Source organism: Oenanthe melanoleuca, chromosome 2 (assembly GCF_029582105.1).
Source record: "Oenanthe melanoleuca isolate GR-GAL-2019-014 chromosome 2, OMel1.0, whole genome shotgun sequence".
NCBI lineage: Eukaryota > Metazoa > Chordata > Aves > Passeriformes > Muscicapidae > Oenanthe > Oenanthe melanoleuca.
The window spans coordinates 1,799,244-1,867,674 of NC_079335.1; the positions used below are offsets into that span (position 1 = coordinate 1,799,244).

The 68,431-nt window shown below is 47.9% G+C and overlaps 5 protein-coding genes across 5 annotated transcripts in view; all 5 read left to right on the top strand.

The window, feature by feature from the left end:
* The window catches only part of LOC130249986 (lymphocyte antigen 6E-like), a 3,762-nt gene extending 1,006 nt beyond the window's left edge, over positions 1–2,756 (top strand). The window contains exons 2-3 of the mRNA XM_056485204.1: positions 1,014–1,133; positions 2,334–2,756. Of these exons, the coding sequence (XP_056341179.1) occupies positions 1,014–1,133; positions 2,334–2,491 (278 nt within the window). The 3' untranslated portion in view covers positions 2,492–2,756. The remainder of the gene's footprint in view (positions 1–1,013; positions 1,134–2,333) is intronic.
* Positions 2,757–16,916: 14,160 nt separating this feature from the next.
* LOC130250242 (lymphocyte antigen 6E-like) lies at positions 16,917–20,788 on the top strand. The gene is made up of 3 exons (XM_056485697.1): positions 16,917–17,155; positions 19,577–19,696; positions 20,402–20,788. Exons 1-3 carry the CDS (start codon positions 17,104–17,106, stop codon positions 20,608–20,610), a joined length of 381 nt encoding a protein of 126 aa, XP_056341672.1. The 5' UTR covers positions 16,917–17,103; the 3' UTR covers positions 20,611–20,788.
* A 3,128-nt stretch (positions 20,789–23,916) lies between these two features.
* On the top strand, positions 23,917–30,314 carry LOC130249829 (lymphocyte antigen 6E-like). Its single transcript, XM_056484934.1, has 3 exons — positions 23,917–24,677; positions 28,927–29,046; positions 29,687–30,314. Exons 1-3 carry the CDS (start codon positions 24,626–24,628, stop codon positions 29,893–29,895), a joined length of 381 nt encoding a protein of 126 aa, XP_056340909.1. The 5' UTR covers positions 23,917–24,625; the 3' UTR covers positions 29,896–30,314.
* A 5,189-nt stretch (positions 30,315–35,503) lies between these two features.
* On the top strand, positions 35,504–40,378 carry LOC130249836 (lymphocyte antigen 6E-like). Its single transcript, XM_056484947.1, has 3 exons — positions 35,504–35,602; positions 39,089–39,208; positions 40,111–40,378. The coding sequence occupies exons 1-3, from the start codon at positions 35,551–35,553 to the stop codon at positions 40,320–40,322; spliced, it is 384 nt and encodes a 127-aa protein (XP_056340922.1). The 5' UTR covers positions 35,504–35,550; the 3' UTR covers positions 40,323–40,378.
* Positions 40,379–49,781: 9,403 nt separating this feature from the next.
* LOC130250178 (lymphocyte antigen 6E) lies at positions 49,782–57,159 on the top strand. The gene is made up of 3 exons (XM_056485616.1): positions 49,782–49,955; positions 54,573–54,692; positions 56,419–57,159. Exons 1-3 carry the CDS (start codon positions 49,904–49,906, stop codon positions 56,625–56,627), a joined length of 381 nt encoding a protein of 126 aa, XP_056341591.1. The 5' UTR covers positions 49,782–49,903; the 3' UTR covers positions 56,628–57,159.
* The last annotated feature ends 11,272 nt before the right edge of the window (positions 57,160–68,431 follow it).

A 68,431-nucleotide genomic window follows, 5' to 3' on the forward strand; every position in this document is an offset into this window, starting at 1 on the left:
AAAAAATATCCTTCTCCTCATCTTCTTTGCCCTTTAAACCAGGTTCTGGGTTTCTTTTTGGGGGGGCATTGATGTTTTCTAAGGTCCCAATTAACCCTCTTCATCTGCCAGTGCTTTCTGCCTAATTAAGCTGCAGCTTAATAGTCCCCAGCAAGCAGAAAAAGTGACCCCAGGCACCTGGGGACATCCTTGGAAACTCCTCCAGGAGTCCCTGCCCTTCCCTGCTCCCAGCATCACATCAGAATTGGTGCCCTCAGCCTGGAGAGGAGGAGAAATTTAAGTTGGATAGAAGGAAAAAATTCTTCCCTGTGAGGGTGGTGGGGCCCTGGCACAGGTTACCCAGAGAAGTGTGGCTGCTCCATCCCTGGGATTGGCATTGGAAGAGTGGATTGGGTCTTTCAGCTCCATGGCTTTTACCAGACCTGCACCTTGGGGGTTTAGATTCCATGAAAAGTGGGGGATAATTTGCTGGCATTGCACAGAATCCCAGGATCACTTAGGTTGGGAAAGACCTCCAGGATCCTCAAGTCCAACCTGTGATCACCACCAGAGCTCTGAGTGCCATGTCCAGGCATTCCTTGGGCACCTCCAGGGATGGGGATCCAACACCTCCCTGGGCAGCTCATTCCAATTGCTGATCACCTTTTCCATGGAGAAATTCCTCCTGACGTCCAGCCTGAGCCTTCCCTGGGGCAGTTTGAGGCTGTTTCCTCTCCTCCTGTCCCTGTTCCCTGGGAGCAGAGCCTGACCCACCCCTGGCTGTTCTCTCCTGTCAGGGAGTTGTGCAGAGCCAGAAGTTCCCCTGATCCTCCTTTTCTCCAAGCTGAGCCCCTTCCCAGCTCCCCCAGCCTCTCCTGGTGCTCCAGACCCTTCCCCAGCTCCATTCCCTTCTCTGGCCACACTCCAGAGGATGAGGAGACAAAACTGGCCACAGGATTTGAGGTGTGTCCCCAGCCCTGGTGCAGCCAGGATGGTTCCATCTCCCTCCTCCCTGTTCTGGTCTCTTCCTGCAGCAGATGCCCTGTACTGCTACACCTGCAACTGGGAGCAGAGCAACTGGAGCTGCCTGAAGGCTGAGAAGTGCTCAGAGCAGGAGGAGTACTGTGTCACCAACGTGGCCTCCGTGGGCATCGGTGGGTGCTGCCCTGGAGCCCTGCTGGGCACCCAGGAATGGGATCTGAGCCTGGGCTGCCTTTGGGGTGGGTTAAGGAGTCCTTGGGAAGCACAGCTGGGAGGTGGAGACCTTCCCTAACCCAGCCTGGCAGGGCTGAGGGTTTGGAATTCTCCTCATCACACACAGAGATTTTCTTCTTTTGCTGTTGTTTTATTCCTGCATGGAAAATCAGGGGACATTGAGAGAAGGAGAAGGGAGAATAAATAAATTTGAGCCTTGATTCCTGGGAGCAGAGCCCAAACCCAGCCTTAGGGAGCTGTGCAGAGTCAGAAGTTCTCCCTGATCCTCCTTTTCTCCAGGCTGAGCCCCTTTCCCAGCTCCCTCAGCTCTCCTGGTGCTCCAGACCCTTCCCCAGCTCCATTCCTGTCTCTGGACATGCTCCAGCCCCTCAATTTCATTGTTGTCCTGAGGGTCCAAAAACTGATCCCAAGATTTCAGGTGTGACCTCACCAGTGACAAAAAAAAGGGAAAAAAATTCTTCTCTGGTCCTGCTGGTCACAGTATTTCTGATCCAAGCCAGATATAGAGGAAACAGAATTATTTCCCTCAAATGGAGGAGCCTGGGAATGTGATTTAAATCCAGGAATGAACATTGTCACTGTACACTTAAAAGAATCTTGATATGAGGATCCATGATGGGAGGTGCTGGATCCAAGCATGGATATGGAATTCCTTGTGCAGGAGGTCACCAATAATTCCTGGGATGTGGAAGGACCAGGATGGGTCTCATGCTGATCTCTGGGATGTGAGGGGACCAGAATAGGTCTCATGCTGATCTCTGGGATGTGAAGGGACCAGGATGGTCTCATGCTGATCTCTGGGATGTGAAGGGACCAGGATGGTCTCATGCTGATCTCTGGGCTCTGCTAGGACCAGGATGGGTCTCTTGATGATCTCTGGGCTTTGGGTGGACCAAGATGGTCTCATGCTGATCTCTGGGATGTGAAAGGACCAGAATAGGTCTCTTGATGATCTCTGGGGCTTTGGGTGGACCAGGATGGTCTCATGCTGATCTCTGGGCTGTGAAGGGACCAGGATGGTCTCATGCTGATCTCCGGGCTGTGTGGGGACCATGGGACTCACCAACCCAGCTGCATCCTGCCCAAGGATCACCCAACACCCCCCTTGCTAATCCCCCTCTCTCCCTTCCCTGGTCCAGGCTTTCTGTCCCTTTGGAAGAGGATCACCAAGAAGTGCTCCAGCACCTGCCCACACCACAACTTCCTCCTGGGGCTGGCCACCTACACCTCCTACTGCTGCCAGAGCTTCCTGTGCAACCTGAGTGCGTGCCCAGGGCCCCGGCTGGCTCGCCCCTGAGTCCCCATCCCGTGTCCCCCTCCTGCTGCTGGGACAAACTGGGTCCTGAAGGGCTGAAGAGCTTGGCCAGACCCCCCCCAGGAGCTGTGGACATCAAACATCAGGGATAGATGAAGCATCGTTGTCACTGTCTTGTCCTCTGCTGTCTCCCAACCTTCTGCTGGTTTTTCTTCCCCACCCTGAGCTCTGAGTGCCACACCCATTCCTTGGATGTGGGGATGGGAACTTCCATTTCTGTCGAGAAATTCCTCCTGATGTCCAACCTGAACCTTCCCTGGTGCAACCTGAGGCTGTTTCCCCCCATCCTGTTCCCTGGGAGCCTGAGCCACCCCTGGCTTCTCCCTCTTTTCAGGGACTTTTGGAGAGTCAGGAGGTTCTCCTGGAGCCTCCTTTTCTCCAGCTCCAGCTCCCTCAGCTGCTCCTGGTGCTCCAGACCCTCCCAGCTCAGTTCCTGTCTCTCCAGTGTCTCTCTTTTCATGCTCTGTCCTGCAGCTTTGGGAGGGGGATGCTCCTTCTGCACTTCCTGCATCTCCAGAGGGGTTTCTCCTGCAATTTTATCCTCTTTTGGCTCACAGAGTGGAATCTCCTGGGCAAAAATAACACCTGCACATCTGTCCCCACCTGCACTTCCAGCATCCTTGGGAATCCCTTCCTTCCCCTTGCTTTGTTGGAGCCACAGGACCTCACCCAGGGCCAGCAGCTCCCTGGATTCTCAATTCCTGCTGCTTGGAATTGTGTCTTCCAGCAACCCATTAACTCACCTTTGCCTCAGACATCCTCCAAAGCCACAGCAGGGTGATCAGGGAATATCCTGAGCTGGGAGGGATCCACAAAGATCATCAAAGTCCAGCACCAGAGCTTTTCCCAAGCACTTCTGCAGCCCAGGCTTGGTGCTGTGACCACTTCCCTGAGGGGTTCCAGTGCTCAAAGACCCTCTGGAGGAAGAACTTTTCCTAAAATCCAGCCCAACTTTCCCTGACACATCTCCAGTCGTGTCCCAGAGAGAATAAACCAGTGCCACCTCCTTCTCTTCATGAAAAGCTTTTGCAGCATTTGGGTCGAGCTGATGAGGAAATTTGGAGAGGTTTATAGGGAAAACAGAGATTCCAGAGAGGCCAGAAATTTGATAAAGATGTTTTTCAGTGCAAAAAGGGGCTTGAAAAATAAACAGTGACAAGACAACAGAGGTTTTTCATTGCCTGATGTGTGCTCTGAGTGCCTCTCCTTTCTCCTAAACACTTTTTTTTTGGAGGAATTTTGCTCTGGAGAAATCATGGCAATGCTTTAACCCGAGTCAGAGCTCCCAGATCTGCCAAGCATCCCTCAGCCAAGGGATGACACTGGGTGTTGTGCTTCCAGCCCAAGCCTGGTAAACAAGGGGCACAAAAGGGGCTTTGAGCTGTGCTGAGCAGGGCTGGCCCAAGTTCTGCAAAACAGGGAATTTTCAGGGGTGTGTCTCTCTTTTATTAATCAGCTCCTGCTTTCCTTCTCCCCCTTTAACCTTTTCCTCTTATTTACAGCATGATCTCTTCCCAGCCCTCTCTGGGAATTTTTATTTCTCACCCTAAAGCAATTCAAGCCCCCTGCCTTGCCCTCAACCCAAAGCTCTTAATTTACCCATCACACAATATTTTCTCATAAAAGCAACAAAAAACAACAGCAACAACAACAAAAAGGGATTTGTGTTTTTCTTCTCCTGTGTGCCAGAATTTTTCCACTCTCTGAAAGCACTGAGGAGTCCCAGTTGGACAGACTCTAATAATTAATATTTCATTGGGTTGGATTTATTCTTCCTGCAGTGGTGGAGACAGAGGCTCCCCCAGCCTGCAAGAAAACACAGTCTGGAATTTTTTTTGCTGCTTTAAAGCAAAACTCTGGGGTGGTTTTTTTGGGTTTTTTTTTGCTTGCTTTGCTGTGCCTTTGCTGCAGAAAAACTTCCTTGTATCCATGGATAATAGAAAGGGAAAATAAATCATCCTGGGCACGGTTGAAGAGCAAAGGGTTATTTTTTCATAACATAAAAAAATAAAGAGAAGGGGTTTAGATGGGATATTGGTAAGAAAATCTTTATTGGGAAGGGAGTGAGGGGCTGGAATGGAATTCCAAGAGAAGCTGTGGCTGCTCCATCCCTGGAAGTGTCCAAGGCCAGGTTGGATGGGGCTTGGAGCAACCTGGGATAGGGAAAATCCCTGTCCATGGCAGGGGGTGGAAAGGGATGAATTTTAAGCTCCCAAACCATCCCATGATCCTGCAATTCCCACTGCAGCTCAAGGACATGGAAATCCCTCCTCCCCTAGTGCCAGTCAACCCTGGTGGCAATTACTCCTCTCCAGGACATCTGGGATGTGCAGGAAGGAGAGGAGGGTGTGATTCCCAACCAGTAATTCTGAGCAGGAATTAGGGCCAGTGGAGAGATGGGAGTCATTAACACAGGATGAGGCTGCCCAGAAAATGACCCTGAGCTGTGTCCTGCCATCCACCCCCTGGCTTGGGAAGGTGTTTGGAGGATCCTAAACAAAAAAAAAAAAGTTGTAAAAAACTTTTCCTCCTGACTCCAGACTGCTCTGAGCTTCTCTGACCCCAAACACAGAGCTGGACAGAGGTGAAGATGCTGCAGAGGTGAAGATGCTCCAGAGCCTCATCCCAGTGTTATTCCAGGAATTTAGGGAGGGAACAGCCAAGCTGGTGAACATGAGGACAGAGAGAGGGAGATATTGCCCTCTAAGACATGGAAAAAGCTCCTTGGAGGAAGAATTCCCTGAGCATGGCACTGCAGGAGGCAGCACAAACAAACACAGAGCTCTTTCAGCAGCTGGGTCACGTGGAATTGAGATGGAGCAACAGCTCCAAATGGAATAATAAATGCCTGGCTGTGGGTAATAATCAGTTTAAATACCTCAGGGAGGTGCTGGAGGGAGTTGTGACGTGGGTCCTTCAGCTCCAGGACAGTTGTCACCCTTCATCTCCATCAGAGCCACCAGCAGCCAAATCCCAAAGAGAAATTTATCCCTGTGCCAGTCCCTGGGTGTGAGGAGTGCTGGGAGGGAGGGGCGATGGGATGGAGCCATCAGACCTTGAGAAAGAGGAATTCCCAAGGCAGGGATCCATGGAATTGGGGACAAGATGGAGTGAAAGAAAAAAACACCAAAAACCAAAAAAAAGCCCCAAAAAAACCCAAAACACAAAAAAACAAAACAAAACAAACAAACAAACAAACAAACAAAAAAAAAAAAACCCAAAAAAACCCCCCTAAAAAACCCCCCCAAGCCCCCCAAAACAACAACAACAAAAATCCAAAAACAAACAAAAAACCCAAATAAAAAAGCCCCGAACAAAACAAAACAAAAAAAAAGTTTTTAAAAATTTTAATTCTATTTTGGTTCTCCTTTTTTTTTTTTTTTTTTAAACTTCTGGCATCATGAAACACATTGGATTTCCAGCATTCCAAACTGAAATAACTTTTGGGGATTCATGTCCCAGCCTTATCTAAGTGCTGGATGCCTCAGTCTGTGTCTGCCTCACAAACTGCAGATTTTGGGATGACTCCCCCCTGAATGGCTCCATGGAAACTCCCAAATCTTTCCAGAGACCCTGGGCAAGTGAATTCAAAGGATCAACCCTTTTCATACCTAAATGAGTAGTTTTGAATCCCATGCTGAGTGAGGAAAATAAAACCAATTAAAAAAAAAAAAAAAAAATAAAAGTGGCAAAACTATAAAAAGCCCACCCGCCTACGGGGTGGAATTTGATGAAAGTTGGCACTTTTCCATGAAATTTCCACGTCTGGGGCACTAATGAATATTCTGAATTGCAGGAGGGGGAGACATAATGATAAAAAAAAAAACAATTTTAGGAGATTCTGGCTAGAAGAGCCAGACAAACCCACGAGAGGGAGCTGCTGCCTCTGTCCCACCAGCCCAGGGAGAGCTGCTGATCCTGGAGGATTTCCAGGGCAGAAAAAAAAAAAGTGAGGGATGAGCTGGCTGGGCTGGAAACAGGAATCCATCCAGGCTGATCCCAACCTGTGGGAGTCCAGAATATTCCTCTGGCTTCCCTGGGAGGTTTAAGACCCCTCAAAGACCCTCAAATGAGACCCAGGTGTCTCAGGGGCTGGATTGAGCTCCTGGGAACAATTTACTGACATTGAGAGAAGAAATGCAAGCTGCAAAAATAAATAGAGTGTAAATTAGACTGTTAGAATGTAGAATTAGCAGATTTCTAGAATGTTTATATTAAGGGACACGTGGCCAAGATGGAGAATTTGGGGTGTGGATGCTTATTCCTCCTTCTTCTCCATGTTATCCATGCTGGGTGACATTCTGGCACTTTTAGATTGGATGAGGACAGAGCTGGAGCATGGAACAAGATTGTATTGCATTGGGGGTCATTTATTTTCTTCATGGCACCCATGAAGTTTTGGGGAGTAAAGGGGGGATCAGCTTGGGTGGGGCTGTGCCTTTTTGGCCCGTTCTGGGTGACTTTTCCTGATTTTCCTACACATTCCCTCTTTGCAGTGACTCCCTGCCCCTCGAAATTCCACTGGCTCCCTCCAGAAATGGTCACAGCCAAAACACTCGGCACAATAATGGAAATTCCACTTTTTTCTTCTTTTTCTCTGAGCTTTCACCCTGTCTTCAACCTGATCCCTTCAGCAATTCCAGGGAAGTGGGGCAAGCAAGAAGTTCTCCAAGTTTTTTTTTGGTCCAGGTGGGACTTCAAGCTTTTCCACCACCTCCCTGTGCCTGACCTCTGGAAGAGTCACTCAGTGTCTGACTCATGTGATAAAAATGGAGATAACAACTCCAGGTGACCTTAGGAGTCTTTGGAATCTCGGTGCCTTGGGAATGTCTCATCCAGGGATGACCTTAGAGCAGGATCAGGAGGGTCAGGTGCCCACCCACTCCTCCTGTGGCAATGCTGGGGCTGCTCCCACCTCCAGAAATTCTGTCCCTTGACTCTTTTGTGATCATTGATAAATGATTCCTGTTAATCATTGAAATTTTGAAGTTTGTATAAAACAGAATACTTAAAATAAGAATATGGAGCTAGATAAAAGGAAATATATGATTAAATCCCCCTGGTATGAATATTGTGCATACCAGTTTGTAAAAAAAAAAAAAAAAGGGGGTTTTCCATAGTCTGTGCAGAATCAGATTTCCTGCCTTTGTGTGATCAATCACAAACTATCTGCTAAAGATCAGAATTCCCACTTCTCCTGTTTTTTATCTCCCAAGACCAGATGGTTACAATTGTCCCAAGAGCTCTCCCAGTTTGGAAGTTTCTTTGACCACCACTGCTTACCTTGCTGAATTACTCCAACAAAACAAAAACAATTATTGGTGACTACAAGGAAAACCATCCTATAAAAAGGGAGCTGCAAACCAGGTTGGGTGGAGCATGGAGTGGGCAGCGACCCCTCACGTTCTCCCCAGCTCTGCTTTGCTCTGTCTATATAAAATAAACCAACCGAAATTTTCCTGAATATCGAGACTTGGTTTCTCATTCATAACCCATTTTTTGGGAGGTCTCTGAGGAACCAGGCCTGCAAACACTGCAGGAAGGCATCCCAGCCCTCCTCCCCATCCCCAAGGAGACACAGAGGTGAGGATGAGGGTGTGGCCACTGCCCAGGGCCACTTGGCCACTGCCTTTGCTGTCACCAGGGTGACAGGTCTCACACGGGCTGAGGTTGCCCAGCAGGTCTGGTGGGATCCAGGACTCCTCGTTCCATTTGGAGGGTCCTGGTGGTGTAAACAGAGCAGCTCTGAGACCGGGATTTGCTCCCTGGAGCCAGGTGGGCTCCAGGATGGGATGCAGTGTCCCCAGAGTTCCACTGATCTGCTTCCCCCTCCAGCACTGCCACAGGTCTGCCCAGCACACAGGACAGCAGGGAGGAGCTCAGGGATCAGCTCCACCCTGGAAAACTGGGAAACCAGCTTGTCTGCTCATCAGCCAGCTGGATGTCAGCAGGGAGTGAGGGAGGGGCTGCTTTACCCCCTTCCCACAGCAGAAAAAAACCCAGGGAATCCCAGAATGGTTTGGATTGGAAGGGTCCTTAAAACTCATCCCTTTCCACTCCCTGCCATGGAGTTCACCACCTTCCACTATCCCAGGCTGCTCCAAACCCCATCCAACCTGCCCTTGGACACTTCCAGGGATGGGGAAGCCACAGCTCCTCTGGAAATTCTATTCCAGGGCCCCACAACCCTCATGGGGAGGAATTTCTTCCCAATATCTGATCCAAATCTCTCCTCTTTTAGTTAAAAAAAAAAAAAAAAGTTTCTCTTATCCCTGTGCTTATAATTCAAAGCTTTTCCTGGACATGTGGTCCTTGCTGCAGGGTTGGATTATCTGCAGATTCTCTTCCCCAGGTTTGCTGCCTGCCCTGGGGCTGATGGGTTCAGAGGAAGCACAGCCTGGTGGTTTTCTACATTTAACCACATTTCACTCCCCAAAATACCCCCAGTCCCCCAGGGCTGGGTGGCAGAAACACAGAGTTTGCTCTGGATGCAGTCCTGCTTCCAAGGAGACTGGGAGGATTGGTGTTCCACATCTCCCAGGAATTCCTGAAATGGTCTTTTCCTCTTGTCTCTGGGTTGGAGGCTGTCCCATCAGTGTCCCCACAGATTGTGTCACCTCCCACCCCAAATCCTCCACCCCAGATTTGGCACTGCAGGAATGGGAAGAAGCAAACAGGTTAAATCCTCCAGGGAGAGGCTCCATCCAGGCAGACAAACAGCACAGGGCAGGGGATGTCCCCCAGCTGTGAGGACACGTGCTTGTGGCACCCTTCCCATCCCCAAAACATCCAAATCTGTCTCCTGGGCATGGGCTGGGAGGAGTTTCTTGACATGGGAGTGTTGACAGTGGGAAAGTGCCAAGTTTTTGACTGATTTGCTGGTGTAGAAGTTGATTCACAGCTCTTCTTCATTATCAGAGCACTGCCCAGGATCCCAAACTGGCTGAGAAACACAAAGGAAGCAATTCCTCAGGATTCCTCTGGCCACTCTTCTGGAATCAGGGGTACAAACCCAAATCTGACTCCCACATGTGTTGGAGTCAGTGACTTAGGGGATTCTCTGAGTCCTACAAGGAGGAATCAAGGTGCAGGGATTGAATTAAAGCCTTTGGATGGGTTGAGGTATATTAAGCCACTCACACAAAAAGTAGGTGTTTAATGAGAAGTAAGTTAATAAGTTTTAGTAGGAGCTCTAGTGCTTTTAGTCAGTAAAAGGTCTGGATTCCACAGTAGTAGCTTAAGTTCTTGTGAAAATATAGAAATATAGAAAAAATATCTAGTGATATTTTCAGCAAGAGGCTCCAGGCCCACAGTTGTAGACAGGACTCAGAGCTACAGTAAGAATATTGCTTACATTTTCTAGATAGAACAAGATAGGTCATACACATAGTTTATACAAAACCTGGTGTGCTAAGAAATTAGAATTCTAATAGGTTAAGGAGTGATCCAAGCTTGTGTCTTAGCTGGTTGGAAAAATCCCATATAGGAGTTAGTGCTGGGGAGAGCTGGACATGTTTTTATACCCTTTTCGTTACATAACTGTTTATTAATTATTAAACCCATACTGAATACATTGATCTAATGAATAAATTGATCTTATCCAAGCATGTATTCTTGTAATTTACATCAGGACCCCCCAAACATCCTTTCTTGTTATTATGATTCTTGTTATGATTACATCGTTTCTCATGATTCCTATTACGATTAAACAATAATTCTATTCAATTACCAAACAATCATTATATTTAACAATCACATTATTTATCATATGGTGATTACACAGTTACAGACAAAGCTCAATATTCGTTCCCAGGGCCTAGTTCCTTTTCCCAGGCCTACCAGGCCCAACCTTTCTTCCCACCCCCTGTATCTATTGGATACATGTTTTAAAAACATTTTAACCCTAGGCTATCCATAGCTGGATTTTAGCTCTGGAAGTGCCACCAGGGGCACTGCTTGGTGCTGTGGAGGAGACTCCCAGGATGTCACTGTGAAAGCCATTCCCAGGATTGGAATGAGCAGAAAGGGCAGAGCTTTTGGCCTCCAGGTGCTCAGCCAATCCCAATTTTGTTTCTGTTGGCACTTCCTTCATCCCATCTCCCTTTCACCTTGGAGGAAAGTGGATTTTCTTCCACATGGGGAGGCAGGGAGCAAAACCGGAGCCTGATGCCAAGAAATGGCATTCCAGAATGTTGTTCCAGAAATGGAAGGGTGTTTCTGGAAATTTTCATGGACCTCTATTTCCACTGGAGATCCTCTTTCCTTCCTCCTCCTTGAGCAGTAGTTGGGCTGCAAAGCAAAGCTGGAGGGAGGCTGAGGAGCCAAAACTGCCCCTCTCCCATGCCTGTGACTTTGGGAATGCCTCTCCCAGCTCAAACTCGACTTCAGGAATTCTTTGCTGGAACATTTTAAAGTCCCCTCAAGACCTGGTTGTTCCTTTCCTGACAGTTTAATAATTTGGGAATGAGTCAAAGCCTGGGACATGATCAAGGCAGGGCGAGCTGTTCCTCCCATGCCCTTTCCTTGGCAAGCAGGTGGTGCCTGCAAAGCCAGGCTGGATTCTCAACCCTTCTGTTGCTCCCTGCATCATGTGGGTGGATTTTGATTCCCATGCCCCTCCCAGGCTGCCATCCATGAGGTTTCCAAGCCTTTGTTTGCCAGCTGGGCTCGGAGGGGATGCTCTGCCAGGGATGGATTTGATTTTGGCTCTTGAGCTGCCCTCACCAAACCCCAGGGGTGGTGGGAAGAAGCCAAACCCCAGCTGAAATGTGCAGGGATGCACCTGAGCTGGGTTAATTCCTGTCCCACCCTGACAAAACCATTCCCAAAATAATAATAATTAAAAAAAAAAAAAAAAAAACAAAAAAAACCAAAAAAAACAAACCCAAACAACAACACAACCTTGAACTTTCAGCCAACCCTCCTGGCAAAACACCCATCAGCCCTTCCAGCGAAGAACACGATTGAGTTCTCAGATAGAAATGTTTGTTTCTGTGCCCTGCTGGCCACACCCACGGGGCTGGGATGGTTTCAGCCTGGGTTTGTCTTGGCTCCCACCAGCCTGGGGACAACCTCGCCATCCTGGCCCTGGAGGTTTCAGCAGGGCCATTACACGAGGTGTGACAAGTTTCTGGACGTAACAAGGGCCAGCCCAAGCTCTTGCTCTCACCACCCAATTGGGTTTTTGATGCTGTGCCCAGCTGTGGCAGAGGGAGCAGGGCAGGAGAGAAACAGGAGCATCCGGATCCTCCCACACGTGGGCTGAGATTTTTCCACTCTTGTTGAGTTTTTCTTCCCTCAGTTGGGATCTTCTTGTGGAAAAACCCGACTCAGAGAAGTTAAAATAAATTAAGGAGAGTGTTAGGGTGAGGGGGAGCTGATTAAAACTGGAAAAGGGTGGATTTAGATGGGATATGGGGAAGGAATTTTTCCCTGGGAGGGTGGCCAGGTTTCCCAGAAAAGCTGTGGCTGCCCCATCCCTGGAAGAGTCCAAGGACAGATTGGATGGAGCTTGGAGCAACCTGAGATTGTGGAATTCATCCCTGCCCATGGCAGGGAACTGGAATTCAATGATCTGTAAGTTCCCTCCCAATCCAAACAATTCTGTGATCCCATGAAGAGCAGACAGATTTTCTGTGGAGCTCATCCCACATTTTCCACAGCTAAAAAATAAAATTATTTATCTCATTTGATTCCCAGCTTTCACCCAATCAAATTCCAGCTCTTGGCTCCAGTGCAGAGGATCAATTCCATGCCTGGAACACCCATCATGGAATAGATGAGTCAAGAACCCAAAGCACATAAAAATGGGGCAGACATGGGAAATGTTGGTTCCTGTGGAAGATGACCCAAAATGCAGTTGACTGAAGCTGTCTTGGACACCTGGGGATGCCTCAAAATGCCACCACAGCCCTTTCACACCGGCCTGGCAGGTTTCAGTGACAGCTCCTTTCATCACCCTGGATCTTAAAGTTCAATTAAAAAACACAAAATAAACACAGAACCTCCACAGTGCTCACAGAAGACAAACACAGCAGCTGCCACCTGCTTGTCTTCCTCAAACCCTGGCCAGAATATTCTGTGGCAAAGATTTTGGTTGTCTTTTGGTAAATATTTGTCCTGGCATGGCAGAGATCCTTATCAGAGCCAAGATTTACACCGAGGGCTCAGAGCTTGTCAGGGCCTGTGGGATCATGTGGTGCAGGGGACAATCCCGTTTTAGCTCCTGCATGTTGACTCCTCCTGTTATGAAACAAGATCAGGAGGGTTGGACTCGGACAAGGGGAAATTCCTATTTTCAGAGACAAAACAATGGCAGATGTGGGATTTGTCAGGGGTTGTTTCTTCCCAAATGTGGCTGCAGCCTGTGATCCCTTCCTTGAGGGGAACTGGAATTAATTATTTTTGGGAAACTCCAAGAGAATGCTGGATTTTTTTCCCTCTCTTTTCTTTTTTTTTTTTTTTTTTTTTTTCTTCCTATTCCCAAAGTACCCTTTTCATTGCCCTTTTCCCCTCAGATCTCCAACATCCCCATTCCTGGCTGTGGATGTGGCACCACCAGCCAACAAACCCTGTCCCTGGCTCCAAGGGGGATGATTCACATCCATAATTCCCTTTCCTCCACAGATGGGGTGGTTACATCCAAGTGGCTTCCAAGGAGCCAGGCACTGGCCAGGCTGGTGTCCCCATGGCTTGGGTGCCCTGTGTGATGACAGAACCTGGATCTGGCCTTTCCAGCAGGGGTGTGAATCACTGGAGGTTGACTCGGAGCTGTTTGATGTTTCTCCAAGCTGATGGGGCTGAAATATCCCTCAGGATTTTGGAGGCTGAGGGGATGTGAGGAAGTGGCTGCAGACCCGAGTTCCTCAAGGCTTGAGATCAACAGGAAGGTCAGAGCTGCTGAGTTGGATGGCACAGAACCAGGGAATGGTTTGGGAAGGGATGTTAAGGATGATCTCAGTCCAGCCCCAGCTGTGGGCAGGGGTGTCTCCCACCCATCACCTCATGGTGCTCCAAGATCCTTCCAGCCTGGCCTGGAACCTTCATCCCCTGGTATTCCATCCACACATCTGGGCTGCTCCTGTCCTTCCCAGCCTCTGTCACCTGCCATGGGAATGACCTGAGGAGCTGTGCCCTGTTGTTTGGAGCCAGCTGTGCCAGATGTGCTTTGGGAAAGGCAGGGACAGAGCAGCTGCCTGCAACAGACCTAATGGAAAAGAAAAAACGTCACACTCGGCTTTTCCTTTTTTCCCCACGTGTTTCTGAATCCCACAACCTCCCACTTCTGCTTCCCCACCAAACCCTGCTGCCATTGCAGGTGCAGGTGAAGCAGCCCAGCCTTCCCTGACCCTCCAAGGGAGGAGGAGAGCACACAGCCAGCTCAGCCTGGTGCTGCCTGGAGTCAGGCTGGGCCTCTTGCACCACCTGTGTGACTCAGGGAACGCCATCCCTGTCCTCCCCACCTTATCCACAGCCTCTCTTTTCCCTCCTGAGCTGAAACAGAGATTCCTCCCTGCACCACTGAGGGGAGCTGGGACTGGAGCCACCCTCCAGGCATTAAAAAGGGGACAAAGTGGGAAGCACTGACATTTAACCATCCCTGGATCTGGCTCCATCCCACCCCTGGGCTGAAACCACGCTTTGTCTGACTCCAGTTACACAAAAAGGCCTGGCCTTGCACAAGGCATTCCCAAAGTCTGGCACAAACACCCTCTGTGCCTGCCAAGCCCCCAAGTGGGTGAAGGTTCCTTTTTTCCTAAAACTTCCAGGCCCTGTTCGGTGCTCAGCTCCCTCTGTGGCACCCAGCAGGTGACACCCACCTGGCCCAGTTTCTGCTGCAGGGCTCACCCTGCTGCCCTCCCCTCACTCTGCTTTCCCACAGCCCTGGGAAATGGTTTTAACACCTCCCCCTGTGCTCTCCTGGCACCATCTGCACTCCCACTCCCTCAGTTTTCTTTGCCCTGGATTCTCTTCCAGATCTCTTCCCCCTCTTTGCTTGCAAAGGCTGATTCTGCTCCCTCCAGAGCTGTGCTGGTTGGAGCCCAGAGCCCTTGCAGTGGCCCTGGGCGTGACTGCAATGCCAACAGAGCCCAGAATAGCAGGATTTGGGACCTGGCCAGAGCCTGGGATGCCTCCCAGAGCCTTTCAGCCTCCTGCAGGGACACAGGGATAGGGGTCAGGTGATGCCCTCAGTGGGGTTAAACTGGGATTTGGGGCATCCTGCACTTCCCAGCCCCTTGAAGGGCTGTTTTTAGCACCTGAACGGGGTCTGCACATAAGAAAATGGACATTTTCCACACAGGAGGGACTTCCCTGCCATCCCATCCCATCCCATCCCATCCCATCCCATCCCATCCCATCCCATCCCATCCCATCCCATCCCATCCCATCCCATCCCATCCCATCCCATCCCATCCCATCCCATCCCATCCCATCCCATCCCATCCCATCCCATCCCACCCCTTTCCCTCACTCTGCCTGTGCTTCATTATTTCCCCCCCAAGCTTTGTGTGTTTGCCTTGAATTATTTTGCTTTGCACCAATATTTCTCTGCTCCCTCCCTCTCTCTTTCCACTTCTGTCTGAAATATTAATCTTGTTTATTATGATTATTATTATTAACCTCCCCTCTCTCTAATCTATTTAAAAGCTTTCTCACATTCTCACTTCCCACAGCCCATTTCTCACTTGACATTTTTTTTCTATTCAGCTGCACTTTGCTTTAACAGCCTCATTTATTTACTGCTCATTTATTTGTTTTAATTCCAAAGCTTTTCTTCTTTCTTGTTGTGGGCTGTGTTCAAGCTTTGCTCCCTCTTCCTGCTGAGGAGCTGCATTTTTCTGCTCCATTGGCTCCGAGATGAGCTGGATTTGGGGTGATAACTCATTCTCATTTTGGGATTTTTGATGGGGTGGAATGAAAGAAAGTTTCATGTTCCATTTTTCCAGCTGCCTGAGACAACCCTGGTGTTATACATTAAACAAACATGTGGATTAATTCCTGTTTTTTTCCCTCCCTGCTCCAGCAGATCCCGTTTCCTGCCTGGTATTTTTCATGCCTGGATTTATAAGGAATCTTGCTCAGAGAGAATGTTTTGGGTTTTTTTTTTATTTTCCCAGATTCTTTCTGAAATATTGTTGCTGCATTATGTGTCACATGGGCCTTTCTCATCCTCCCCGAAGGATGAAATCGTTCAAGATTGTTGCTCAAGGTCAGACCAGAGAACAGAATGGAAATCTTGTAAAACTGGGGGCTCAACCCCTCCACCCTCTGGACACTGAGACAGAATCACTGGGGGTTGAAGCTGCTGCTGCAAAAAAGGAGGAATTGGGCAAAGGACAAATGATTGGGAGCAAAAAATTCATAAAAGGAGTTGGGAATGGGTCCAGCTTCCCAGGATTTTGCAGGGCAAAGGAAGAGATTCTGAAGAGACTTCCCAGGTTCCCCAGGGAGGTAATCACAGTCCCAAGACTTCCAGAAGATCCTGGAAAAAGCCCTCAGGGGCATTTTTTGGGCTGTTCTGAGCAGGGCAGGAGTTGGCCTCGCTGATGCTTTTTAGGTCCCTCCCAATTCAAGGCACCCCGTGATTCTGTGATTAATTTGAGGAAAACAAAGAGCACCTGGATGTTCTTTCTTCTGTTTCCACGCCATTTGTGACCTTACAAACCTTGACCCTGAGCTCCCCTTGGCCATTTCTCTCTCCAAAGGGTCCTGCTAAGACTTTTGGACCAGGATTTCTTTTATTTCTCAGTCGTTTTCACTCCCATTTGTAGATTTTTAACTGCTGCAGGTGCCTCCAAGCACTTTGTGCCTCTCCTGCACCCCTGAGTCATTTGGCTTTTCTGCACCCTGAGTCAAGGGGTGTTGTGGGAGCAGAAGGAGGGAGCCCAGAAAGACTGGAAAGGTCATGGGGGACTGGAAAAACCTGACAGAGTCTGGAGCTGGTCTCCAGGGAGCAACAAACATTGTCACCTGGAAACCCTGCATGGTTCTGGAGGACAGAAGAACAAAACAAAACCATCAAACCCATCCCTGCCTGGGCTGGTGGAGCCTCTGAGTGACATCTCCAGGCAGGAACAGTGGGACAGGGGTGGAACAAGAGCATCTTTAAGGTCCATTCAGCCCAGATATTTTTATGATTCCATGACTGAAAGAATTTTGCATAAGTGAGATAATTCTCAGTGGCTCTGGACAGTCCAGAGAAATCTTTCCTTGCCTCATCTGCCACTTTGGGAGATACCAAGCTCCCATTCCACAGCAGAAAGGATGGAGGGTGCCAGCAAGCCAGACTCCAGATTTCATGGCTCAGCCCAAAAAGGGACTCCCATGTTAAATCACTCCCCAAATTAGCAATGCAGACAGCAGCAGGACTCGGAAAAAAAAGATTGGCTGAGAAGGAGAGGTAAGAAAACATCACTATCTGCAGCCTCTTAATAGGTTCCTACGCACAAACACACCCAGCCCTGATCACATCTTGGGTGCTGGCACTGCCCAAGCCTCAAATTATTGCAATCAAAGGAAGCCAGGCACGAGGTATAAAACCTTCCTGGGGTGCATCTTCCCTCACTGCTCAGCCTGAGGCACAAGGACCAGCCATGAAGGCTTTTCTGGTGGCCCTGCTGGCTGCAGCCCTGTGTGCCCAGCAAGGTAAGGAGCCCTGCAGGCTGGGAGAGCCAGGGGAGAGGATGGTGAGGGGAAAACAAGGAGATAAATGAGGGGCAGGAGGGGTTTGGCAGCTGTTGCTGCAGCTGCTGAGGTCTTGGTGTGGTGTTCAGGGTGAGAAATATTTCGTGTGGTTGAGTCCTGCAACCCAGACGAGATGAATTCTGGTTTCTCCAACCACTCAACAGCTGAAGACACGAGCTGAAAAATGCTGACAGGAACCAAGCAGGGCTCAGAGTTTTTCAGCCTTTGGTTGGATTTTTGCTCCTGAACGAGCTGTTGTGGATGAAAGCCTGGCTGCTCCTGGCACCACATCTCCTGCCAGCATTTCACTTCATTCCCCACAATTCCAATGAAGCAATGAGGCTGCTGGCAGATATTTGAAGTGCTCAGAGCTCTTTGCTCCTCAATTGCAAGTGCTGTTAAGTGCCTGGGAGAGTGTTTGGATAGGGATGCACAAAGCTCTGCTCTTGCCCTGTTAAAAAGGAGGTGCAGCCCTACCTGGATAATTGTGGGGGAATATCCAGTTGGGAAATCTTGGCTCTGGGCATGGATTTGCCAGCCTGAGGAGCACAATTTGCACTAAGGTTGTTTCTGGCTGCATTTGCAAAACTGCAGCTAATGGAGGGTGGAGGGCAGAGCAGGAAAGGCTTTAGAGCAGCTCTAATGGCTCGAGCTGTTATTGTTTCCTGGCTGGAAGGGATTTTCCTGGGATCATTTAGGGAATATCAGCCCTTTCAGTTGCTTTCAGGCACGTGCTGGGGACTTGGCTCCATCTGCAGCAGGAAGTGGTTTGGGAAATTTGGCAGAAAAGCAGAGCAGGGAGAGCTCCAGGATCTGTAAAATGCAATAATCCTCTCCAGGTATGGGTTTTGCTTTGCCTGCAAAGGGACAGGAACCTCCAGAGGAGAGGTGGGAGGCTGAAAATTCCCAAGTGATGGAGGAATAGTGAGAGATGAAAAGGAGAACTTAAACCCAGATTGCAACAAGGCTGATTTTACCTCCTGCCACCTTGCAACACCTGGCACTGGAGAAGAGCAGAGAATCAGCAAAAGATCAAATGGTTTGGATTGGAAAGGACCTTAAAGATCATCCTGTTCCATGGGCAGGCACACTTCCACTGTCCCAGGCTGTTCCAAATCTTGTACAACTCTCCTTAAAACATCTGGGAAGGTTTCAGAGCAACCCAGTCCTGTGCTGAGACACCCAGAGCTCCCCAGATCACAGAGGGGAAGCCTCTTTCTTCTCCGCCTTGGGATAGTTAGAGACTAAAAGGGCTCTCATTTCTCTTTTAAAACTGCTTCAGGAATTGCTTAACCAAATTTCATGGGCAGACTCGACCTCAGACAAGAGCTTGAATCAAGAACAAACTTTGAAGGGTCACTGGGAGGGGTTTCCTTCCTAAAAATAAGTCCAAGTTTGATTGGAAGGGGTGTTCTGTGGAAAAAAAAAAAAAAAAAAAAAAAAAGCCTTCCTGGGCTGAGAAAGGCAGGAAAAACAGAACCAGGGAAATCTCAGCCTCATGGAGACCCCTCACTGGTTTATAATTTTTGTTCCACCAAGAGCTCTTCACTGGGGGTGACAATGGAGCAGGATTTCCTGGGAGCAGCCCAGCTGCCTCTGTCACCCCTGCCCCAAAATGAGAAGCATTTCTTGGAATTTGGGCAGGAGGGAAACGATTTCCACCTTTTGTGTGAGTTGTGAATCCACCTCTGGGGGATGAGGAGGCACATCTGTGATCTAATGGCCAGCCTGGAAGTTTGACTCAATTTACTTCAGCTTTATCCAATAATATCCCAGTTTTTTTCTGGCTCAGGGGATAGACCTGGCTCAGCACAGAGGAAAAAATATCATGGAGAACACCCTGTTCCAGGTGCTGATAGGAGTAATCCATCCATTGTCCAGGGCAGCCTCTCCCAGGGAACTCCCTTCACTGTGGTGCCTCAGTAATTTGGCTGCCAGGGGCATCATTGGGCAATAATTAATTCATGTCTGGGCAGGGTTTTGCAGATGTAGGGTGAAAATAATTCAAATTGACCTCTAGAATTGGGCTGGTTCCTCCTCTCCTTACCAGGACTTTGCTTTTGGAGGTTGGTTTTCAACAAGGCCAATGTGGATGCTGGGGAAGAAAAAAAAAATCACCTGAAAATGCTGCTCAGGCTGAAAAAAATGTAAATTTAACCCCTTAAAATCTCCATCCCAGAAAGAAAACTTGGTTTGCTCTCTACATTTGTTTTCTCAGCTCCATTAATCAAACCCAAACTTATTTCTCTTGCTGGGAAAAGTTGTTCACACCAGACTTTTCACCTTGTATTTTCCAAGGCTTTTGGCACTTTTTTTTCCCCAGGAGGGAATTGCTGCCAATCACTAATCTGTGTCCTGGGTTTTTTGGTTTTTTTTTTCCAGCTTCCTCCTTGTTCTGCTACATCTGTGACAATGAACATTCCAACTGGAACTGCATGAAAACCTACAAGTGTGAGGACCATGAGAAGTTCTGCACGACCACGTACAGCACTGCTGGAATTGGTGAGTCCCAGAAACTGGGATTTTTTTTTTTTTTTCCTCTAGAGACACTGCTGGGCAACTTTTTTTTTTTTTTTTTAAGGGAATTGATGGTTTTGTTGGCAAGAAGTGATGATTTTGAGGTTTGTCTCAGTGTGATGAGTGTGAATCCCTCGGTGGTGCTTTGAGTTAGAAGGGATCTTTGGGATTTTCTCATTCCAGGGACACCTCCCACTATCCCAGCTTGCTCCAACCTGACTTTTGACACTTCCAGGGATGGAGCAGCCACAGTTTCTCTGGAAAACCTTGTGGAAAGGCTGGCTGGAACACCCAGATTTCAGGAGCATCCTCTGTAGTTCAATCTGAGATATTTTGGGGATGGAGAATAGAAAAGGGCTGGGTGCCAATAACAAGGTTTAAAAAGCTGGGAGTGCACTGGGATTGCTGGAAACCACAGAATCATTTAGGTTGGGAAAGACCTCCAAGATTTTGAGGCCAAACTTTATCTGGCCACCAGCTGGGCAACCAAATCAGAGATTTAGGCCAGTGTGGGCTTCAAGCAAAGACTTCCAAGTGTCCCACATTTGATCCGGGATTTGTGCATTCACACCCAGCCCTGGGAGCTTTTATTGTGGAAAAATTAAGGGAATTGCAAATCTCCCTCCTCTGGGGAGCTGTTCCAGGAGAATCCTAAACCCCAGCTGTCCTTTCTGCCCCTCCTCCCCCCAGGCAAGGACATGGGCTACCGCATCACCAAGAAATGCTCCGTGGACTGCCCGGAGACCAACGTGAATTTCGGGATGGCCGCCTACTCCACCAAGTGCTGCAAAACCTCCCTGTGCAACTTCAGTGGGGCCAACAGCATCCGGATCAGCTACCCCACGGTCCTGCTGGGCATGCTGGGGAGCCTCCTCTGCGTGCTCAGGGTGGGACTGTGAGCAGGGCTGGCAGAAAATGTCACCACAAGTGACATCTGGTTTATTCTGAGACGTCGCTTCACATCCTGTTTCCCCTCCACACCCTGTTGTTTTATATTAATTTTTTTTTCCCCCCTGGAAAAGCTCTTTTGATAGTGTGATAATTGTCAGAAAAAAAATAAAAATAAAGATTTGTGTTATTCTAGAGTGTGTTGTGTCCACACCAGAGCCAGCTTGAGAAATCAGCTCTGCCTCACATTGAATTCTTCTTTTTAGCACTTGGGTGTCATCTCCAGGCTGCCTTTCCTAATTTTCTTCCATCCTGCAACTCAAGACACTCCACAGAGCTACATGGGTCTCTCAGATCCCTCTCAGATAAGGAATGGTGTCAGTCTGGAAAGGTCAGAGATATTTGTGTTGTTCCCATTGCAAACAACAGTGGGAATTGTTTTGTAGGTGCTGAGACAGGACCAGGAATTTGGTCCTGCACTTGGATCTCTCTTTATTCAGGGAGACTGGATGAAACATCATTTAAAGGTAAAAAAAAAAAGAGGAGGAATAAAGAGCACAATCCAGTGGAATAAGGTGGGTTGTTCCAGGTTTAAAACAGGTAAAGGTCCCACCCCAAGGTGCTGGAGATGCCCAAGGTAAGGAAAACGCTGCTGGAATCTGTTCTCATGGAAAGGAGACCCTCGTGCCTGCTTGGAGATGCTGATGAGGGGCTGCTCCTGATTTTCCTGTAGGAAATGGGCAGGAAGAGCCTGGGGGAGGTGATGGTGACTGGGGAGGTCTCTGCTCTGCCCCTTTCCAGGGTTTCTGCTGCATTTCCAGGCTTGGGGATGGTGGGGATGGGATGGAGAGGAGCAGAATTAAAGCTGAAATAGGGAAATAGAATAATCTTGGGATAGAATAATCACTGAGTTTTGGGAGGGTTTTATATCAGCACCTGGAAAAAAGGCCCCAGCCCTGTTTTATTTGAGAGGAATCCTGTGCTGGATTTGGGGAAATTCTGTGCTGGATTTGAGGGGAATCCTTTGATGGATTTGAGAGGAATCTCTGCTGGATTTGAGAGCAATCCTGTGCTGGATTTGAGGGGAATCCTTTGATGGATTTGTGACCAATCCTGAGATGGATTTGAGAGGAATCCTGTGCTGGATTTGAGGGGAATCCTGTGATGGATTTGTGACCAATCCTGAGATGGATTTGGGAGGAATCCTGTGCTGGATTTGGGGGGAATCCTGTGCTGGATTTGAGGGAATCCTGTGACAGATTTGGGAGGAATCCTGTGCTGGATTTGGGGGGTATCCTGTGCTGGATTTGAGAGCAAGCCTGAGATGGATTTGAGGGAATCCTGTGCTGGCTTTAAAGGGAATCCTGTGCTGGATTTGAGGGAATCCTGTGCTGGATTTAAAGGGAATCCTGTGCTGGATTTGAGGGAATCCTGTGCTGGATTTGAGGGAATCCTGTGCTGGATTTAAAGGGAATCCTTTGATGGATTTGAAGGAATTCCTGCTCCTCCAGCACTACAAATTCCAGGTGTTTCCATGCAACAGGCAGAAACCACCGTGCTGGGTGAAGGTTGTAAAGATGGGATTAGGTTTAATCATCCCATAAAGATTTAATTTCTGGTCAGGAAGGCTGTTCTGGAATTTATTTCAATGGGATAACCGAAGGGGAAGTGTTGTAGAATTTCTGAGGGGAATATTTTCACAGAAACTTGGGGCTTTGCACACTTTTCCCATCACTTTATGTTAATCACAATCGTTTCTGAGACACTTCCCAAAGCTTTCAGCCAACTTGAAGCTCCCACATTTAGTAACAACATCTGAACTTCACAGCTACTTTTGCATTTCAGCACTTGTTTGATGAAAATCGCATTTTTCCCCTCAAAAGAAACAATTGTTTGCCCTTCTCATGTGAGGATTTCAACCAGGTTTAGAACAAGAAAAGCAAAACATTCTCCTCCTTTCCTTCTCCACTCCACTGTGTCAAGGGAAATAAATCTTTCCACCTCACCTTCCACTTTCACCTCCAGTTAAATCCCCTGTTACTCTACAAAATCATCCTGAATTTCATGAATTCCAAATTCTTGTAAACTGGGATTTTATTTTCTCCTTTGCCTCAGTTCTTCCCATGTTCTGTGTGTCCCTCCTGCCCTCCTTTCATTCTGTCACTTGGCCCTGTAGGGACAAAATATCAGAGGACCATATGGACCAGCTGGAGGATTTCAGGAGCATCTCATGGAAAATCTGTCAGGAATCCTGCAGTAAAAGCCTTTAAGAAATCCATTCTGTCCTCCTCCAAATCTCAGCAGCTTGCAGGAGACAGGAGATATTTTAGGGTTTGGCATAAATGAGATTTTGAGGGAAAAAAAAAAGCAGTGCCTGAGCTGCTATTTCTGAGCCTGTCAGGGGATACTGTTGGACATAAATCCCAACGTGGGCTGGCTCTGGAGTGGAGCAGCATCTCCTTGGGGTTGGAGCCCTCTGGGTAGGCCCCAGTAAACATGGATTTACCACTAAAAACTCATAAAATCTATTCTGGCTCGGGGAAAACAAATTATTTCGCAATATTTGGTGCTGGCATGGAGGGAGCTGTGCTCTCCTGCTGCCTTGAGGAGGCTGATGGAGCCAAACCTCGCCCTCCCCAGAGCTCTCCTGGGTAATTGCCACCTCTGCTCCAGCTGAGCTTCGTGCTCTGCCTGTTGGGAAAGCCAAAATTTCCTCACCTTACTCATGCAGGGCTCCAGAGGGACAGTGTTTACAAGTCCAGTTTGGAGGTGTTGGAAAAACTGAGATCACCTCAGGAACCTGGGGAGAGGATGGCTGGAGGTGGGTCAGGCTGGAAATTTGGAATATTCCATGGGGGATGGGAATCTGAGTGAGCTGGAGGAAAGGAAAAATGGGATGAAGCAGATGGAGAGCAGCAAGGGGCAGAGGATTTGGGGCAGCTCCTGCAGGATCCTGCTGGACCTTTCCTGGGATTGTGCCTCTGCTCCTGATGGCAAAAAGGCAACAGTGGGAGGGAAAAAAAACACCAATAGCAGCCCCCAAGGAGATGGGAAAGGTTCTGATTTTATTCAGGGAAATGGGATAAAGCGTGATTTAAAGGAAAAAAAAGAAAAAAAAAGGAGGAGTAAAGAGCACAACCTGAGAATCCAATGGAATAATCCTGTTTGGCATTTCACAAATTTTCTTTTCCTGAAGATTTAATGAGTTGAGATCATTGATCAGCCAACCCCTCCCTCTCCATGCTTTAATTGGTTTGTTTTTTTTTTCTCCCTGCCTTTTTCCTTTTTTTTTTTTTTTTTTTTTTTTTTTTTGGTGAATTTGTGAAAATATTTCCAGCTTGTTCCATGCCATGGGAGGGGGTGTTATTTCTATTTTTTTACTTAAATGGTCATTTTTCTTTGCTCTGTGGGATTTATTTTCTAATAAGATAACATTTTCTCCTCCTAAAACAAAAAAAAATCCTAGAAATGGATTAGATTTTGAACTTAAAAAGGAGACAGAAAATGATGCCTGGTCCCCTATGAAAAGCAATGGAAGGATTCTGCTTTTCTGATCTCACTGTCTTGACAATGCTGGGAGACATTTGGGAGAAGTTTCCATCCCAAATTCAATTTTAAATTTAAATTCCCTCCATTTCCATACGTGCAAGGACACAATCTTGAGATCTAGAGACCTGGAAAGTAAAACCTTCTTCTTTCACAGTGAAAATTGCTTTGTTTTTATGTTTTGTTTCCCCCCCTACACTCCTCCAAAATTAGAAACACTCGCAGAGTTCACGTCAGCTGGAGCAGCTGCGTTGTGAAACCACCAGGAAAAGGAGAACTTGTAGGGAAAACCACACCCCAGATTTCCAAAAAAACGCCCTTCTCCATCCACACACGCCCGGACACGCTGCTCCCTATTCTCCATCATCTGACACAGCAGCCTCTGGTTGTTATCTCTGGATCAAAGCAAACACTCCGGGGGTATAAAACCTGCCCTGCCCGAGCCCTGCTTGTTTTGGAGGCTCCCAGACCTGCCAGAGGATGAAGCTTTTCCTCCTGGTCCTGCTCGGCATCGCCCTGTGCACGGAGAGCGGTGAGTCCCGACAGGAGGGAGAGCACCGAGCCCTCCCAAAACTGGGGCACGGATCAGATATCCAGGATTTTGGACTGTGACATGGCTTTGATATTCCAAGATTTTGCACTGTGGCATGGCTTTGATAATTCCAATATTTTGCACTGGGGCATGGCTTTGATATTCAATATTTTGCAGTGTGGCATGGCTGAGATATTCCAATATTTTGCAGTGTGGCACGGCTGAGATATCCAAGATTTTGCACTGGGGCATGGCTTTGATATTCCAAGATTTTGCACTGTGTCATGGCTTTCATAATTCTAAGTTTTCAGTGTGGCATGGCTTTGATATTCCAAGATTTTGCACTATGACATGGCTTTGATTATTCCAAGATTTTGCAGTGTGGCATGGCTGAGATATCCAGGATTTTGCACTGGGGCATGGCTGAGATATTCCAAGATTTTGCACTATGGCATGGCTGAGATATTCCAAGATTTTTCAGTGTGACATGGCTTTGATATTCCAATATTTTGCACTGTGTCATGGCTTTGGTAATTCAAAGATTTTGCACTGTGGCATGGCTTTGATAATTCAAAGATTTTGCACTATGACATGGCTTTGATTATTCCAATATTTTGCAGTGTGTCATGGCTTTGGTAATTCCAAGATTTTGCACTGGGGCATGGCTGAGATATCCAAGATTTTGCACTGGGGCATGGCTTTGATAATTCAAAGATTTTGCACTGTGTCATGGCTTTAATATTCCAAGATTTTGCACTGTATCATGGCTTTGATATTCCAAGATTTTGCAGTGTGGCATGGCTTTGATAATTCCAAGATTTTGCAGTGTGGATTCCAAGATTTTGCTGAAGCATTGTGAAGGAGTTATTCCAGGAGAAGGGGACAAGGGGCTGAACCCCACCTGAAGCTGGGGGGATGATGAGGAGTGTGGCTGGGGGGGGGAGATTCCCACCTCAGATGATTCCTGCACACCCAGCCCAGCCCCTGGAATGGCTCAGTGGCAGCTGAGAGCCCTCCATGGGAACAGGGATATCCACGAGGGAAATCCAGGGCAAGGATGGGGAAATATGTGCAGCAAATATCTGGATTTGACACTAAAACCTGATTTATTTATTTATTTTTTAGTTGGTTGCGCCTCAAACCATCATTTCCTAAATTGACAGAGGTGGTTGAGCCACAGGAAGGATCAATTCTGGCTCCTTGTTGCTTCCAGGGGGAACTTTGCTGATCACAGAACCCCTAAGGTTGGAAAAGACATCCAAGATCGTGGAATTTGATCTATTAGGAAAAATTCCATCATGGGAAGGGTGGTGGAGCATCCAGGCTGCCCTGGGAAGTGGTGGGATCACATCCATGGAAGTGTTCAGAAAATAAATGTGTGTGGTGTTCAGAGCCAGGGTTTAGTGGTGGACTCGATGATCTTAGAGGTTTTTTTTCCATCTTTAATGATTCCATGATTCCCAGCTGATCCCAGAATGGGATGCAGAGTCACATTCTCATTCTGATAATTGTCTGGGGGATTTTTTGGGAGAGCACTGAGGAAGCTGCACCTCAATTTTCCTGGCTGGACTCTGCCAAGGACCATTCCTTGTGCTCTGGGTCAGGCAGGGAACAGAAGGTGCAGCCTGGAATTTCCCCCTCTTTTTTCCTCACCTTGGGGGGCTTTTGCCTGTTTGCAAACTGAATTTTTCCCTGTAGGATTTGACCTGCAAATTCATTCTGGTCCTGGACTAACAGACCTCTTTGGCTTAATTTGAGGATGGAAATATTCCTATTGATGGATTTCACAGGCTTGAAACTTGGAATTGTGCTCAAGCTGAGGATGTTAAGGCAAATAAAATAATTATTTTCCTGCAGCTTTACTCACAGTTGTTTAAAAGATCAAGGAATGAGAGAGCAGATTACTTGAGGAATGTTTCTCCTCAGTTTGAGCAGAGGTCTTGGTGGGTGTGGAGACATCCACAAGGTTTGCATCTGGAAGAAATAAAATTCCCCTCTCAGCCCTCGTTGCAAGATACCTCAAGAAATGAAGCAAAATTAAAGTGTTTTTCTGTAGCTTGACCAAAACTGTCCTCCCTGACTTCAGGGTGTGCCAGTTTAGGAGCCAATCCCAGAGTCCTGGTTTAATTGGTGAGTCAGAAATCTCTGGAGCACAGAGAGAGGTTGGAAAATTCACCCTTGGATGATGCCTCCCCCTTCTCCTGCCAGGGAGGCTCCCAGGGCAACTGGAGTCAGAAATCAGGAGCTCTGGGAGGTGGGGAAGAAACAAGATTTGGGCAGGTAACCAGCTCCACTGTTTGCTGCACCAGTTCAGGAAGTTTTACTGGGAAAGGGCTTGCATTAAAGATGCTGCATTTCTTAAGGATTAAAGTGAGCTCTGTGTCTGGAAAATCCAGTTTGGGGACTGAGTGTTTCTGTAAGGAAAGGGTGGTTCCCAGTGGGGTGGAGCTGAGATATTCCATATTAGATTCCATATTAGATTCCATATTAGATTCCATATTATATTCCATATTATATTCCACATTGTATTCCACATTGTATTCTATATTATATTCCATATTACATTCCAGATTATATTCCATATTACATTCCATATTACATTCCATATTGTATTCCATATTATATTCCTTATTATATTCCATATTATATTCCATATTATATTCCATATTGGATTCCATATTATATTCCAGATTATATTCCATATTATATTCCATATAACAAAATTTTGCACGAGAAAAGAGAATGAAGCCAAACACTTTGGACAGGGACAATCTAAAGGAGGGTCCCAGACTTGAAAAAATAAATTTGGGCCTTAAAGGTCAGGACAATATTGAAGGCAAGAGCCAGGTGGGACAAATGGAGCTTCTGGAGATGGGAATGACCACGATGGGAAGCAAATTGGAAAGGTGTGGGTATGAAGTCAAAGAGAGCTGGGTGCCAAGTCTGAGGCTTTTGGAATGACCATGGGAATGGTGGGAAGTGGGAGGAAGAGCAGGAACACGAGGGCTGTGGACCACAAGAGGAAAGGCCATGGGAAAGAAGGGGATGTTGGCTGGAGTGGGAAAAGCAGGCAGAGTTTCCACACAGGCAGAGGAAGAATAGAGACCCAAAAGGAAAACAGTGATCTTGTGGTCATGGGCTGAGCTGGAGCCAGATCTGGGCTGGCAGGACTTGTCCAAGGTCAAACAAGGGCGGTGGAGAGGTTGGGACATTGCTGACAAAGGCACAAAGAAAGCTGGGCAAGGCAGAGGAGTGAGGGAGATGAAAAGCAAGGAAGGCAAAGCTGCTGCAAGAATTAGCTGGGCTTCAACTGCCAGCAGCCAGGGATATTCCAGAATTGAGGATGAGTTTAATCCCTGGAGGGTGACACTGCAGCCAGATAAACAGATGAGGAGGAAATTCCCCTTATCAAAAGAATCCTTCCCCAAGGATCTCTCTGCTCTCAGTGATGCTTCAGTTGAGTGCCAGCTGTCCTCATTCACTGATTTCAGCAAAGCACTTTGCAGATGCAGAGTGTTCCAGATGTGCACGTTTTGTTAGCCAGGGATGGCTGGAAAAAGGAATCTGCTGCAGCCAAGGCAGGGATTTGCTGAGCCCGGACTTCTACAGATTCAAGATTTTCCTCCTGGCACAGGAGAGCTCTGAAAAATCAACCCAAATCATAGGAAGGTTTGGGTTGGAAGGGATCTTAACAAACCATCTTGTTCCAAGCCCCTGCCATGGGCAGGGACACCTTCCACTGTCCCAGGTTGCTCCAAACTTCATCCAGCCTGACCTTGGACACATCCAGGGATGAGCCAGCAACAGATTCCCTGGTCCAGAGCCTCCACACAAGAACCAGTGGCCAGGAAGTGAGGCTTGGAGGGGCCAGGTTGGAAAGAAAAGCACGCTGCAGGTGGTGGGAGACTGGGCTGCTCTTCCCAAAAACACAGTGGAGATGCCACATGTTTTAATGGATTCAAGGAAGAGTCAAGCAAATATCCAGAGGGAAGATCCCTGAGGGCTCCTAAACGAGCAAACCACAGCTGTGGCAGCAGTTTGAGCTTCATCTGCCTCCTGGGGAGTCCTTGGGGCCAGATTGAACCCAACCATGACATTTTTGCCTGTGGCCACCTGGCTTGACAGATCCTCCATCCATCCCCAGCTTTGTGCTCCTAAGGATATTCCTAGAGATAAATGATGGATGTTTTTGTGCTCCTAAGGATATTCCTAGAGGTGCCTGATGGATGTTTTTGTGCTTCTTTTGCAGCTTCCTCCCTGACCTGCTTCTCGTGCAAGGATGCAACTTCCAACATCCATTGTCTGGGCACCACCAAATGCGGGGAGAACGAGAAGTATTGTCTGACAACCTATTCCAGCTCAGGAACCGGTGAGTGTGGAGCTTTCCCGAGGCCCTGAGGACAAGGTGGGGCTCAGGTGGGGCTGACAGCTCATCCTCCTCCCAGCTGGAGGAATTAATGAGGATTTTAGCAAATCCTGGGAAGGTGGGAACACGGCACAGCCTGGGTCTGTTGCAACATATAAAACGTCTGATTAAACTCAATTAAAATGAAATGCTGCTGATTAAACACTCTGAGGAGACAGGGAGATGCTGGGATAAAAATAATTATTTTTATTATCCCTGCACAAACTCCTTGTGTCCATTCCAAGCTCAAGTTTATGCCCATGAAGTGGTAGAAATGGAAAGGGCTGGAAGGAGCAATCCCAAGGCACGGTGCCAACGTTTTGCAATCTCACATTGTACAAAAAAAGTCCCAAATTCTTGCCCTCAGCTGGCCCTGGAAACCGTGAAGGATTTGCAAAGCCTGGAGATGGTGTGCATAGGTCACACATACACAAATAATGATGGAATGTGACAAAACCCAAGGGAAAACCCAAGTGCAGAACAACAAATTCCCCGCGGGATTGCACAGCCAGGCAGGTGATTGAAACCTGCAATTCAAAAAAAAAAAAAATCCAAGGTGGAAAAACTGAACTTTCCCTGCTGTTTTCTCTCCCTCCCACTCCAGGCAGTGACAGGAGCCAGAGAATCACCAAGAAATGTTCTGCATTTTGCCCAACAATTGACCTGAACATCGGCATCGCCGGCGTGGCCACCAGCTGCTGCGAGTCCTCCTTGTGCAACATCAGTGGGGCCAGCAGTGTGAAAACCAGCTCCACCATCCTCACCCTGGGGGTCCTGGCCAGCCTTGCCTGCATCCTCAGGATGGGTTTTTGAGTTGGTTTTTTTTTTTTTTTTTGGTGGGGGAGGAAAATGAGCTGCTTGGCTTTGCATGGCACGGTTCAAGCTGCGGTCCGTCGGGTGGGGAGTGCTGCCCTGTCACCTCCTACCAGGAGGTATTTTTTTTGCTCTTTCCACGCTCTGATGACAACACCAAATGATGTTTTTGGAGAGAGAGAGGGCTAAAATGGAGCCCTGCACGTGCAGAATGGCCCCATGTGCTCACCATCTCTCCTTCTCCTGGCATTTATAACTCCGTGCATTTTTTTTTTGCCTTTCGTTTTAGCCCGGCCATTCTCTTGTGCCATTTTTTTTTTCCCCCCATTTTCCACTCAGTATAATTTTGCTCTGAGAAAGCCTTTAATATTCCAGTTGTTAAACAGCAACTGGGCACAATAAAGTGTTATTTTATCCTATTGTGTGGCTTTGTGGTGTGGCACACTGGGTGTAGCTGCTGGACGTATCCATGTTATGGGATAAAAGCGGAGGCGGAGGCAAGTTGAATGGGAATAATGCTGAAATATATTAAAATTACTTTGCATTCACTTCAGGAAGCCTCTCTCCAGATTTTATTTTTCTGCACTGGCAGGAATGGAGTTTTTGTGGCTCCATTTCGGAATAAACTGAATTCTATTTAAATTCCTTTCAATTCCTATCCTGGGGCAGCTGCCTGGAAGGAAACAGCTCTTGAGCTCTCCAGGAAACAGAAGGGACAAGGCAGGGCCTGACCGGAAGGGATCTGGAGCATTTTCTTTAAGATCTCCCAGTGGAAATTCCTTTAGAAGCATTAGGATTATTTAGAAGAGGGAGGAACATATCTTGCATGGTGCTTAAAGGAAAACTGTAGGAAAAGACAGATGGTTTCTGGAAAGAAACCTGGAATTTTTCAGACTCATCTGTGAAAAAATATTAACACTGCAAATAAATCTTGTCAAGTTAAAATTGAAAGGACTCATGACCCTGCTCTGACCTTCCTTGGGGACAATCTTAGGAATGAGAGGTTTTTGCTCACTCTGACCCTTCCAGAGAGGCTGAACTGCTTTCTCCTGGGATGAAGGAGCTCTCCACAAGGATCATCCCAAGGAAGATCTCCCAGGGAACAGCTCACCCAGCTGCTTTTCTCTCCCTAGACTCCTTGCACAGCTCCATGTGCTGCTCATTCTGATTGGAATTTTCTGGGGTTAGAGGAACAACAGCACTCAGGGAACAGCCACATCCTCGTTCTCTGCCTCAGCTTTGCAGAGGAAACGTGGGCTCACAGCTCCAGCTCATCCCAATCTGCTCTTCCCCCTTCCTCTTCATCTTCCTCCCATCCACATCCAACCCCAGCTCTGCATTCCCTGGTTGTTTTCTCTCCCAGATTTCCTCGTTGGCTTCTTCCTCCAGTCTCACTCTGGGTTTTTCCATCCTTGCCTCAACTCATTGTTTCCTCCTCGGTGTAAACACAAGATTGGCCAAGGATAATTTGATTTTGGCCATGAGTCTCTCCATTGTCCCCAGAGGATTTTATTGCCTCCTCCAGCTGAGCTGGTCCATCCATCTTCCCCATTTATTCTGCTCACCCCGTGTCCCTTCCTGCCAAATTCAGGGATATTCAAGTGACACAGACCCAAAAACCCCAAACCAGCTGATCCTGTCACCTTGGCTGGCCAAATTCTGCCCCACACCCCTCTCCTGACATGGTGACAGCTGAACTGTTTGGAATAATCTTCATCCTGTGCTATCCACGGGTTTAGGATTCCTTAGGGACAAAGGCTGGCACAAGATGGGGCTGGTACAGCCTCAGGTCTTGTTCTGCTGAGCCTGGCAGTCCAGACCTGCCCTTGGTTTAAAACATGGTCATGTCTTGAGCTGCCTGGACCTGGCAGGTGCCTTTGTTTGGGGATGGGAAGGATCCTGGCTTGGCAAAGGGGATGGAAGCACCCCTGGAGGGTTTCATGCCCTGGTTATGGTTTTTGCATGGAGAAGTTATAAACAGCTCTGGGAATCCATCCCCAAGGGAGCAGCTCCATCCTGCCTGGCTCCTTCTTGCCTGATTTCCCCCTGATCCCACAGGTTTTTCCCCTAGAGCCCAACAAAACACTCCAAAGCTGACCCACATCCCAGAGCCCTTTTCTGGAGGTGTGAGCAGCAGCTCCCCTGAGGCACAGGAGGTCCCAAAAACACTCCAGCTCCCGTGGTGAACCCTCCCCTTGGGATGTTGTGTAAGGGCAGAACTCTGCCAGCCTTCCTGAGAAATCCTGATTGGCACCTCCCACGCAGGTGCTGCTCCCTCATTCCAAATCCTTCCATCACCTCGGGTTTCTGGTGCCTCCCAAGGCTGCACACTCCTCACCACAGACATCTGTGATGCCTGGAGGGCTTTTGGGAAGGAGATGGGAGTCTCATTCCAGTAGCTGGGATTGATCCTGGGAGGTAACTGGCTCTGTCTCCCTGTGGATTATATAAAACTCATTTTTCAGAGCTCTGAGTCACTGCACCAGGACCTGGATCAGCCAAGGAGCCTTTCTCTGCCTAAGTGAGGCATCTGCAGGAGGTGCTGTAACTTTGGCCTTTATTTCCCTCTCCTGGAGCTTTCCCACTATTAGTTTTGAAGGATCTGTGTTGCCTTCTGCTCTCCTTTTCCTTGGCAACATGAAATTTCTCCCCTTTTCCCTGTTTTTTTTTTTTTTTTTTGTCCAGATCCAACACAGTGCCTCAATGCAAGAGACAGGATGGACACAAGAGATCAAAGCAACATCCTCACTTATTCTAAAAATCTTCTGGAAGCCATGGAAAGGGAGAAAAGCAGCCCTTATTCCAAAGCTGACTGCTGTCACAGAGCCAGCTCATGGCTCCAATTTCATTCACTTTAATTTTCCTCTATGGGTAATGACAAGATTACTCCAGAGAGGTGACTCAGCTTCCTTGAGGATTTTTTTTTCCCCCCAGTCTTCCTCAATCTTACTCCTCTCTTGGTGTCCCTTCTCCATACCATCCTCCATGCTGGATCCTTGAGTGATGCCTCTGAGTTTTGTAACCTGCCTATTGGGAAATAAATCTCTTTTCCATGCTCTCCGTGCACCAGGAAGAGGGAATGCTCCAGCATTCCAAGGCACCTTAGAACCACAGTACTAAGGAACACATTCATGTCCTGGAGACAGCTCCCAGGAAAGACAGAAAATCCCATTTCCCACCCAAATTTCTCTCCTTGGTACATATTTGTTGGGTGTGCTGGGAATGTTTTAACCTCGCTGCTCCTTCAAAGTCAAAGTCAAAGCCAAAGTCAAAGTTGACTTGTGCTGATCCTATTCCCAGAAGATTAATTGGGAATAAAATGGAAAATTAACAAAGCCAGGTTGGATGGGGCTTGGAGCAACCTAGGACAGAGGAAGGTGTCCCTGCCCATGGAGAGGTTGGGCCAAGGTGATTTTTAAGGTCCCTTCCTACCAACCTTATGATTGATGGAAATCAACAGGAGCAGGGATATGGAAGGGGAAAGGAATAAACAGAACAAGTTTATGGGATAAACAAGATCAAAAATAAGAGGGAAAAAAAAAAAAAAGGATTCTTTCCTTTCACCCTGACTGCAAAATGCCAGCAAGGAACCACACCCACTAATGAGGGAGAAAAACCTGTTTATAAAACACTGGGGCAAAGAACCAAGATGCCCTGTGTGAAGCACCAGGCTCAATTTGGTCATCACCACATCCCTGATGACCTCACCAACCCCCAAAACCCAGGGAATGTCTGCTTGAACAGGGGCTTGAACAACTCTGGAATTCACCACCTGATGACCTCAATTCAGGAGCAGATCAGGAGGGCCTGAAAAAAGTGCCAGACAATCACATGGACCAGGAAATCATCCAGTGTTGGAATGATTCATGTTAGAAACAGAGAAAAATACCCTGCTGATGGCTACATGCAGGGAATTGCCTGTTAAGTTATGCCATAATTGCCAGAAAAAACAGAGTTTGACAATATTTTCTTTCTGCTGTCCAGGACTAATCTTGTTTTAGAAGAAGCTCTGTGGATTTGGCAGCTTGAGATCTTCCAAGATGCATCTTGAAATGAGGGTCTCTATCCCAGACTGTCAGGAACAGATTTTAAGGCATTCAGAGGAGAGGAGCAGCACAGAGGAATAAAAGCAAAATGAGAGATTTAAGAGGAGAAGTTGAAAAAATGACACTTGGAGGGATGGCTCTTTCCAGAGCAGAGCTGCAATTCCAGGGAGCCAATTTGTGGGCTTGGAAATGGAGACCTGATTTGGAGAAACTGTTGGGCGTGGAGAAAATCAGCTCCTCTAAAGAGAATCCCTGGACAGCAGCAAAACTTCATTAAATCCAAATTGTACAAGGTATTGGAGGATTACAAGCAGGAAAAAGAGCAAGCAGAGGGATTAACCAGAGGAAAACTGATAAAGAAATGAAGACTGACGTGAGAATTTGAGAAAAATCTTCTGTTTAATGAACCATTAGCTAATTTAATTTAGTGTAAAACACACTGATTTTGGGTAAACCAGCTCAGCCAGCTCAGAGGTGCTGCTGAATAATTAAAGCAAATGAATGTTACAAACCCTGGAACATCACGTGCTGTCTGTGCAAAGGGATTAAAAATATTCATTCCTAGGAAATATCCCCGTGCCTCTGGGCTCTGCTTTCATCAGGGAAGGAAAGGAAAGGAAGAGGGAAAAGGGAAAAGGGAAAAGGGAAAAGGGAAAAGGGAAAAGGGAAAAGGGAAAAGGGAAAAGGGAAAAGAAAAGGGAAATGGAAACGGAAAGGGAAAGGAAAAGGAAAAGGAAAAGAAAAAGGAAAAGGAAAAAGAAAAAGGAAAAGGAAAAAGGAAAAGGAAAAGGGAAAAAGGAAAAGGGAAAAAGGAAAAGGAAAAGGGAAAAAGGGAAAAAGGAAAAGGAAAAGGGAAAAAGGAAAAGGGAAAGGGAAAAAGGAAAAGGGAAAAAGGGAAAGGAAAAGGGAAAAAGGGAAAGGAAAAGGGAAAGGAAAAGGGAAAGGAAAAGGGAAAGGAAAAGGGAAAGGAAAAGGGAAAGGAAAAGGGAAAGGAAAAGGGAAAGGAAAAGGGAAAGGAAAAGGGAAAGGAAAAGGGAAAGGAAAAGGGAAAGGAAAAGGGAAAGGAAAAGGGAAAGGAAAAGGGAAAGGAAAAGGGAAAGGAAAAGGGAAAGGAAAAGGGAAAGGAAAAGGGAAAGGAAAAGGGAAAGGAAAAGGGAAAGGAAAAGGGAAAGGAAAAGGGAAAGGAAAAGGGAAAGGAAAAGGGAAAGGAAAAGGGAAAGGAAAAGGGAAAGGAAAAGGGAAAGGAAAAGGGAAAGGAAAGGAAAGGAAAGGAAAGGAAAGGAAAGGAAAGGAAAGGAAAGGAAAGGAAAGGAAAGGAAAGGAAAGGAAAGGAAAGGAAAGGAAAGGAAAGGAAAGGAAAGGAAAGGAAAGGAAAGAACTCAGAGGAGGAGAGAGCAGATCCAGACTTCCCATCACTCACAGGACAGGAGGAACAAGAAATATGTGGCTGAAAGGGCTTTTCCCCCAAGAGCTCCGAGGGCTCTGGCCTGGAAACCTCCCACGGGAACATCCCACACCCTGGGGCGGATTCCACGTCCAGCTGCCAGCCCTGGGCTATAAAACCTGCCCTGGCAGCAGCTCCCCAGTCCTGCTGGAGCATCTGCTGGAGATGAGGGCTGCTCTGGTCACCTTGCTGGCTGCTGTCCTCTGGGTGCAACAAGGTGAGCTGCTCCTGCTTAGGACAAGGAATTAGGGGGACAATTTGGCAAGTGGCAAAAATTTAGAGGGTTTGTCAGCAGCTTGGAGGTGCTGTGGGTGTCACCAATGTCCTTTTGCACCTCAGTCAGTGATTTGGTGCAGAAACAAGAATCTGGTGAATTGATTCTTCTTTCCAGTGCTAGAGCTCTGGTTAAATCCTCACTGAGGTCTTTGGGATGTTCCAAAAGGAGGAAAGCTCAAAGTGATGGAAAGCATGATAGAAAACAATTATTTTTTTTTTCCTTAATCATTTCAGTTTTGGGGTATTTTAGAGACTTTTCTGTCCTGCTGCTTCCTCCCTTGCACGTGCCTTCCTAGAAAATGCAACACTGGGAAATTTTGTAGATTAAATCAGTGGCAGAGGTGAAAGAACCTTTCATGTGAAAGGCATCCCTGTCCCAAAGGGAAGGCTGAGTGTTGTCCTCCTCCTGGGAGTGAGGCACAAGTGTTGCTCCATCGCTCCTGGCACGTGGGAATGATGACCAGAGTGCCAAAATTTCCCCCACACCTGACAGTTTCCCAGAAACCATGATACGAATCTGGTTGGGAAAGAGGCTTCTAATTAATCAATTATCCCTGATGGATCAACCCCCTACTCCTACATCCTTTGGAATGGTTCTCCTGGAAGAGCAGGACCTTGGCCAGTTTGGGGTGTGGGAAAATGATTATTCAGTTCTTTAAAAAAAAAATTGATTGAGTGCCCACAATTCCTGATTGAAACTACACAACATGGAGAGAAGAGGAGAATTTTCAAAGGAAATGTTTTTAGTGTGGCCCAGGATGAATTGGGAAGCTCAGAGAGGTTCAGGATCACAGGTTCAGGGTGGGATTCCTTACTGGTGACATTTGATATTGGCAGCAGATTCCCAATGGATTTAAGGACAGGCTTTTACCCAGCACCTTTCTGTGGCCCAGCCTAGATCCAGAATGAGAGATTGCAGCTTTCTGGGCTAAACTGGGACAAAGGAAAATGTGGAAATTGTGATTTGATCCTTCTCAGCTATCCTGGGTCTCCTCCAAGACCCTAGTGACCACATTTTGGTCAAAGCTCTTGATCTCTCAGCTGACCAAAGAGGGTCTTTTGCCTTTTCCATCCATAAACTCACTGTTATGGATATTTTGTGTCCAGCAAAAATCATAAAAAGTCTTGATCCTTTTCATAGAATCACATTAAGGGTGGAAAAAACCTCTAAGATCACCAAGTCCTTGCTGCAATGTTGGACAACTCAAGGCAGATATTTGCTTAAGGTGTCCCTGGAAGTTTCCAGCAAGGAAGATTCCACAGCCTGGAATTGCTCAGAGACTCTCATCCCTTTAGGAATTTAGTTTTATTATCTCTTAGCATCTGTTTTTGTACAGCTCTTCCATATTTCCACCACGGGACACATAAAATATTTTATTACTTTCTTCTTTGCTGCTTCTTTTTTCTTGCATGAAGAAGATCCCTGTGACTTTCCTCAGTATATTCTCATTTACAACAAACTGAACCCTTCCAGCCTCTTTTGAGTTGCATTTCTGAGATCCTCTGACCTTTTCTCCTCCCTCTCCTCTGGTCCCTCTCCAAAATGCTCTGCATAGTTTTGGAAGTGCTGTCAGAGATTTGGGGCTCCAGCTGAGGCCTTGCCAGGGTGCAAATGCCACTTTGTGTATCTGGCACGTGACATTTCTGCCCTTGTCCCCTTGGGTGATGCCTGTGCCCATGGCTGGAATGTGTCCTGCTCTTGTCACTGTGGTTCTGAATTGTAACTGAACCAGTTTTTTGTCACCCTGCATTTAAGTGTCTTAAGTTTTATCAATCACAATTTATTTATCTTTATTTAACTGCATCCACTGTTCTTTTTCACTCTTTTGTTGCATCCATCTGTCAAAATCACTTAAAATCATAAAATCATGGGATGGTTTGGGTTGAAAGGGAACCTTCAGGATCATCTCATTCCATGGGCAGGGACACCTTCCATTATCCCAGGTTTCTCCAAGCCCCATCCAACCTGGCCTTGGACAATTCCAGATATTGAGCAGCCACAGCTTCTCTGGGAATTCAATTCCAGGGCCTTCCCACCCTCACAGGGAAGAAATCCTTGCATTGCTCCAGTTGATTTGACCAATAATCCTTGGGAATTACCCTCTGAGGGTGTCCTCATGCCTGGCTTTGCACCCATTCCCTGGAATTTCCAGCAGCTCGTGTTTCCTGGGCTTGCTTGAGGATGACATCCTTCCAGGTTGTGCCAAAAATTCCTTAAAACATCCTTGAATCTTCCCTTACTCTGCACATGGAAATTCAACTTGTAGAGGTGAATGAAGCAAAAAAAAAAAAAAAAAAAAAAGCTGCACAGGGTCACCAGCTGGTGACTTTTCCCTTCCTTTCTACCAGAAACTCCTTGTTTCATGGTGTGACCTTTGCTGTCCTTCCACCTTCTCACTGCCAACTTCTTATCAGGCAAAAGTGCACTCACAGGGACGTGTCCTTTAGCTGTTTTTGCCCTTTCCAAAGTGACAGACTTAGCAGGAGCACAGCCAGCACTTGGCTTGGTTTCCCTCCAAAAGTCAGCTCTGCTTTTAAAGAGCTCAATCACAAAACCCCAGACTCTGCCCTGGGTGATTTCAGGAGCTCTGGTCTCCACCACCACCATAAAACCTTTCAGTTTGCCCAGCTGGGGAGTGCTCTGTACATATTTCTGGGTGTTTTATCACCCAGACTCTTTTTTTTTTTGCTCTTCTTCCTGTTTTACTACTTTCCAGTGGTCTGGAAAGCAGTACCACGTTCTGGTTTTGAGGTATTCTTGGATATTCTTGTCATGGCTGTGTGACCTTCCTGCTGCAGATGTAGGAATGATCCCACCAAATCTGCCTTTAGCACTTAAACCAAGCTTTTGGTTAAGATTTTCCACTTATTTTATGCTAAAACCAGGAGTTTGTATGAGCATCTGAGGGCTCTCACCACACTTCCTGGAACTGAGGTCAGGCCAGCTCAGTGATGTTCAAGCACAAAAAAAAAAAAGAGATGTGACAGCAGTCTCTGAGCCAGATGAAAGAGAAGTAGGACACTGGGCACTGTCCACCTCCTCAAAATGCTCCAGGCATCTCTAAATTCTCCCTGCCCAGGAGAAACCCTGAGCAGTAATTGGCAATTCCCAAGGCTGAGCTGCTATGGCTCAGCAATAATCTCCTTCATAAAAGCCCCCAAATCCTTGAATTCCACTCACATCTCTGCTCCCAGGGATGGCAAACAGATCAATAATGCTCTGCAGCCTGAGCCAGAGGAGACAGAGAGGGATTTAGAGCTGCTGCCACGGGTCAGGAGATAAAGAAAGTCACTGGTCATTCCCACAAAAACATTCCTCAGGCTGTAACGAGCAAATGGGGATCTCTGCACTGGGGCTTTTGTGGTTTTTAACCCTGCAATGTGCTTTTTTCCACTTTTTTTTTTTTTTTTTCCTCCCCTCTCCCAGTTTATCCATTCATGTGCTACACCTGCCAAGAGCAGGAGTCCAACAAGGATTGTTTGAGCATTTCCATGTGTGCCAAGGAGGACAAACACTGCGTGACCATCCGGAAGGACGTGGGGACAAGTAGGTTTGGGAACAGCACCTCCATTGTCCTGTGGGAGAGGAATGGGATTCCATCCCAGAATGGGAACAGCAAAGCCTTGGTGACCAACTTCTGGGAGACACTGACCTTGTGGTTCCTTACTGCAGTGCCCAGACACAGTTATATTCCTGCTGGAAATGAGGAGGACACACACAGAGAGCAGCACCAGGGAGTGGATCCACACCTGGAGCTGTTTGTCCCTCCCAGAAATGTTTTATATTCCTGCTGGAAATGAGGAGGACACACAGAGAGCAGCACCAGGGAGTGGATCCACACCTGGAGCTGTTTGTGCCTCCCAGAAATGTTCTCACCATGGCTCACTCCCTGTGCCAAGCACAACCCTGAGGGCTCCTCGAAGACCTCTCCACGTGCTCTTATCCCAAATCTCAAGTCATGCAGAACATTCCCCCTGTGTTTATGCTGTAGGAAAAACCATCCTGGTGGGAACAACCCAGCCTGAGCATCACTCCAGGCAGCTGGAGCTGAAAGCCACAGGTGCTCATTCCATGGTGGGATTGACAAAACCTAACAACATGGAGCCCAGAGAAGTCCTGGTTGGGCTTGATGATCTTAAAGACCTTTTCCAACCTTAAGAGTTCAGGGATTTTATGACATTTTGGCTGCCCCATCCCTGGAAGTGTCCAAGGCTGGGCTGGATGAGCTCTGAGCATCCTGGTCTAGTGGGAGATGTCCCTGCCCATGGATGATTTTTAAGGACCCTTCCAACCCAAACCATCCATGATTCTATGATTAATTCCATGAAATTTGCCTTGAGGATTAGTGCCTGGCCTTACCAAAACAGATTCAGCCACAGAAATATTTAAACAATGATTTTTCACCCTCCTTTATCTCTTCTTCCCCCCCAATTTTTTCCCTGCACTAGAACCCAACAAGCCTAAATACGTCATCTCCAAGATGTGTTCTCCAACGTGTCCAGCAACAGACCAGCAGCAAATCCAAAGCTCCCAGAACATTTCCTGCTGTGAGAAACCCCTGTGCAATGTGAATGGAGCCAGCAGCAGGCAGAGCAGCCATGGAATGATGTCCCTGGGTGTCCTGGCCACTGCCACTCTCATCTTTGCAAACAGATTGTGATGGGTTTGGAAGAGCTGCCAGGGATGGCTGAAATAAAAGTGTTCTTCTGGGATCATTTCCACTCTCAAAGATTGGTGTTTTGTGGTTGAGCCTCCCCTGGGATTTTTGGGTAAGTCAGGTGCTGAACTCCCATTGATTTCCTGAGCCTGAGTGTCCCCAGACATCCAGCTCACCTGAGGAAACACACAGAAAATGGCATTTTTGACATGCTCAAGCTTCAAATCATTGCTGCTCTGGGGAGATCCTTGAAGCCATAGTTTTGTCCATTGCTTTCAAAGCTCTGTGAGGAATAAATCCCACCCTGCCTGGAACACAGGGAATGGCTCCACAGTTGTGTCAGCACGGGGCAGATCAGTGAATTTTTTCACAGACAGTGAGTCTGGTTATCAAACATCTGTTTACAAACAAGCAGGTGGAAGAAAAGCTGATTTGTGGCAGTGCTGTGGACATTTCTCCAGCCTCAGTGGGGAGCAACTTCTGGCTCTTTCCTTCTATTCCCATCCTGAAATGAGCTTCTCTCCTCAGAGAAAAGGGGGAAAGGCAGAGGGAAGATGGGAGGGAGAAGGGAAGGAATGGGGCAGCCTGCTGAGCTGGGAGCTGCTCTCACACTGCCTCCTCATGGACCTCATCCAGCTGGAAAAGAATCCCCATATCCATTCCCTTTTTTTTTTTTTTTTTTTTTTTTTTTTCAGGGCCAAAACAACCCCACACAGCTGCCACCAGCCCCTGTCACTCAGAGGTTTTGCACAGAGCCACGTTCCTGGCAGAGAAACCATGGATTGTGTTGGGCTTTGTTTGGTTTTGCCCCCCATGAGGGGAGACAGAAAAGCTCTGTAGGAAGGCTGGGGGTGTCACAGAGGAGAAGGAGGGCAGCCAGCCAGGGAATCACACAAACAGCTCAGAGCTCCCATTCCTGGAAAACACATCAGAGAAAAAAAAAAAAAAGGAAAAGCTGGCAGCATCCCTAGCTCAGCTGTGTCCTGGGAGAAACCAGAGCTGCTCCAAACAATTGAAGGGTGTTTGTTTTTGTTTTTTTTTTTTGTTTTTTTTTTTTTGTTGTTGTTGTTGTGTTTGATGGTTAAACAAGATCTTTGCTTTTTCTGAAGCACTGCCCTGGGACTCTGCTGGGTTTTGGTTGCACATGTGGAGGGATGTGGATTTTTGAGGCATTTCTCAGTGCCTGCATTTCAGAGCCACTGGTTTTCCAGAAGGATGAAAGATTCCACATCAGCTTCATGCCTTGTGCTCTGGATCTGGTGACTGGTTTTAAAATTTTTTTTCTAAATATTTTTTTTAAAATAATCTGTTTAATGGATGGAGGGGAAATGACCACCACAGTGGTAGGCAGGGACAGGAGGACACTGACACCCCCCTGAGCAGGCTGGTGAGCTGTGCCTGGAGATGACAGATGCCCAAAGACCAAATTAACAGCAGAACCTGCTGAAAATTTTCTCTCACCAAAGACAACCTCAAAAGGGAAGGAAAACTAGGATGGAGAAGGGGAAGAACAGGTTTTTAAACAAAAAAAAAAGGAAGAGATGTCCATCTGCTCTGGTAGGGCTGTGGTGGCTGTGCTGCATCCCAATTCCAGGAGCAAATCCTCCAGGAGAATTCTCCATACCCTGCACAGCTTTTCCCTGCAGGACCTCAGCTGCTTTCAAAAAAACTCCAAGAGATTTGGGCTCCAGGCCAATCCTCTTACTGTTTTACCACCTGTATATTGGCAGGAAAAGGAGGAAGTAGAAGGAGCAATTTATACCTCAACCAGTTTTGCTGGACATGAGAAAGCAAAAATTTGGTGGGAGACATGTGGAGAGGAAGGAATGAGTGGAGGGTGTGAGGAACCAGGATGGACACAGCTCAGGAGGGAGAAAATCCTGCCCAGATCTTCTGCACATCCTTATTCCCAGCTTTTCCCCCACTTTTCACTCTAAGTGCTGCCAGAAGGTCAAAGGAGAGTGGTTTCCTGGAATTGTCTGCAAATTTAGAGGAACCCATTATTTTCCTGAAATTTCTGGATGAATTAGCCAGAATTATTCCAAGTGATTCTTTGGAGGTGAAAGGATTGTGTTTAACAGGATTTACTTGTCATGTCCACCCACCTAGTTCCTGGAATGAAAGCTCCTGATTGTAGGTCATGGAAAAGTAAATCTGGAGGTGGGAATTCTGGATGGACTTTGCCATTCCCAGTGCTGATCCTCTGAGTGGAAAATCTCTGGAACTCTCCCAAATAAAGAAGGAAGAGGGACAATGTAAAACTCTCCTTGACTGGAGGTGAGGAATGGGCTGGTTATGAGCTCAAAGCTCATTTTTCACACTGTTCATCCTTTCCCTGGGCTGGAGGAAGGTGCAGGTGGAACATCAAGGCTTCTGTGGCTCAGCTTTAGGCAAAGCCTAAATCTCATTTTTCCCCCCATGGATTGAATCAGTCCCATTTCCCTTTCCCAGTGGGAGGTTGGGGTGCTGGTGCTTTCCAGCAGAGAAGAATTCCAGGTGATTCCTGGAGCTTCATGGAGGATTTGTTTTCCAATCCCACAGCTTGGAGCTGCACTTGCAGAGTCAGGGGTTGTGTTTGTGCTTCCATGTGTGGAGTAAGAGAGAAAACAGGTGTGGAGACACAACCACATCAAACACAGGAGCAAGAAGCACTTTGCTGTCACAGATATTAATGAGATGAACTAATTAACACATCAAAAGTGAATAAAATTGGTGTTTTCGACATAAATATGCAAATCAGGGAGGCTTGCCAGCCAAAGTGGTGTCCAGGAAAATGGGGGGAAAAAAATCCATCACAGCCACCAAACCCAGCCTGTTCCTCCTGCAACAGGGAAATCTGGGTGTTTTGGGAGAATGGGCATCAACAAATCACATTTAGGTTGGAGAAGAACTCCAAAATCATTGAGTCCAACCTGTGATCAATCCCCACCTTGTCAACCAGGCCAGAGCACTGAGTGCCACATCCAAAGCCTTTTTCCATGAAGAAATGTGGAAATAATCCATTATTATAAAGAGTGTTGGGTACTCTCTAGGGACACACAGAGCAGCCAACCCAGACTGGGAAAAAAAGCTCTGAAATAGATCACCCAAAAAAAAAAAAACCAGTGTAGGGGCTATTGAGGAGGCAGGGATGATGAGCAGGAGTTTTGTGACAGGTGGGTGATATCCCTGCCTGTGACAAGATAAAATCTGTGAGGGTAAAAGTGGTACCTGTCACACAGCTCAGCCTCAATAAAGCTTTTGGCAAAAAAAAAAAAAAAAAAAAAACACCCAAGGAAACTCAGTCAGGCTGAAATCACAGCCAACAATTTGCTGTCAGGCTGGAAGAATCCATTAAAAGGCTCCTCTTGGCTCTGGGATGATGCAAAGTTTTAATTGCTGGTTTGGATGATGCACTAGACAATAAATCCACTGAGCTCACGGGGGAAGAGCTGGGAGAATCTGCAAACAGGAGAATTCTGGGTGATTCCAGTTAATTTAAGTGGTGGGTTGAGAAAAGAGGGTGTAATTTAGGAAGGACAAGCACAAAGCTCCCCAGTTAATGTGGCAGGAATATGGGATGAGGGAATCTCCCTGGCAGCAATCTGGCAGGAAAAGAAGATGTGCTGGATCACAAGTTTAACAGAGTCAAAAAATGTGAAACAAAGCCTTGCTGGAATTCTGCACTCCATGGAAAAGATCTTAACAGATTGCACTGGGAGCTGTAAACTGGATGAGATCCTCCAGATGGAAGGTTCAGGCTGCTCTGCTCTTCCCACTTTTTGTGTTGGGGCTCACACAGCAGCAAAGAGGATTTTAGACAGGATCAGAAGGAATTCCTGGCATCTAAAGTAGGGTGAAGAGCTGGAAAAGTGCCATAATTAGGATTCATCAAAGCAAGGGCAAGCTCTGGTCTCAGCATCTCCTTTTTGGAGGATGGACTCATTCCTGGTTATTCTCATTCCCATTTCTCCTTCTCTCTGTCACCTTTCTGTCATTCCCACGTGGAGCTGGTTCCCTCCACAGCAGGATTGGGGTGTTCAGGGCTGGCTTGGTTTATCACAGAATTATGGAATGTTTTAGGTCTGGCCACGAGCAGGGACACCCTGCAGGAGATCAGGCTGCTCCAAGACAAAGATGGAGCAGCAAAAGTGACCCAAAGCTCCTCCAGTGATGTGGAAAGAACTTCCAGGTAGGAAGTTCCACTCCAAAAGGATGTTCAGCTCCAGGAATCCCAGGATTTCAGTCAACATTAAAGCAGTGCTGAGGCAGAAGGTGGAGAGGAATGCATAGGAATGATGGTTTTCCCATTTTCCAGCTGATTCTTTAAATCCCAGCCCTTAAATTCCACACAAAGAACTGGGGGTGCCAGGGGCACAATTTTCCTTGGTCCAGGAGAGGCAGGAACAGACTCTGGATCTTTGCCCAGTGCTCACAAGAGCTCAGCTGGGACCTGCCTGCAGCTCCAGGATGCAGAATTAGATGGTAATCAGCAATTAGATAATGAGCAGGCCCCACTCCTGGGAATGAGCAACTCCCTCCTCCACTCAGGGGAAACTGGAGGAATAAAACTCCCTGTGAGATCTTTGGGAAGAAAAGAGCCATTTGATAATATATTAAAAAAAAAAAAAAAATCTTGGGGAGAAAAGTGGATTTTGCCTTTCTCGCTCTTCCTCATGGATTTCCCTGGCTCACAAGCACCAATGTGGGTGTGCCCAGATCATCTGGCACGTGTCACTTCTGTGCCAGCAGCACCCAAAAGATGAAAGCCCTGCAGTTCTCCTCGTGCCTTTAGGGTTGAGCACAAGGTGAAGGTGAAAGAGCAAAAAAACCCCAATTTTGGACCTGTTTTTAACAGTTTTTACTCACTTTCCCTTTCGTTTTTCCCCTTTTAGATCAAATTCCTGAATATTCCAGCCCTTTTGTTTACTTTACCTGGGTGTTTTATGCCTGCTCTAAACCCTCTGGAGTTTCCTATCCAAGGTCAGCTTGTTCTTTCCCCACTTTTGAATAAACAGGGGCACAGTGCTCCACTGCAATCAGCAAATGCCTTTCCTTTTACCCTTTGTTCTGCTGGTTCTTCTGCTTCTCCCACACCCTAGAATATTCCCATTCCTGTATTTTTTACACCAGGTTTAACATTTCCACTGCAAACCTCCATAAGTCTATCACCTTGCCCACAGCTTCAGAATATTTTTGTGCTGGTGAATTCCTTGTCCATAGAAAAGTGAATTTTTTTTGGGGTGGAAGGAACAAGGGAAAGGACTGAAAAACCTCTTCCCTCCCCAAAAGAACCCAGAGAAGATGCTCCTGTTGTGGGAGGGGAAATTTTGCAGGTGGTCCAGAACTTCTGATGGCACAAAAAAGTCCAGAACTGGGGAAAAAAAAGCTATAAAATGAATCCAGAGTTCACCCAGGAGATGGATTAGGCCTGGAGACAGGGATGGACACTATAGAGTTAAGGATTAGTGTTGGAGAAGAGAATCATGGAATATTCTCAGGATCATCAATTCCAAGCCTAAAATTCACAACCTGAGGCCAGAAACAGATAAAGACAAATCACAGCACCAAGGTTGATCCAGGGACACTCATGGGGTCTAAAGGGTTAGGCTTGAGCTTAAAGGGGGGTCCTGCTGAGACTGCTCAGGGAAATTAAAGTTTGTGCCTGAGAAAGAAGCTCTTCTTAAAGAGTCAGAGTTGTTTTCCTGTGAAAAGCATTAAACTGAGGGTGAGTCATGCAGGCTTTGGCTGGAGGAAGTGGGAGAATTCCAGCACCAGGCAGAAATCCACTTTCACCTTTAGCTCGGGGAGGGAAGGGAAAAGGAAATTTGGGTGTCAGCCAGAAGTGAAAGTTCATCACAGCCACACACTGCAGGTTGTGCTGGAGGGGGCAGATGAAGGTTTTATTCCTTTATCCATAAAAAATAAAATAAATGGCATGGCCCAAAGGTCTGGTTGGGCACTTTTATTTCAGGGATTTTCAGGAATCTGAGAGAAATCCCAGGTGTTTCCCCAAAGGAGGCAGCAGAGGTGCTGGAGCACAGTTTGGCAGCCTAGACAGCAAAAAATAACCTGCAGCCCATGGAAAATCCATGTCCAGAGCATCCCTGGATGCTGCAAATATGATCCTGAGGGAATTCTGGACAACTTTGAGCCAGAGAGAGCAGCAGGGGCTTCAGGAGGAGGGTGGGATGATGAGGAAGGGCTGGGATATGGAGCCAGGTGAGCAGGAATTCCAGGGATGGTGATTCCCAGCTCCAGCATTCCATGGAGTGCCAGCACCTGGGCAAGGAGAGCCTGTGTGCCCAGATTATGATGCAGCAAAGTGCTCTGGACAAACAGAATTTTGGAAGCAGCAAGGATGGAGATCCTGGGTTCCTGCTCTCTCATGTCCTCCCAGTCCTCTGCCAAATTGATTCTCCACATCTTGGCAGGTGAGACAGGACTCACCTACACTGGAAAATAATCTGAACAATTCCCAGCTCCAGAGAATGATGCAATTACTGGGGAAAAAAAAATAAAAGGACTCTGTCCCCTTCCTGAGTCATGGGAGGAAAGCAGTTTGAGCAGTTCTGCTCCACTGACAGGGGAAACGTCTCATTTGCAAATTCCTCTGAGGTTTTGGTGCCTCACATGCACAGCCAGGCCCAGGAAGTGTCACCCAAACCCTGAAACAGAAGTGTGGTGGGGAAGGAACCTCTCTGTGTCCCACCTGGCTCCACAGGAGCTGAGCAAGCTCTTACTGACCCTGGATTTCAACCTTTAACTCATCAAGTGCCTGTCCAACATCAAACCCTTGTACACCTAGTCTAGGTTTAATTTCTGCTGCCCTGAGACCTGTCACACTCATCATTTCCTGGTTTTAGCTGTACCCATTCCTCCCCAGCCATGAAATATTTATCCTAGCACCAGCCTGTCCTCTGATCCAGCCACTTCCTTATCTCCTTCTCCCTCCACCTTTCCACACTCCAGGTGCTGGACTCTATCCCTGCTGCCTCTCTTGCTTCACCCTTCTTTTTGTGAATAAGTATTTTTTGCCCTTGCACTCGCAATGTGAAGCCAATGAATGGTTCAATAAAGTCCTGCAGTGACCTCCAAACTTGCAAGAAGAGGCTGGAGCACTCAGGGCTGGACTAGAAGAGAAATCTCTGCCAGCAGAGTTGTTGTGTTGAGCTCTGCAGTTTGTCCCACACAACTTGGGGGAGAGATGGGAGATGAGCTTGGGCTATAAAATATAAAATATCCTGAGTTGGGAGGGACCCAAAAGGATCATTGAGTTCTCAGAAGGGTTTCTTTCCTTCCCTGGTGTAATTCTCACCACAGAAAACTGGTCCCTGGTGGTTCTGGTCACCTCTTCCCTGGGCAGCATCCTGTCATTAGTGCTGCTCCCACCCAGATTCCAGCAGTACCGGGATGACTCCATCCCCTGCTGGGCTGTGCCCTCTGTGACACCCAGATCCTCCCTCTTCCTCCTTGTCACCGGCAGGAAAACAATGGGGCTGATAATGTTAAATTCAAGTGTGGGAGGAACCCAGGGAAGTGTAGATACTTGGAATCTCTTGGGGAGGAGGAGAGTGGATCATAAAATCCCAAATCTGGGTTGGAAAAGATCATCCCAGCCATGGGCAGGGGCACCTTCCACTATCCCTGGTTGCTCCTGTTGTAAATACATATTATTGTATTGGTTTTTAAAATTACTATCATTTAATTATTATGTAATGATTTTTAATAATTAAGTATTAGGTGTGGTGTTGAAATGGCTTTTAAAATATAGTTTCTTTAGGCTGAAAAAGTGTCTGTGTAGTAAGTGAAGTGCCTGCTTGGTTGGATAACACCCAGAGAAGACACTGCTACTGATACACCAGTTACCAGCACAGAGTGTCTGTAAAAATTCAGGACCACAGCCCAAATCAGGACTGATAAGAAAAAACAAATTAAAACCACAGCCAAGAAACACACGTGGTCTAAAAAGGAGGATTCAGTGAGTGACCATGTAAAACAGTTCCTGGAATATGGAGAATAGTTTGTAGAAAAGTTTGAAAATGTATGATGGGTCTATGGATATGCAAGGGGCTGATGAATTTAAGGGGTGTCCCCAAAACTGCAGCTGTGCTCTTGCTGAATGCCTTACAACCTTCTGATTTATTGTTTGTCTCTTATTGTCTTTTATTAATCTTGTTAAAATCTATTAGGAAAGTAAACCTGGTTTTTTTATACTGCAGACTTCATCCAATCTGGCCATGGGCACTTCCAGGGATCCAGGGACAGCCACAGCTTCTCTGGGCACCTGTGCCTCTCTACCCTCAAGAATTCCTTCCCAAAATCTACTTCCTTGGCCTGCATGAAGCAGGGGTTGTGTAAATGTGTCTGAATTACATTTTCTCAAGTCACCACAAAGCTGAAACTTCCCTTTTTTTTTTTTTGTTTTTTTTGTTTTGTCCCAGCAGCCTGGGGCAGTTCCAGAGGAAGATATGAGACCACAGAAACTGCTCAGCAGTCAGTTCCTGCCAGAATACCCGGCAGTGACGAACTGAGCCACAGCACAGGGAAGGGAAGCAGGGCTCTGCTTCCCAAGCTCTGAACGCCTCCCACAAGGCAGGAGCCGGGATTTCTCCTGACAGATGCGTTAGCCGAGAAATGCTGACTCGGCAGAATTAAAGCCATCTGTGGCACAGAGTTTGTCAAGCCTGCTTGTTTCCTGCTGTCTCTCCAGCCTTGTCCTCCATTCCCAGGCTTTCCTGACAGCCCTTTTCGCAGGGACCCTCCTCCCCTGCCCCTCCCGCAGCTCCTTTCCTACAGGATTAATTCTTTCCATGGAGTCAGGATGTTCTTTCTATGGGACCGACTGAATTTGGGACACTCTGATGTTGATCAGGGGACTTATTTACGGTCTGAAGACTCATCCAGGCTGTCCCATGCCACCCCAGCTGCTGGGCTCTTCGAGCTTCCCAATCCTGTATAATCCAATTTAGGCTCTGGCCAACAGATGGGGGAGTTGGTTCTTCATGTGCTTGGGTCTTGAGCGGGGGCTGTGAGTGCAGGGGGGTCAGAGCTGAAGAGGGGGTGCTGCAGCAGGGACAGGTTCTGTATTCGCCACGCAAGGAGCTCTAAATAAAGGAATGCGTGTGTACAGGGGGGTTTGGAATGTGTGTGTGTGTGCTCAGGGGATCTGTGAGAGGAGGGAGGGGAGGCAGGAAATCAGCAAGTCCTGTGGGCAGAGAACCACAGAATCCCTGAGTTGGAAGACTGGATTTGGATGAGTGGGGTCCTGAATAGTGGCAGCCCCTTACTCCTATCTCCTCCTTCAGGAAAACAGAGGGGACCCGAAAACGGGCTGGAAAAAACCTCCTGGGGCACAGCTCGGGGAAAACACCCACCCGCACGCAGGCCAAGGCGCTCTCCCCAGGCCGCTTTCCCGGCGCCGGTTCTCCCGAACGGGGAAACGAAAGCAGGCGTGGCCGGGCAGGCGGCGCGGGGCGCGGCGAGGGGGCCGGGCCGGCCCCGGGAGGAGGAGCCGCCGCCCTTTCCCCGCCCCCGGCGCCCGGCCCTGCCGCCCGCGCCGCTCCCGCCGCGCTGCGCATCGCTCCGGCCGCAACGCCCGCACCATGAAGGCGCTCCTGCTCGCCGTGCTGGCCGCGGTGCTGTGCGTGGACAGAGGTAAGGCGAGGCTGAGGGGGAACCCCCGCCAGCGCCGCTTCTCTGGGCAGCGCTGCGCTAGGGAGCGAGCTGGGGGCTGGGGGAGCCAGGCGTGTGCTGGGGAAGTTGAGGTTTGGAGGGGATGCGCGGTTCGGAGCGGGATGCGGAGATGTGTTTCCAAAACCTCCCGGAGCAGGAACTTCGGGGTTTCCCCGCCTGTGTGAGCATCTCCGGCCGTGCGGGTGCGTATCCTGGAGCTTCTCCCAGTTTGCGGCACGAACAAAGAGCAGGGCCGGCTCCGCTCCCCCGGTTTTTGTGTTTTTGTTTTTTTTTTTTTTTCGGGATAACGGCGCTGGCTGGGATGGGCTGAGATGCAGCCGAGAGGAAGAAGGAAGGTGGAGGGGCAGAGACAGCCCAGCCCCGGCAATGGCTGATGGAGCAAAGTCACTCGTGGTTCTGCCCCTCCGAGCATCCCCCGGTGCTGCGCTGCCCCCGAAGGGACGATGCTCTGCGGGCTCATCCCTGTCCTGCTGCTCTGTGTTCAGCTACCAAGTTGCCCAAGTCGCAGGGCCTGCCATCCCCTCCTTCCCCCTGGACTCCATTCCCTCTTCCCCTGGACTCCATCCCCTCCTTCCCCTGGACTCCATCCCCTCTTCCCCATGGACTCCATCCCCTCTTTCCCCCTGGATTCCATCCCCTCCTTCCCCCTGGACTCCATCCCCTCCTTCCCCCTGCACTCCATCCCCTCTTCCCCCTGCACTCCATCCCCTCTTCCCCCTGGACTCCATCCCCTCTTCCCCCTGGACTCCATCCCCTCCTTCCCCCTGGACTCCATCCCCTCTTCCCCCTGCACTCCATCCCCTCTTCCCCCTGCACTCCATCCCCTCTTCCCCATGGACTCCATCCCCTCTTTCCCCATGGACTCCATCCCCTCCTTCCCCTGGACTCCATCCCCTCCTTCCCCCTGGACTCCATCCCCTCTTCCCCCTGGACTCCATCCCCTCTTCCCCCTGGACTCCATCCCCTCCTTCCCCATGGACTCCATCCCCTCCTTCCCCATGGACTCCATCCCCTCTTTCCCCCTGGACTCCATCCCCTCTTTCCCCCTGGATTCCATTCTCTCACTATCCAAAAAACTCCTCGGGGCTGTGCGAAAACCACGGACGGTTCCCAAATGTCGCCAGACAAAGCGAACGGGAGAGTTCCGAGCTCTCCCAGCCCCTGCTCAGCAATAGAGGTCCCTGCTTGTTCTCTGAGATGAAATTCGCTCTTTGCTGCCCTTTCCCATTCCCCCTTCCCAGTGGGGATGCGGGAAGCCAAATTAAAGCCTTGAGTCTGGCTTGAGCTCAGCTCCAGCTGGGAGGATGGGCGGCCGAGGCCAAGGCAGTGAAGGGTTCCATCCCCCCTCTAAAAAAAAAAAAACCCACAACTCTTTCAGCTTGAAAAGTTAAGTTTTTATCCTGGCTGAAGCGTTTGTTGCAGGAGGTTTTATCCCCAAACACTTCCAGCGTGTCCTGGGGGGATTTCACAAGAGCTGTTCCCCCTGCTCAAACATCTTGCATATGGATCTTGATAAAGATTTTGCCCAAGAGAATGGAAAAGCAGAATCGGGGCTGAGTGGAAAAGCAACAGCATTTTTCTGATGCTGCCGAGCTCCAGAGTGAGCTTTTAAAGGCGTTTTTCTCGCCTTTCTTTGCAAGAATGATTCAACCTCTTATCTGAAGGAATTCCCCCAATTGCCCTGCTCTGTTTTTGGGAGGTCATTGTTCCTCTGAGAAGCCAAGCAGCAAACAAATAAACATATAAATTCCTCCACTGGTGAAAACAAAGCTTCTCTTTTGCATTGTTCAGTCTTGGGTTTTTTTAAATTTTTTTTTTTTCTTTTCTTGTAACCTTGACCTCCAACTCTTTTACTCCGTCTACAGCTGCATGAAATTAATTCTGCCACCCCTCTTGTGCCTTTTGTCTAAACCCCTCAGCCTGTTTGTGCTCTCAGAACTCTGCAGTGGGTGTTTTTTTTTAGGGCAGGAAGTGTCTGAATATTTCCTTTCCTAAACTCTACCTCTCCTGGAAAGATTTTTTTTTTTTTTTTTCTGTTAAGACAAGGGGTAATGGGCAGGTGTGACAATGAAAAGCGTGGGGATAGGTAGGACATGCAGTGGCAGGAGCAGGGATTGAGTCACGTGGCAGAGAATTTCATGCCCAACAGCACTTTTATGTCATGGCCAAAGATTTCTGGTGTGTTTGTTCCTGGAGCCTTTAATGAACAGCATTGCACCACTCGAGCCTTCAGTGCAGTGAGCAAATACATGTGGGGACATCTGTCCTGCCAGGATGCCCACAGAAACCTGTAATCCACTTCATTCCTGGTGGCTGAAGATTCCTGCCATGACTCAGTTTGCCCCTTGGGGTGGTTGTGGGGTGAAGAGTTTGGGACAGGTCACCTGAGACCTGGGAGCAGAGCTGGGGAGGTCCCACATCATCAAACTCTTATAGATAATATTATATATTACAAAACCCATCAGTGGCTCAGGTCCCCTCCTCCTGCCCCTCTCCTGAAGGCAGGGATCCACTGGGGAATCTCTCCTGGAGGTTTTGACTCAGCTGCTCCCAGCCCTGTAATCCCAGAGCTGTGCTCAGGTAACCCAGGCTTGTTGTGGGGATCCTTGAGGATGCATGAGCCACTCCAGGAAATTCCTGCTTGGGGGGTTGTGGTCTTGGCTTCCACTCCAAAGCAGAGATTTGGCTGCTCTGCTGTGACATTCAGCATCTCCCACTAACCCACTTTAATCTGTTTCTCTGAGATTGTATTTTGTTTTCTTTCCCCTCCTCGGCTGTGGCTGCTCAAAAGTCATTCATCTGAGAGCAATTGTTATTTTTTTTTTCCTCATTTTTCTTGTAGAAAGCTTTTATTTTCCTGAGAGAAACAGGAATGAGAAGAACCTTGAGATGTAGTGCAGTGCTGTGGCAGAGTGGGACAGATGCTGAGCAATATTTATCCAAATAATTATTCTTCAAAATATCCACATCAGGAGCTGCTGAGCCTCAGGGAGCTCTTCCAGGGCTTCACTTCCTTAGGAAAATATTCCAAGGGGGGGTCTACAAAAAAGCTGGAGAGGGAGTTTTTTACAGATATGGGACAAGCAGGAATGGTTCAAACTGAAAGAAAGTAGGTTTAGGTTGGATATTGGGAAGAAATTCTTCTCTGTGAGAGTAGTGAGACCCTGGCAGAGGATTCCCAGAGAAGCTGTGGCTGCCCCATCCCTGGAAGTGTCCAGGGCCAGGCTGGATGGGGCTTGGAACAACCTGGGATGGTGGAATGTGTCCCTGCCCATGGCAGGGGGCTGGAACTGACTGATCCTCAGGCTCCCTTCCCACCCAAACCATTCCATGATTGCCTGATAATCCATTTGTGGTGGTGGGAGCAGGGATGGGGCTGCCTTACCCTTCTCACCCTGAATCACTCTGATTTAAATAAAATAAATACAGAAAGGGAAAGGTGGTGCCTCGTGGAAGGGCTGCCTGGGAGCTCCAAAATCCTGAGTCCATGGAGCCCTGGGAGCAGACCTGATCTGTCTGCATATGTAGGTCAGCAACTGCAGCGTGGATGTGATGCTCCTGTATATAAAATACAGAGATCAAAGTGCCATGGCCCTGCTGAGTCTCTGGCCCAGGCTGTCTCCACAAGCACTTCCCACCCCAAATGCTGTTTTCCAAGCATTTCTCTTTGTGAGGGATGAGGGCTGGGAGCCAGCTGGTCCATCCTGGATAAGCCATCAACAGCCTCAAGTTGCTTCAGGGAAGGTTTAGTTTGGATAAGAGGAAAAATTTCTTCACTGGTCAAATTTTGGAACAGTGGTGGAATCACTATTCCTGGAAATGTTCCAAAAATTGTGCAGCTGTGTTCCTAAAGGCTTGGTTTAGTGTTGAATTTGGCAGTGCTGGGTTAATGGATTCAAAGATCTTAGAGGCCTTTTCCTGAAATGATTCTATAGTTTTAGAATTATATTATATCAAGACCAGGCTTGCAGGTCTTGAGCTTTCTACAGCTGAAAAATCATTTCCAGCTCCAGCTCAAGCATGTCCTGATCTTGGTGCCCAAAGCTGGGTCATGGAAAGTTTGAACCCCTGGTCACACCTGCAGCATTTCCCATCAGTGTCACAGAATCAGAAAATCAGAATGGTTTCACTTGGAAGGAAAAAAAAAAATCAGAATGGTTTCACTTGGAAGGAAAAAAAAAATCAGAATGGTTTCACTTGGAAGGAACCTAAAGATCATCCAGTTCCAGGGTGGCTGAGTTGAACCAGCCCAAATCTCAGAAATTCACCTCTGGAGTTTGGTTTTAAGTTGGCAGCTGTAGTTCAAACACATTCCTGGTGCAAACAGGGGGTGACAGAAAGTGCCAGGCTGTGGTTGTAGAGCTGATAAGCTTTAGCAGATAAGAACTTTAAATGCCTCCCTGAAGCTTGAACCCTTTGCTTGTCCAAATTTTTTTTGGGGGGGGGGGGGAAAAACAATCCCCTATTTCAGGTTGATAAAACTGAGACAGAAAGCGCAGCTGTGGGGCTGAGCTGGAGACCTCCAAGTGAGGACATCTCCCCAGCAGCTCCTAAATGAGCTCTGCCTTTCTCCTGCAGCCCACACACTTGTCTGCTTCTCCTGCTCGGATGCCTCCTCCAACTGGGCCTGCCTGACACCTGTCAAGTGTGGGGAGAATGAAAACCACTGCGTGACCACGTACGTCGGCGTGGGACTGGGTGAGTGCTCCTCCTGCCCCTCACCTGCTGAGCTGCTGCCAGGCTTTTTGCCTTCTGCTGGCTGGGAGAGGGGGGGATTAAAACAAAAAAAAAAAAAAAAAAAAAAAAAAAAAAAAAAAAAAAAAAAAAAGGGAAAGTTCTGCTTAGCAACTGAAGTCGGACCATCCCACGGGAATCGCCGGCAGGAGTCACGTCAAAGCCCACGTGCTGCACCGGTGCCACCCCGGGGGGAGTTTCAGCTGGGGGCTGGGAGCTTGCTGATGAATAAGTGAAAGTGTGGAGGATGCTGCAGGCTCCCTGTGTGGGAAGCTCCAGGGTTGCTGTTCCTGCTGGTTTTTCTGCCTGGTGTTTGGGTTCTTCGTCCCCCAGTCCTGCCTTTGCTTCGCTTCCCGTGGACGAGGCGGGAAGGGAGGGAGGGTTGTGGTTTCCTTCCTGAGTGCCTGCAGAGATTTGGGGGGTTCTGTCCTTCCCAGCTGCTGCTCTGGCAGATCTCCTGGTGCCTTTGCAGGAACCAGAGCCCATCCTGGCTCTCCCTGGCAGGAGGAGGGGGAATTTCATGCCTGACTCTGCAGCGTGGGTGGGTCAGATGCTCACAAACACAGACTGGGAGCTTTTATAAACTTCCCTTTGTAGCCCAGTGCAAATGTTTTCCTCTTTCCTGCCTCTTAACATGGGCTGTGCCTCTCTGGAAATGCAGCCTTGGCTCCCAAGTGTCTCCCTTGAGGAGCCCCAGAGTGGAGCTCAAGAGGGATTTTTGGGATTCTTCACTGGAGCTGTTGTGGCTGAGCACTGGCTGATCCAAAGGGGCTGATCCCTGGGGTGTTGTGAGGTCTCTGGGGGGTTTTTTTTGGGAGCTTATCATGGGTGATGTTGATAAGATGGGGCTGGCTGGGATTCCTGTCTCTGAGAACCACTCCATCCTCTCCGGAGCACTTCATCCTCCCTGTGCCAGCCAGGGCTGTGATTCCTTTGCAGAGCAGGTGGTGTCCTGGTTTGAAGGGCAGGTGTGTGCCAATAAAGGCAGAAGGTTTGTAATGGAGAGTGTAAACCCCCTTCTTCCAAATTAATTTTGAAATTAAGGGGCTCTCAGACAAAGATAGGGGAATTAGGAATTACAATTTTTTACTAGGAAAATTAAAACAGAAATACAATATTACAAAGAACAATCCCAAAAACACTGACAGAGTCAGAATACAACCTGACAACCTGTCAGTCAGTCAGGGTGTTGGCACAGTCCCATTCAATGGTGGCTGCATCCTCCTGCAGTGGCAGATGTGGTTCAGCTGGAGCAGTGCTCCTGTAGAAGGTGCAGTTTCCTCTGAAGGTCCAGGGATGATGTGTCTGGTGTTCCTCTGGAATTCAGTGGGAAGATGGATAACTTGCTGTTCAAAATCTCAGTTTTTATCTAGGTAGGAAATGCTTGGCTCCTTCCCCTGGCTGGAGCATCTCCCAATATTTTATCAGTCATGCAGTGGGACTTAATGGCCCAGCAGCAGATGATATCTTCCTGGAGGGAGGGTGGGTTGTGGAAAAGATAAAGATGATTGCCCCAGCTGGTTTAAAGATGGCCCATTAGCAGATGGTATGTGCCACGGAGATCAGGAATCACTGCCCCACCCGGTTTTAACAGAATACACATTCCTGGCCACACCAACCCAACACAGTTGACCAAAAAAAAAAACCCCAATTCTAAACCTTCCTCTTCTCCCTCCTTTCCCATCCCCAGGTGGCAAATCCGGCCAGTCCATCTCCAAGGGCTGCTCTCCCATCTGCCCCAGCGCCGGCATCAACCTGGGCATCGCGGCCGCCTCCGTCTACTGCTGCGACTCCTTCCTGTGCAACATCAGCGGCGCCGGCAGCGCCCGCGCCAGCTCCTGCCTGCTGGCCCTGGCCATCCTGCTCAGCCTCCTCTACGTGCTGCAGCCTGGCCAGTGATGCCAGCCAGCCAGCACCTCCTCTCTCCTGCTGTCTGCAAGGAGATGCTCTGTTTCTCAGCAGGTGATTGTTTCCCAGACTTTTTTTTTGCTCTTCCAAGCGTCGGAGACCTGGGTGGTTTTGGCTGAGCTGTTCTTCTTCTCCTCCTCCTCCTCCTCCTCCTCCTCCTGTGGACGCCTCTCGCTCCTCCTTGGCCAAGGTGGATGATTTTTGGAAGGGTTTTTTCTGCTTTTTCTACCTGTTAATAACAAACCCCCACTTCCCACCAGCTCCCCCCTCGTTTCTAAGGTTGGTTAAACCAGGCTGGGACTCTCTGAGAACAGATGCACCCCAAGCACCACCAGGCAGTGGGAATGCAGGATCCAAAGGGAGACACATTCCTGGCCCCTCGCAGCTGCAGTCTCTTTTTATAAAATAATCTCGTTTCTTCTGATCCTGGGCTGACTTTTCTGGAAAACCAATGCCATGTACCTTGTCCTTCCAAGTTCTGTAAGTGCCAGACCTGAATAAACTTGCTCCTGTTGTTACCTGAGGTGGGAAGTGTGTGTGATTCCTTGCTCCAGGGATTAGGAACTCTTATGGAAAATCCCAATATTGTACCCAGCACGAGGGTCCCTCACCTTCTTGAGCAGCTTTTGGGTGCTTCAGATCCTGTCCAGCTGTGAGCAGCAAATCCATCTCCTCCCTGCTGCTGTCCTGCCTGATAAAAACATCTGGGCCAGCTTGGGAATGACTTTTCCAGGTGCATTTTCCAGGTTTTGGGGTCTGAGTCACCTCTGATGGAGCAATTACCCACAGCAGCAGGACTCTGAAGTCAATCTGCATTTTACTAACACTTGGTGCCTCAGTTTCCCCACTTTGGACTTGTCATGGAGAGCACCACAATGGCCATACCTGAGTGACTGTGGGCAACAGGTCTGAAAATTTGGAGAAGCCAGAGGAGAAGATGTCAACACCCAGATCTTTAGGTCCAGCCTGCAATGCCTGATGGTGCCCATGGACTGCTGGAGGTGACTCCACCACCCACCCAGCCTTCCACATCTGCTGCCCCTCAGCTCCCAGGATCTTCCCAAGGTTTTTGCTGGAAGTTCTCAGCTGTCCCATGGGAGATGTGTCCTCCTGCCCTCTGTGTCATCTGCTTGCCTGTGGACCTGCTCGACACAAACCAAGCCAGAATTCAGCCTTAAAGTTCCACCTTCAAGCTTTTTGTCACTTCCACTGATTGATCAGGAGTGCACTGTTTTGTGTTTGGTTTTATTTTGCTATTTCTGGCAGCAAAACCCAGGTGTTGGCACATTTTAGCCTTGTACCTGCTTCTCCTGTGTCAAAACCCAAACAAAAACTCCACAAACCTTCAAGCTCCACTCTGTCCCCTCTTCAAGGAGTGATAAATGAAAGGTGGATGCAGTTGTACAGAAATACTGGTAACAAAAGTGGTTTTATGGCTTTTCCCCCCCCTCCCTTCTCCCTCTCTTTTAATTAAAGTGACACAGATGTTAATGACAGCTTTTCCAACAGGAGGGATGGGTCAGTGGGATGTGATCTGCAACTCAGTGCTTAATTTGGGAAGAATGCATCACTTGTGTTGGTCCTTGGATGTGCATCCTCCTGGGACCTTGGGGCCTCAGGTGCCCCACAAACCTTTGCTATGCACGTGGAGCACAGGGAAAACTGGGGAAAAACTCCTTAAACTGAGATGAATATTCCCCAGCTTCCCTGTGCCTCAGCCTTCCTCCCAAAATGGTTCCAAACCTCCTTTTTTGGGTTCATTTCTCCCTCAGCACTTGCTGTGACACTGGGGTGGCACCCAGAGCACTCTACATTGAATTTAGGGGGCTCTGTCTTCTCTGGCCATCTGGAAAAAGGTTTTGGGGTTGGTTTGAGGCTTGCAGAGAGCTGAATTTCAAAGCCATCAGCTGTGTCCTGATGTCCTTCCATGCTTTGATGAGGATCCTGGTGGTGCCACACTGGACAGCCCCATGGGCTGAAGATCTGGTTGTCTCCTCCAGGCACCATTTCTCTCCTTTATTGGGGTTTCTTGGCCAGTGCCAAGGACTTGGTTGTGCCAGGGAGCAAAGGCTCACAGGAGGAGCAGCCAGAGGCTCTTATCCCAATAAATACCAAATTATATTCATGGCATTGCCAGGGGGCTGAGCTGAGGGTTGGCTGGATAAATTTACCATGGAGATTTGTTTTCCCTCCTCGCTCTCTTTTTGTCTCTTCCTTCCCCTGTACTCTAACCTAGAATATGGAAAAAGGGATATTTTCAGTATTTCCTTTCCTGGCAGAGATCTCTTGGATAGATCCATGTGTGTTTGAGAGAGGGAGGGGGTGACAGCTTGTCACAGTTGAATCCCAAACATTTTCTCATCAGTCGTGCCAGCTCTCTACTATTCCTGGTCCTATTCTAGGTTTATTTTTTGCCCCCAAATCCCCAGAATGACAAATCTGGTGAGAACCTTGTCTGTTGTAAAACCCAGACCTAAAAATGGGCAGGTGGAGTAATTAAAACCATGAATAATAAGACAATAAGTAGGGATATATGAAGTGTGGGTTGTTAAACCAAATGCTGGATTTGGAATTTGAGGGGCTGTGGTGGGACAGCCCTGAAGTGCTTTGGATGTGTTTCTGTGGAATGAAGAGATCCAAAATCTGAGCAGGAAACTCAGATATTCACTTGTTCTGACAGGACAAGAGGTGATGAGGGGAGGAGGTTTGGCTCCTTAGAAGCATAAAATATCCTGGAAGAGTTTTTATGGAACTTAAGAGCTGGAGTGAAATACCTGCCCACTTGTGTTCCTGAGAAAATGGTTTCAGTGCTTCCATCCTGGAACTCACCAGCAGCTGCTGCCATCTCCCACCACCCCACCAAGGGCTCCAATTTTTGTGGATTGTCTAAAAAATGCTCAAAATCCATTTGTGGCATCAGTGCTTCCCACCCAGGATCTGGGAGTTTGCTGTTTGCCCCAGAGAAGGACTTCAAAATGAGCACAGTTCTTCCAGCTGGTTTTAAGAATTTTTTGTTCTTTTTTAAGGGCAACATTTCTTTTGGAAACCACCAACCTGATGTGACTTTCTTGCTCCAACAGAACAGATGATCAGCTGTTTAATTATTTCTCCAAGGATCCACTTTGCTGCTCCAAGGATTGCTGTTGATTTGCTCAAGTTGGGTTTTTTTTTTGGGAAGGGATTTGTCTCCCAGGGACTTTATTTGCTGTGAAAAAAGGAGGATGTGGTCCCACCACCACCTGGGGGGGGTGAGCCCATGGAAAAAGCAGATGTGCACATCTGGATGCTGGAGGTTTAGGGCCCTGCCCCCTGCTCTGGTTGGGATGTTTGGGATGAAGGATCCTTGATGCTGAAGGAATTATTTCACCCCTCTCTGAGGCTGTGGAACAGGAATGGGAGCAGGAACACCCAGTTTTGCATTTTGGGTTGGTCCTGCCACCTACTGGCTTTTGCCAGAGGAACTCAGAACCCAAATCTCCAAAATCAAGGCAGATGAGCTGCCTCAAACCAAATGATTGCACCCAAAGCAGAGAATCAGCAGCAGCAGAGACAGATTGAAGGTTTTAATTCGTCCAGCTTTGCTCTGATTGTGGAAATTGAGAAATAAAAGGCTTAAGAGGCTTCCCAAATCCAACATTTTCCATGGGAATGTTTTTTCCCAGCCCTAATCCTCCTGTTTCATCAAATGAAAATATATGAAGCCAGTAAAATGTTGCAGGATAAAAAAAATTAAAATATTGGCACATTTTATTTCAGCTTTGTTGGATGATCTGAGATGGTTTCCCTGAAATGTTGATTTTACTAATCCCTATCTGTGAGATTTGTAACTGTGTATTATCTTTATTGTAACAGGATAAGCAGGATAAAGAATCCATCCCTTTAAATATATTAACCTAAGTATAAGTGAAGTGTATGTTCCATCTTGTTTCTTATACTCTAATAAAAAATATATGGAATTAATAAAAAAAAAATACACTTGGAAGGAGATTTTTGGGTGGTTCTGCAGATGTTAACTCTTGTTTTGTGTGGAAGGAAAGTGCCTGGATTGTATTCCAAGCTCAGGGCTGTGGGCTGGATAAAAGGACAAACCAAATTTAGGGACTAAAGGAGGGTTAAGTGGCTACATTTCATCTCAAGGCCATTGGAATCTCTTCCTGGGGATGAATGAAGGGATTGTCTTTGCCTTCCATAGCTCATAAATATCCTTGACTTGCCTGTGACCCTGCTGGGAGTGGAGATGGGATTGGACCTTGGGGAGAGGGTGGCTATTTTGGGCACAGAAAGGGCCCTGTGGGGTGTCCCTGGGCAGCTGCTCCTCTTCCTGCACTGCCAGGGACACACAGACACAGGGACAGACAGACACAGGGACACACAGATCCCCCCCCCTCCCAACATTCAGCTCTGCAAAGTTCTGCCATTCAGATTTTTGTTTTTGTGGGATCCCAGCTGGATCCCATGGGATTGTATTCCCTGGGAAATGTGAAATAACAGGGATGGGCTCAGGAGTTTCATTCCTTTTCCCTGGATTATTCTGGAGGATAATTCCATTGCCACTGCAATCCATGTTGTGCAGCCTGGTTTGCAAGTGGTTTTTGGGGTGGGAGGGCTCCGGTGGTGACAGGGAATATTCTGGGGGACACTGCACAGCCAGGGGGTCACAGAAGAAACCTGCACATCCCTCCTGCCTGGTGCCCCCATTTCTCCTCACACTGTCACCCATTCCCTGAGGATCTGCCTGTCTCTGCACAGCCCAGGATGGGCTTTTCCATGTTTCAGCTGCTTGGAAAGCTGAGGGAAATGGTGCCACATCTCCTCTTTGCTCTTCAGATGCTCCTCCCTGGCATCCCAAGGTTGTCCTGCTCATCCCAGGATGGGAGACACCAAAAGGGGCTGAGCTGGGAGAATTCCAACCTTCCCATCACAGGATCCTGGAATGGTTGGAGTTGGAAAGGATCTCCAAGATAATCTCATTGCAACCCCCTTCCACTATCCCAGGTTCATCCAAGGCCAATCCAAGCTGGCCTTGGACACCTCCAGGGATGGGAAGTCTGTGCTTCACCATCCTCACAGGGAAGAATTCCTTCCCAAATCCCATCTATCCCTGTCATTTAAAAGCCATTCCCTGTGTCCTGTCCCTCCATCCCTCGTCCCCAGTCCCTCTCCAGCTCTCCTGGATCCCCCTGAGGCACTGGAAGGGGCTCTGAGCTCTCCCTGGATCCTTCCCTTCTCCAGGCTGCACATTCCCAGCTCTCCCAGCCTGGCTCCAGCCCTTGGAGCATCTCCAAGATCTCTGGATTTGCTCCAGCAATTCCTGCCATCCATGTGCTTATAATTCCAGACCTGGATACATCATTCCTGATGGGATCTCACGAGGGCAGAACAGAGGGTTGTATCCTGCCCTTTGCTGTCACTCTGTCAAATACAGGTTTTGGAGGAGGAAAAAGCTCTGGAACTGAAGAGGAGTCTCTAAAAATCTGATTCGTTTGGGAGCTTTGACATGGACATGTCAAGAAAGGCGTGTAGGAAGGAGTTTGGAATTTAAAATTGAGTGGTGCTAAAGGAAGACAAAAAAAAAAAAATTACTCAAGAGCTCCATCTTCCTGCCAGCACTGACCCTCTCCACTTATTTTCCTCCTGCTTCCTTTTCTCCCCATTCCATGGATTTTGAGAGATTGTGGGGGGAATGGGACTTTGAGGCTGCAGGAGGATGGAAAGATGTGTTGGAACATGTTCCAACCTTCCTGTGGGATCCCAGAAACCTGGAGTTTTGAGTTCTCTGTGCTTTCTGACCCTCACCCCCAGGAGAACACTGCTTTGGACCTGAGGCCTTGGAGAAGTTTCCAAATTTGAGTGGTGGAGTTGGAATCACTGGTGTTAGTTAGAATAGAAGTGTATGATTTCACAGGGTGAAGGAATTTTGAGTTTTTAGAATATAGTGATAGGTGTGGGACAAGATGGAGGATTTGGGGTGTTGTCTTTTTCTGTCTTCTTCCTTCTTCATGATTTCAGCATGGACAGTTAGTGCTGCACTGAGGGTCAAAAGTATAAATAATATAGTGTTAGTTCTCTATTGGACTGTTTAAAATATCTTGTAACCAGTCAAATTCAGCTCCATTTTGCTCACTTTTAGCTGGTAGCTGGAAGTGTTGCAGAACTCTCTGTGCTTTAGATAAAATTTAATAAACAACCAAGCCTGAACACGAGAAATTCGTCTCCTTTGTGTTTTTAATCCTGACTCTGAGTGAAGACAGAAGGAAATGAAGACAAGCCATTAAATAAGTGGTGCAGATATCCCATTAATCCTTCCTGCTTATCACCTCCCCAGAAAAGGAGGTTTCAGGAGCTGCACTGTGTGGTCTGACCTTTCCTGGGGCACAGGGAGCCACCTGAGCTGACTTGAATAATTTATTCTTGGTGTGGGAGTTAAAGCTGAGCAGAAATGTGACACAAACAGCACCAAACTCATGTGAGCATCTCCCTGCTCCACTCCAGTTAGCACCAGCCACAGGGTGGGTTGAATTTCACACGGATTCTTGTCACATTCTGTCACCAGAGCTGAACCAGGTGTTTCCCACAGGTGCCCCTGGCTCAGGTTCCACCTCTCATTGCTCAGATTCACTCACTCTTGTTGTTCCAGAGGCTGAGTTTTCTTGAGCTCAGACCAGTAAAACCTGCTGGGTCCAGGAGCAGCAGCACCCACTTAGTGCCAAACTGTGAAAAATGAAAGAAAAAAAAAATAAAATTCAAGTTAAATTCACTCAGTAGATAAAGATGGTGGCACCTTGGATGTGACCACTCAGGTTCTTTAAAAGGACAAGGTGGAGCTGGAATTTAACTCCTGGCTTGTTCAAGGCAATTTAGATAAACTGAATTTCTCTCCTTATTTTGTTTTTGCCTTGAGGTTCCTCATCCTCAAGCTGGTTGGAACTTAGTGACTACAAACCACGAATTTTGGGAACAGCAAAAATTTAAAAACAGCAGAATTATCCTGAGAAGTCCCTCCTTCCTTGGGAGATGGGCTGGGAGGAAGGATTTGCATTTTCTTCTCTTGTCAGGAGGTGGCAGCTGCAGGTCCCAGTTCTGCCAGTGCATTCCCTTGGGATGGACTGGGATGGGAGTGTTGCCATTCCAGGACCACAAGCCCCTTCTGCTAAGGGACATGGTGGAGAAAGGGCTTCATCTGGAGCCTGTGGATGAGGAATAAATCCATCCCAGACCTCTCTCTGACCCCTTTTCCACGGCAGATGCTGTGGGGCCCCCTGAGCCCTCCCTTCCCAGCCTGTTTTCCAGGCTGAAAAAAAATCCATCTGTCCCTGAGTCCTCGTGTTGCTTGGGGTGAAATCTGTGCTCCAAGCCACATGAAATGTTGGGATGACAGGGACAGGGTGGGACAGGGCTGAGTTCTGCCCTGGCTGGGCTGATGTTGTTGTGGGTGTCTGATCAGGTGGGGGTAGAAAAGGCATTTTCCAGACATCTGGAACAAACCTCACATTCCCAACTGCCTTCTTTTCTTGTGAAGCCATTCCCTCTTGTCCTGCCACTCCAGGCCCTTGTCCAAATTCCCTCTCCAGCTCTCCTGGAGCCCCTTTAGGCACTGAGCTCTGCTCAGAGCCTTCTCTCCTCCAGGCAGAAAAATCCCAATTCAGCCTTTCCTCATAGGAGAGGTGTTGTTTTCCCAGTGCTCTGGCAGCCCCAAGTTTTGGGATCAGAAACATCTTCCTGGAACCCTCAAGCATCTGGAGGCCACACCTGGGCAGTTTTTTGGGCACACTGAGCCTCTCACCTGGGCAGTGGAATCTTCATTCACGTTTTATACTGGTTTGGGCAGCTCCCAGCAGTAAAAACGTGGATATTTCCAGCTCCAGTGCCAAGCTCTGCAGGATTAGAGGGAGATGGAAAGGCCCTGGAGGCAAAGCTGGCACTTTTCAGTTGGTTATTTCGTGTTTTACACACCTTGTCCTTGTTCTTCCCTTCTGGGTCAGCAGAAGTGACTCAGGTAGGACAGTATCTGCTATTCCTTGGATTAAATCTGGAATGAAGGCAGGGGATAATTAAGGCAGGTGACAGCTACACTGAGCAAGTGATTTACATTCCTGCATCATTAACAATGCCTTGGAAAGGCTGGATGGAGCAAGTCATCTCCAAATAAGTGATTGCTGCCTCAGTCAGGGTTGATGGGAAGGGAGAATTTCCCAGCTTAGAAGCAAAAAGAACAAAAGGGAGAGAGAAAAGAATTGATAGGGAAGGAATTAAAATTCCCACTGGTTATAAATATATGATCAATCCTTTCCATGCACATCATAAGCACACTTTAGGAATTATTAACTGCTCTGAGATTCCCCCATGGGATTGCTGTAACCATGTGCTGGCCACTGGCCAGGGAAACAATGGACCTGGAAAGAGTTAAGAGCTGCACAGAGGTTAATCTAAATTATAACCTGGAGATAAGAGGTACCTGCATGGAATTCAGAGAGGGAGGAAAACAGGTTAGGAAAAAAAAATAAAAATAAACAGGCAGGTGAATGATTACGTGGAGGGAACAGGACTCCTTATAAAAATAAATCATCTTGTTCCTGGGGAGCATCCAAAGCGTCTGTGAGCCCCAGGAGCAGCTCAGAGCACATGGCTGGGGCACAGAGGGGGCACAGCCAGGTCTGGTGGGGATCTGGGATGAGTTCAGAGCCCCTTGTGGGGTGGTCAGACCTGCCTGCCCTGGCTCTGGCTTTAATCTCATCCTGTTGGAGCCAGGAGACAACAGAACCCTGGGATCCCTCTGAGGGAATGTGAGCAGCAGGTGCAGGGGTGGGATTCCCTCCCTCTGCCCCACTCCCTCCAGGTCTCACCTGGAGCTCTGTATCCTCAGCACAAGGATGTGGAGCTGCTGGAGCAATTCCAGAGGGGCCATGGAGATGCTCCAAGGGCTGGAGCCAGGCTGGGAGAGCTGGGAATGTGCAGCCTGGAGAAGGGAAGGCTCCAGGGAGAGCTCAGAGCCCCTTCCAGTGCCTAAAGGGGCTCCAGGAGAGCTGGAGAGGGACTTGGGACAAGGAGCAGAGGGGCAGGACACAGAGAATGGCTTTAAACTGCCAGAGGGCAGGGATGGATGGGATTTGAGAAGGAATTCTTGGCTGGTGGTGAGGCCCTGCAATTCCCAGAGGAGCTGTGGCTGCCCCATCCCTGGAGGTGTCCTAGGCCAGGCTGGATGGGGCTTGGAGGAATCTGGGACAGTGGAAGGTGTCCCTGCCCATGGCAGGGGTTTGGAATGGGATAATCTTTAAGGTCCCTTCCAACCCAACCCATTCCATGGCTCCTTGTCCCAGTTCAGTGCCAAGGTGCAAACCAGTGTGGACAGAGCTGCCAAACTCCCTGCAGCTCCAGTCTGGGTCAAACCCAGCTGCTCCCAGGTGTGGAAGCCACAACTCTCTGCCCACCTGGGTCCCCATGGCTTGTCCCACCAAAGGGACACACATCCTTTCCCTCAGGGCACTTTGAGAAGCTCAGTTGTGGGAATCACCTGAGCTTTACCCACTCCAGGGGCTTGGGAGAGGGATGAAGTGTCTCCAGAGCTGTGCCATGTAATGGTTTTCAAGCCAGGCAGAGACAGGTTGGATCCTGGCCATACATTGTAGGGGATTGTAGTAAAATCAATTAGGAGGAATAAGGCTGCTGTGACTAATGAGCTAATGAGTGGTGCCCTAGTGAAAATGGCTCTACAAGAGCTGCAGGGTTGGATTCCTGGCTCCTTATTCATAGGGATAGGCCAGAGTCAGGCTTGGCATTCTTTATTTTTTTACTTTGCTTTTCCCCTTCTCTTTAACTTTTAAAGACATTTCTCATCAATGGAGGGGATGGAGAAGGGCAGGGATGTCTGTTTAATTCCTCTCTTTCTGGTGCAAGAATCTCAGCTCCAGAGAATTTTGGTTTCTGTGAGGGACAGGTGGGGACTGTGATGTCCCAGAGATGAAATTCAGGGTGATTTAATCCCTGGCATCTTCCCAGCAGCAGCTCAGGGCTCAGAGTCACCCATCCTTGCTGCTCCCTGAGTTCCTTTCATCCCTGACCCGTGGAGCTGCTGGAGCAGATCCAAAGGAGCCACAGAAATATTCCAAGGGATGGAGCCAGGCTGGGAGAGCTGGGAATGTCCAGCCTGGAGAAGAGAAGGATCCAGGGAGAGCTCAGAGCCTGAAGGGGCTCCAGGAGAGCTGGAGAGGGACTGGGGACAAGGGATGGAGGGACAGGACACAGGGAATGGCTTTAAACAGAAATAGGGTCAGGTTAAATGGGATATTGGGAAGAAATCCTTCCTTGTGAGGGTGGTGAGGCTCTGGAATGGAATTCCCAGAGAAGCTGTGGCTGCCCCATCCCTAAAGGTATCCAGGTTGGTGTCTGGAGCAGCCTGGGATAGTGGAAGATGTCCCTGCCCATGGCAAGGGCTGGAATGGGATGATTTTTAAATCCCCTTCCAACAAAAACTTAGCACTAGCACGGGGCAGGGTCATGTCAGCATCCCTCCACCCTTAAATCCAATCCCATCTTTCACTCCTGCACCTCCCTGCTCTGAAAATTTGGGATTCATGGGAGACACATCAAGAGCTGATTAGAGTAACGAACATGGAGAGCTCAAAATAATTAAGTGAAGAAGGCTCTCAGTGCCTGCAGCCCTTGGTCTCTGATACTCTGCCCTGGATGGGGAATTTAAGGATTTGCAGTGGGATTGGGCAGCCTGGGAGGTTGTGGGATTGGGAGATTTTCAGGCTGGATGCAAGAGAGGCAGGTCTGATGAAGATGCCTCCACCCTGAGACTGCCTCAGCTGGTGGGGTGGGACAGGAAAAGAGGATTTGGCTCAGGATTGCCAGGCTGGAAGTAAACATTTGGCTGAACTTTTCCTTTTAGTTATGACAACAAACTCATCTGAAGAGAGTTGTATTAACTTCCCTTTGAACAGATACACTAAAAATGTCTGTTTTTAAAAATCCATCTTGTGACGAGGCAGATTTATGCAGATTGTGTGTCTTTTTATTTTTTTTTTTTTTTTCTGTAATTAGTGGGAATTCCCCCCATAGAATGGGTTGTGGTTTCCTACAGAATAATAAAAGCAATTCAACAAAACAACATTTTAATATTCTCATTAGTTCTTGTTTTTTTGTTTTTTTGTTTTTTTTGTGAGTTGCCAGCCCTGCAAAGCAGCAGCACAGGGTGTGCATAAAAGAAGAAACATTTCAGGACTCAGATAAGATCAACTGAAACCATAAACAAGGTGTGTTGACATCCCCCCAAAACCACCCTCTGGAGAGAAGGAGGGAACAGGATTTAGAGCAGGGTGGTGGTTCAGATTCTTCCATCCAAGATTTTCTAAAGGGAGATCACATTTCAGCTGTGCAGGTGAAACCAGTCATTTAACACACATTGTTTGTGGCCACTTAATACCAGAAACCAGAAGCCACACCCCATCCATGTTTCTTTTTATTTTCTTTTTTTTTTTTTTTTTTTTCCTCTACGTCAGAGGATTTCGCCTTTTTAATAGGATTAAAACATTTTCTGCTGAACAGGAGGAATGCCAGACATGGAATATGCCTAAATGTCTTTCCCTAGGTAATTTTTGGGGCTGGAAATAACTGCTTAGCTCTCATAATCCACATAATTACTGTATTAGAGAGGCAACTGTGAAAACAATCCATTTGAATTCCTGAGGATGGAAATCACCCAGAAGTGTTTGGAAAAGCAGCAGGGATTGCTGAAATGCTGAGATTGGACACCTTTAGATTGGATATTAGGGAAAAATTCTTCCCTGTGAGGG

What these genes read in the sequence shown, in the direction of transcription:
- LOC130250242 (XM_056485697.1), top strand. Translation starts at nt 17,104, where the DNA reads ATGAAGGCTTTTCTGGTGGCCCTGCTGGCTGCAGCCCTGTGTGCCCAG. An exon ending in AGCCCTGTGTGCCCAGCAAG is followed by an intron (nt 17,156 to 19,576) that starts GTAAGGAGCCCT and finishes TTTTTTTTCCAG; the next exon opens with CTTCCTCCTTGTTCTGCTAC. An exon ending in GTACAGCACTGCTGGAATTG is followed by an intron (nt 19,697 to 20,401) that starts GTGAGTCCCAGA and finishes TCCTCCCCCCAG; the next exon opens with GCAAGGACATGGGCTACCGC.
- LOC130249829 (XM_056484934.1), top strand. Translation starts at nt 24,626, where the DNA reads ATGAAGCTTTTCCTCCTGGTCCTGCTCGGCATCGCCCTGTGCACGGAG. An exon ending in CGCCCTGTGCACGGAGAGCG is followed by an intron (nt 24,678 to 28,926) that starts GTGAGTCCCGAC and finishes CTTCTTTTGCAG; the next exon opens with CTTCCTCCCTGACCTGCTTC. An exon ending in CTATTCCAGCTCAGGAACCG is followed by an intron (nt 29,047 to 29,686) that starts GTGAGTGTGGAG and finishes CTCCCACTCCAG; the next exon opens with GCAGTGACAGGAGCCAGAGA.
- LOC130249836 (XM_056484947.1), top strand. Translation starts at nt 35,551, where the DNA reads ATGAGGGCTGCTCTGGTCACCTTGCTGGCTGCTGTCCTCTGGGTGCAA. An exon ending in TGTCCTCTGGGTGCAACAAG is followed by an intron (nt 35,603 to 39,088) that starts GTGAGCTGCTCC and finishes CCCCTCTCCCAG; the next exon opens with TTTATCCATTCATGTGCTAC. An exon ending in CCGGAAGGACGTGGGGACAA is followed by an intron (nt 39,209 to 40,110) that starts GTAGGTTTGGGA and finishes TCCCTGCACTAG; the next exon opens with AACCCAACAAGCCTAAATAC.
- LOC130250178 (XM_056485616.1), top strand. Translation starts at nt 49,904, where the DNA reads ATGAAGGCGCTCCTGCTCGCCGTGCTGGCCGCGGTGCTGTGCGTGGAC. An exon ending in GGTGCTGTGCGTGGACAGAG is followed by an intron (nt 49,956 to 54,572) that starts GTAAGGCGAGGC and finishes TTTCTCCTGCAG; the next exon opens with CCCACACACTTGTCTGCTTC. An exon ending in GTACGTCGGCGTGGGACTGG is followed by an intron (nt 54,693 to 56,418) that starts GTGAGTGCTCCT and finishes TCCCATCCCCAG; the next exon opens with GTGGCAAATCCGGCCAGTCC.